Source organism: Convolutriloba macropyga, chromosome 1 (assembly GCF_964194025.1).
Source record: "Convolutriloba macropyga chromosome 1, txConMacr16.3, whole genome shotgun sequence".
NCBI lineage: Eukaryota > Metazoa > Xenacoelomorpha > Acoela > Convolutidae > Convolutriloba > Convolutriloba macropyga.
The window spans coordinates 67,542,368-67,614,456 of NC_134468.1; the positions used below are offsets into that span (position 1 = coordinate 67,542,368).

The window sequence follows — 72,089 nt, forward strand, 5'->3', positions numbered from 1 at the left end:
TTAAACATTTAAACTCAGCTTAATCAATTTTTCTGTTCTCTAACAACTTGTTAAGTTGTTGTTTGTTTGATAGATCTGTGATAGCCAATGAAAAAATTTTCAGAAACTGTTTCTTCGACTTCGCCCTGTTTTTTTTCAAATGGAACTTTATAAGGTGTTGTTAATCATATTCTCGCGCTCCTGAATTTTTTTGTGAAGTCGTCTCTTCATCATTGCAATTTAAGACTCAAACCCTCAAATATGTTTCTGTTAGACTAGTTTTCGCCTATAGATTTGTTTTGCAAAGATATACAAAACCAGTATCATCGAAAGGCTTTCGATAATTAAATTGTTTGTTGAAAAGACCTTTAAAAATTTTTTATATTCCGAAGCCATTCAAGTTCTTTCTTTTTTGTGATCCTTTCACGCTTCCATTTTGCCGCCATTCGTAAATAGTACCGTCATTCGTTTCGTTTTCTTTTTTTGCCCAAATATCAAATATCAAAAATTTAGACTATTTATATCGCAACGGATCTTTTTTCACAGTTATATGTGTCTCTGATTGTTTTAAAAGACAAATATATAAAAGTTTTAGAAAAACTTTTATATTTTTATTTAATTTCAGCTGTTTTACTATTCTAGCACCACGTACCAACTAAAAGTGAAGTTTGGTGTCAAATTTCTAGGCATATAACGTAGGAGTTAATTTGCTTCCAGTTCCCTCATAAATAGCGGAGAATCCTCACAGCGGTCTACTATTGCGCTCTTTTTAACATTTCCTTAATTCGTCAGACTAACATTTGTTTTGCTTCACCTGTTTTTGCTGCAATTTTGCCTTAAAAAATTTTGTTCCGACTCCCCTTGTGGGGAGGAACTATATACTCAAATGGGCTTTTTTTGTTCAGTCAATTTTGAATCGATATGTTCATTGTAGAGAAGTGTGAGTTAGTGGTATCATTAAAAAGGTCGTCCAGCGTAGAGTTCGGAATTAAAAAGAATTTTTCTTAATTTCGTTTTTTTTTCGAGGAGTTAATGAGGTTTAAAGTTTTGTGTGAACAAGTGATCTCTGGCATGATTTTATTCAATTTTAGCGTAACTTTTGTTTGAAATTAAGATTTTTTCCAAAAAAATATTAATTAAAAATCACATTTTATGCTACAACTGAAACAATTTTGTGTTTCTAACTGACGGAAGGCCATTAAAAAGCTAGTTTTGCCCCTTAGGGAAGTTTGCTATAAAAAAATTCTAATTTTATTTGGAAACTGTTATTTTAAAAACAATTTCATTTTTTGAATTTTTCAAGTCATTTACAGACTAGTCACTTTTCAAATAAAGGTTCTGTTGATGAGATAGTTCTTTTACAGTCAAATGATGCCCAAGGAACAAATAATTCGTTTTCAAGGAATCGCTCATACTTTTTATGGCTCCGACTAAGAATTTCCGTAATTTTTATTAAACTTTTGATTTTTTAGACTTTAAAAAACATTTTGTAGTCATATTGCACTTCCTCGTTGACTAAACAATATTCTGTTAAGACTTTAAAAATAATTTTTCGAAAAAATTTTTTTAAAACATTAACCAATCTTAATTTTTTTTTCTATGATCTTTAAGTCGGTCTTACTTTTAACAGGACCCCCTTTTCTACGACTACCAATACTAATCCAGTTAGCGGTTTAATGTAGCGGTTTTATTGTCGTTATGACTTCGATGTCACGACATTTCATAAATTTTTTATTTTTTTTTTTTTTTCATAATTTTTGTTCCCATTGAAATCTTATCACATTATCTTATCACGTTTATCATATAATTGAAAGTTCTCATTGTCTTAGAGATCAAGTTCAATTGATCAATGATAAAATTTTCAGGGAAAAAACTTATGTTTTAAATAGCTTCGTCACTATTTAGTCGCACTTCTCTACTGATTTTTTGGTTTTTGCTTCTATGTGTTCCTGTTTTCATAGTCAAACGACTTATTGTGATGACTTATTGAGCATCTTATTATAGATTATTTTTCATTGATTTCAATTGAAAGCTATAGAATTTAATGGCTTTGGTACTGCAGATTTTCTCAAAACTTTAGTTGTTTTCATATATTTAGTCATTTTTGTTTGTTTTTCAAAGTCATTTTGTTAGAAAAAAGAATCCCATTGTTGTTAAAAAAATTATTTGGCTCTGGAAAAGTTTTTACGGAGAATTTCATTAGATAACGAATTCGACCCTTTTCGCTCTCAATTTTTTTTGAAGTAGCTGTTTTTCCCTGTTTTTTTTTCCCTTCTGAGAGGTCTCATAAGTTTTTGATTGAGAAGTTAATGAAATTTTTCAATGCTGTCAGCTTATATTTAATAATCTCAAAGATTATTATATTTCTCTTCAAAATTTTGAATCTTTTCAGATTTTGTTATTCTCCTCAGCTTCTAACGTGTTCTTATCATTGAGAGGTCCCTTGCGCTTCCTTGTAATTCAAACTTTATCGTGTCTGTTGATTTTATGACGCAGCTTATGTTTTTGTGGGACAAAATCCGTAGTCATAAACAATTTGTGAGTGATCAATATTTGTTTTTTTCTCTTTTCTTCGCGTAATTGCAGATTCCAATTCGCGTAATAACAGATCCGAATGATTTTAAACTTAGGCCAAGTGAATATATTTATTTTTTCAGTATAATAAGGAAATTTCGATTTTCTGTTTAAGATTTTTTAAAAATTTTGTAGTCTTATGGCATGGACTCGCTGACTAAGAGTGCAATAGGCTTCCTTAGTGACCATCAAGTGAACCTATCTAGTGCTTGGAGCAGACAGCTAATGGCTGTTAAGACTTCAAAACGTGGAGTTTTATGAAACTTTTTTGGAACATTAGCCGATATTAAACTTGTTTCCTTAAACTCTAAGTCATCCTCACTATTGAAATGACCCCCGTTTTTTTTCTACTGCCACCAAAATTGATCTGGTTAGCTGTTTTATCTCCAAACTATTGCTCTTATGACATCGTTGTCACAACTTTTCATATATTTTTTTCATTTTTGATTATTTTTTTCTTAAATTTAGTGCCTTTCGAAAATTTATTACAATATCTTATTATTGACAGTTCCCATTGGCTTAGAGAAAACGGTAAATGAATCAAAGATAAAACTTTCAGTGAAAAACTTATGATTTAAATGGCTGCGGCATTTTCTTCTCTAAATTTTCTACTGAGAAATTTGTTTTTGCCTGAATTTTTGGTTCTTTTCATAGGCATAGGACTCATTTTGATGATTTACTGATTTCCTATGAACGACAAACATCACTGTTTTCCCATAGAGACATAACTTAGAGGTTCATTGGTTTCCGTTGAAAACTTTTGCCTTTAATAGCGTTGATTCTACGGGTTTTCGCAAAATTTTCAAAAAATTCGTTGATTTTTTGAAGTCTTACTTCCAAAATTAATGTTAAAATTAGCCTAAAATTAACTTAAAATTAATTTAAAATATGGAAATTTTTTAACTGAAAAGTTCAGCTTTAAATGCCTTCGACACTTTTCTCTCTCATTTTTTTTGAATTTGCTGTTTTCGCATGTTTCATTGGTTTTGTGTATTTTTAAAAAGCTGAGAGTTCCTATAGGCATCTAACTGAGGGTTGAATTAAAGAAGTTACTCAATTCAACAAGTTTACAGCATAAAGCCCTAAACTTTACAATTTTAATTGTTTGGAAACTTTCTTTTAAAATTTTCAGTTTTTTGCATTTTTTGTCAATTTGTAACTAATTCTCTTCATCGGTAGTTCAAATCCACTTCCCTATACTTCGCATATTGGCCTGTCTAATGATATCACGTCGTCACTGATGGTTTCTGTTGGGAAATACGCATTGTTTTTACATACTTTTGTTAATGGTCAATATTTGTGTTCCTTTTTCTCTTCTCTAAGCACATTTCCGTAAAAACAAATCCCAATGATATTCAAATGAGGCCTAAATGAACATATTCAATTTTTCAAAATGATTTCAACTGAAATAGATTAAATAGCGTTTCAAACCAAAAAAAGCAATATTCAGATTACATCGAAAGATACTAATGGCTTCAATGATTTGTGTTTTCGCAAATTGTTAGCATTTTTTTCATTTTTTCTTCCCATTTAGTCTGTTTCTGAGGTTTAATCTAACCGAAGACAGGTGCTAATGTTTCCTTAACAACTTTTTAGTAAATTCATTATGATTTTTTTGTTAAAAGCTAATGGTTTTTGAGAGGTTTGAAAATATTTGGTTTAAAACTTTTGGTTGATTTCGAATTTAGCGCCAATATTTCTTCTTTCTGTCGACTTGTTACACAGTCTCATTAATATGAATTCCCATCTGCTTTGTAGTAACAAAAAAATAAAATTGTTTAGTTAAAGGTTTCTCTGATTGTATTTTGACGTTGTTACTAAATGTTTTTAATTTTAGATGCTGATTTTTTGCCTTGATTGTTTCATTGTTTTGTTACGAATCAAAGAGGAGTATTGATATTCTACAGGTTTTTTTCTAGCAGAAAGCAAGTTTGTTCATGACTTGAAATTTGGCTTCTTTCTATTCGAGCTTCTACCTCCGTTTTTGATCGTTGACTTCTGTTTTAGAACATTGCACTTTAACAATAGCTTTGTTTGTAATGTATAGCAAATGGTAACAGTCTGTAATTCAAGGTGAAGAGATCAATTTGATTAAGTTTGATCTCACTTAACTACCAACCCCCCGTCCCCCCAAAAAAGTACAGCCCCCCCCCCCCTCCATGTACCTAACCCCCCCCCCCCCCCACCAACGTAAATACCCTCCACGTGCCTACCTGCCCCCCCCGCAACGTAACTACCCCCTACCCCACCTACCAACCCCTCCCCCACCAGCACCTACCCACACCCCTGAACTGAAAAAATTTTAACGCTTTTTATGTTACATTGGTCTACTAGTTTTGTTATTTCTAATGTTGTTTTCGATATTCTGTTTTTGTCCAAGTTAGGGTAGAAATTATTTTGCACGACGATTCGAGTCGTTTTCGGGTATTCTACCGGCTATGTTTTTTTTATCCCGTAGTCTTATAAATGGCCACTTTCGTGAGCGCTGCAATGAGGCAGGGCATTTTGTAATTCAATTTGTAGTTTGTGTTTAAGTTTTCTTAAAATCAGAGATCTATGGTTGATTATTTCTTCATTTGGTTAACAGTTAAGTAAAAAATGTAGATAAATTCGGGTCGGAACATCATGGGCGAACGCTTATTAACGAGCCTCCTTGTTATTATATATTTTCTTTCGGCGGTTTTGATCTTGTTGGCTATTTACTAAATCGGATAGCTTAAGAAATTTACTCAGCAAAGCAATTTGTATTGAATATCGAAGAATGATCTCCGAAATGGGAAGCTTTCCGCTTGTGCTTTTTAGCTTAGAGCTCGCATAAAACTTGCACAACCGCAAAGCACGTGCCATTCTGTAACTATAACATAATTTTTCATATAATGACGCCTGCTCTGTAAATTGGGCGAGCATATCATACTAAAGGAGACAAACCGACCGCCTTCCATGTACCTAACCCCCAACCAACGTATATACCCTCCACGTGCCTACCTGCCCCCCCCCCCGCAACGTAACTACCCCCTACCCCCACTACCAACCCCTCCCCCACCAGCACCTACCCACACCCCTGAATTGAAAAAATTTTAACGATTTTTATGTTATATTGGTCTACTAGTTTTGTTATTTCTAGTGTTTTTTTCGACATTCTGATTTTGTCCAAGTTAGGGTAGAAATTATTTTGCACGACGATTCGAGTCGTTTCCGGTATTCTGCCGGCTACGTTTATTTCTTTTTTTATCCCGTAGTTTTATAAATGGCCAATTTCGTGAGCGCTTTAATGAAGCACGGCATTTTGTAATTCATTTTGTAGTTTGTGTTTAGGTTTTTTTTAATTTCAGAGATCTATATTTGATTATTTTTTCAATTGGTTAACAGTTAATTAAAAAATGTAGATGAAGTCGGGTCGGAACAGCATGTGCGAACGCTTATTAATGAGCCTCATTGTTAATATATAACTTCTCTCGGCGGTTTTGATCTTGTTGGCTATTTACTAAATCGGATAGCTTAAGAAATTTACTCAGCGAAGCAATTTGGATTGAATATCGAAGAATGATCTCAGAAATGGGAAGCTTTGCGCTTGTGCTTTTTAGCTTAGAGCTCGCATAAAACTTGCACAACCGCGAGGCACGTGCCATTCTTTAACTATAACATAATTTTTCGTATAATGACGCATGCTCTGTAAATTGGGCGAGCATATCATACTAAAGGAGACAAACGGAAATGATCTCAAAAATGAAACGGAATAAACCTGCAAAGCTCATTCTAGGGGGGTGTTATTTAAACTATGTTTTAGTTCGTCTTAGTTACAAGGTCTAATGCTAAATGTCATTTTTTGGTATCTTCCCATTCGAAAGCAGTAGTATGCTTTACTAACAAATCAAAGACACTCATGACAATGATACCTAACATGGATCATTTTACGAGAAAAAAATCAATTTAGTTCAAGTTTCTTTCCTTTGTTTCTGTCAGTGGGGTTTCAGTTTCTCAATGGGGTTCATAAAAATGTTGGATCTTTTCCGTTTGTGCCCCCCCAGCTTAGTGGGTGCATATTATTTGCAACCCCCAGACGCACGTGCAATATTTTTACATAATGATTTACTATGTAATGACACGTGCTCTGTCACTGGGGGGAGCATAACGTACTGGGGGGCACAAACGGAAAAGATCCAAAATGTTGATGCCATTAATTTGATGATTGTTTTTGTTTTTATGAGTTAAGCAGATTATGTGTCGACTTGAACTCAAACGTTTTGAAAGCCGCTGTTTAGATAAAACTGAAAAGACCAAAGTTTTTTTTACTCTTTAATTTATCTTGTTAGGTACTGAGTATTCACAAAAAACTTAGCTTTAATAATCATAGAATTATTTGTGGTTCCTGAGTTGTCGCGGCGGAACTGCTTTAGGCCTAGAGTAGCCTGTTCTCAGCTGTCCTTTTTCTTATTATTCCTCCACATTTCAGAATGATTTTTTTAGACTTTAAAAAACATTTTGTAGTCCTATTGCACTTCCTCGCGTTGACAAAACAATAATCTGTTAAGACTTTAAAAATAAATTTTCGAAAAAAGTTTTTAAAACATTACCCAATCTTAATTTTTTCTATGATCTCTAAGTCAGTCTTACTTTTGACAATACCCCCCTTTTTCTACGACCACCAATATTAATCCAGTTAGCGGTTTAATGTAGCGGGTTTATTGTCGTTATGACTTCGATGTCACGACTTTTCATATATCTTTTTAACTTTTGTTTTTTCATAATTTTTGTTCCCATTGAAATCTTATCACATTATCTTATCACGTTTATCATATAATTGAAAATTCTCATTGTCTTAGAGATCACGTTCATTTGATCAATGATAAAATTTTCAGGGAAAAAATTTATGTTTCAAAAGCTTCGTCACTTTTTAGTCACACTTCTCTACTGAGTTTTTGGTTTTTGCTTCTATGTGTTCCTGTTTTCATAGTCACACGACTTATTGTGATGACTTATTTTTACTTTCACAATGACACAAACATTTGCCTTCCCATTGAGGCGCAACTTATTACAGATTATTATTCATTGATTTCAGCTGAAAGCTATTGAATTTAATGGCTTCGATACTTCAGATGTTCTCACAGCATTAGTTGTTTTAATATATTTGATCATATTTGTTTGTTTTTCAAAGTCATTTTGATAGAAAAAAGGATCCCATTGTTGTTAAAAAAATTAATTGACACTGGAAAAGTTTTTACGGAGAATTTCATAAGATAACGAAATCGACCCTTTTTGTTCTCAATTTTTTTTGAAGTAGCTATTTTTCCCAGTTTTTTTCTTCTGAGAGGTCTCATAAGTTTTTGAATAAGAATTTAATGAAATTTTTCAATGCTGTCAGCTTATAATTCATAATCTCAAAAATTATGATAGTTCTCTTCAAAATTTTGAATCATTTCAGATTTTGTTATTCTCCTCAACTTCTAACTTGTTCTTATAATTGAGAGGTCCCTTGCGCTTCCTTGTAATTCAAACTTTAACGTGTTTGTTGATTTTGTGACGCAGCTTATATTTTTTGTGGGACAAAATCCGTAGTGATAAACAATTTGTGAGTGACCAATATTTGTATTTTTTTTCTTTTTTTCGCGTAATTGAAGATTCCAATTCGCGTAATAACAGATCCGAATGATTTTAAACTTAGGCCAAGTGAAGATATTTAACTTTTCAGTTTAATAACGAAATTTCAATTTTCTGTATGAGATTTTTAAAAATTTTGTAGGCTTATGGCATGGACTCGCTGACTAAGATTGCAATAGGCTTCTTTAGTGACCATTAAGTGAACCTATCTAGTGCTTGGAGCAGACAGCTAATGGCTGTTAAGACTTCAAAACGGGGAATTTCATGAAAATTGTTTGGAACATTAGCCGATTTTAAACCTCTTTCCATGAACTCTAAGTCATCCTCACTATAAGCAGGACCCCCTTTTTTTTCTACTGCTACCAAAATTGATCTGGTTAGCTATTTTATCTCCTAACTATTGTCTTTATGACATCAAAGTCACAACTTTTCATTTTTATATTTTTTACTTTTTAGTTATTTTTTAAAAAAATTTATTGCCTTTTGAAATCTTATTGCATTATCTTATTAATGACAGTTCCCATTGGCTTAGAGAAGACGTTCAATGAATCAAAGATAAAACTTTCAGTGAAAAACTTATGTTTTAAATGACTTCGACACTTTCTTCTCTAAATTTTCTACTGAGAAATTTGTTTTTGCCTGAATTTATTTTGTTGTTTTCAAAGGCATAGGACTCCTTGTGATGTCTTACTGATTTACTATGAACAACAAACATCACTGTTTTCCCATCGAGACATAACTTAGCGGTTCACTGATTTCCATTGAAAACTTTTGCATTTAATAGCGTTGATTCTACGGGTGTTCGAAAAAATTTTCAAAAAATTTGTTGATTTTTTGAAGTCATACTTCTGAAATTAATATTGTTAAAGTTAATTTAAAATATAGAAATTTTTTAACTGAAAAGTTCAACTTTAAATGGCTTCGACACTTTTCTCTCTCATTTTTTTAATTTGCTGTTTTCGCATGTTTCAGTGGTTTTGTGTATTTGTAAAATGCTGAGAGTTCCTATAGGCATCTAACTGAGGGTTGAATTAAAGAAGTTACTCAATTCAGCAAGTTTAAAGCATAAAGCCCTAAACTTTACGATTTTACTTTGTTTTCAAATTTTCTTTTAAAATTTTAAGTTTTTTGCACTTTTTGTCAATTTGTATATAATTCTCTTCATAGGTAGTCCAAATCCACTTCCCTATACTTCGCATATTGGCGTGTCTAATGATATCACGTCGTCACTGATGGTTTCTGTTGGACAATACGCGTTGTTTTTACAAACTTTTGTTAATGGTCAATATTTGTGTTCCTTTTTCTCTTCTTTAAGCACATTTCCGTAATAACAAATCCCCATGATATTCAAATGAGGCCTAAATGAACATATTTAATTTTTCAAAATGGTTTCAATTGAAATAGTTTAAATAGCGTTTCAAACAAAAAAAAAACAATATTCAGATTACAGCGAAAGATACTAATGGCTTCAATGATTTATGTTTTCGCAAACTGTTAGCATTTTTTTCAAGTTTTCTTCCCATTTAGTCTGTTTCTGAGGTTTAATCTAACCGAAGACAGGTGCTATTGTTTCCTTAACAAATTTTTAGTAAATTTATTATGATTTTTTTTGTTAAAAGCTAATGGTTTTTAAGACGTTTGAAAATATTTGTTTTAAAACTGTTAGTTGATTTTTGAATTTAGCGCCCACATTTCTTCTTTTTTTCGACTTGTTAAACAATCTCATTAATATGAATTTGCATCTGCTTTGTTGTAACGAAAAAGTAAAATTGTGTAGTTAAAGGTTTCTTTGATTGTATCTTGACGTTGTTACTAAATGTTTTTAATTTTAGATGCTGATTTTTTGCCTTGATTGTTTTGTTGTTTTGTTACAACTCAAAGAGGAGTATTGATTTTCTACAGCTTTTTTTAGCAGAAAGCAAGTTTGTTCATGACTTGAAATTTGACTTCTTTCTATTCGAGCTTTTACCTCCGTTTTTGATTGTTGACTTCTGTTTTCGAACATTGGACTTTAACAATAGCTTTGTTTGTAGGGTATGGCAAATGGTAAGAGTCTGTAATTCAAGGTGAAGAGGTCAATTTGATTAAATTTGATCCCACTTAACTACCTACCCCCCTCCTCCAAAAAACTACAGCCCCCCCTTTCCATGTACCTAACCCCCCCCCCCCCCCCCCCCCCACCAACGTACATACCCTCCACGTGCCTACCTGCCCCCCCGCAACGTAACTACCCCTACGCCACATACCAACCCATCCCCCACCAACACCTACCCACACCCCTGAATTGAAAAAATTTTAACGATTTTTATGTTATATTGGTCTACTAGTTTTGTTATTTCTAGTGTTTTTTTCGACATTCTGATTTTGTCCAAGTTAGGGTAGAAATTATTTTGCACGACGATTCGAGTCGTTTCCGGTATTCTGCCGGCTACGTTTATTTCTTTTTTTATCCCGTAGTTTTATAAATGGCCAATTTCGTGAGCGCTTTAATGAAGCACGGCATTTTGTAATTCATTTTGTAGTTTGTGTTTAGGTTTTTTTTAATTTCAGAGATCTATATTTGATTATTTTTTCATTTGGTTAACAGTTAATTAAAAAATGTAGATGAAGTCGGGTCGGAACAGCATGTGCGAACGCTTATTAATGAGCCTCATTGTTAATATATAACTTCTCTCGGCGGTTTTGATCTTGTTGGTTATTTACTAAATCGGATAGCTAAAGAGATTTACTCAGCGAAGCAATTTGGATTGAATATCGAATAACGATCTCAGAAATGGGAAGCTTTCCGCTTGTGCTTTTTAGCTTAGAGCTCGCATAAAACTTGCACAACCGCGAGGCACGTGCCATTCTTTAACTATAACATATTTTTTCATAAAATGACGCATGCTCTGTAAATTGGGCGAGCATATCATACTAAATGAGACAAACGGAAACGATCTCGAAAATGAAACGGGATGAACCTGCAAAGCTCATTCTAGGTGGGTGTTATTTAAACTATGTTTTAGTTCGTCTCAGTTACAAGGTCTAATGCTAAATGGAATTTTTTGGTATTTTATCTTCCCATTCAAAAACAGTAGTATGCTTTCTTATCAAATCAAAGAAACTCATGACAATGATACCTAACATGGATCATTTTACGAGAAAATAATCATTTTAGATCACGTTTTTTTCCTTTGTTTCCTTCAGTGGGTTTTCAGTTTCTCAATGGGGTTCATAAAAATGTTGATGCCATTAATTTGATGATTATGTTTTTTTTAGTTAAGCAGACTATGTGTCGACTTCAACTCAAAAGTTTTTTTTGAAAGCCGCTGTTTAGATAAAACTGAAAAGACCAAAGTTTTTTTTACTCTTTAATTTATCTTGTTAGGTACTGAGTATTCACAAAAAACTTAGCTTTAATAATCATAGAATTATTTGTGGTTCCTGCGTTGTCGCGGCGGAACTGCTTTAGGCCTAGAGTAGCCTGTTCTCAGCTGTCCTTTTTCTTATTATTCCTCCACATTTCAGAATGATTTTTTTAGACTTTAAAAAACATTTTGTAGTCCTATTGCACTTCCTCGCGTTGACAAAACAATAATCTGTTAAGACTTTAAAAATAAATTTTCGAAAAAAGTTTTTAAAACATTACCCAATCTTAATTTTTTCTATGATCTCTAAGTCAGTCTTACTTTTGACAATACCCCCCTTTTTCTACGACCACCAATATTAATCCAGTTAGCGGTTTAATGTAGCGGGTTTATTGTCGTTATGACTTCGATGTCACGACTTTTCATATATCTTTTTAACTTTTGTTTTTTCATAATTTTTGTTCCCATTGAAATCTTATCACATTATCTTATCACGTTTATCATATAATTGAAAATTCTCATTGTCTTAGAGATCACGTTCATTTGATCAATGATAAAATTTTCAGGGAAAAAATTTATGTTTCAAAAGCTTCGTCACTTTTTAGTCACACTTCTCTACTGAGTTTTTGGTTTTTGCTTCTATGTGTTCCTGTTTTCATAGTCACACGACTTATTGTGATGACTTATTTTTACTTTCACAATGACACAAACATTTGCCTTCCCATTGAGGCGCAACTTATTACAGATTATTATTCATTGATTTCAGCTGAAAGCTATTGAATTTAATGGCTTCGATACTTCAGATGTTCTCACAGCATTAGTTGTTTTAATATATTTGATCATATTTGTTTGTTTTTCAAAGTCATTTTGATAGAAAAAAGGATCCCATTGTTGTTAAAAAAATTAATTGACACTGGAAAAGTTTTTACGGAGAATTTCATAAGATAACGAAATCGACCCTTTTTGTTCTCAATTTTTTTTGAAGTAGCTATTTTTCCCAGTTTTTTTCTTCTGAGAGGTCTCATAAGTTTTTGAATAAGAATTTAATGAAATTTTTCAATGCTGTCAGCTTATAATTCATAATCTCAAAAATTATGATAGTTCTCTTCAAAATTTTGAATCATTTCAGATTTTGTTATTCTCCTCAACTTCTAATTCTCCTAAATTTATCTAGATATTTTTTGTTAAATGCTAATGGTTTTTAGGAGGTTTGAAAACATTTGGTTTAAAACTTTGGTTGATTTTCGAAATTAGCGCCAATTTTTCTTCTTTTTGTCAACTTGTTACACAGTCTCCTTAATATGAATTCTCAGCTGCTTTGTAGTAACAAAGAAGTAAAATTGTGTTGTTAAATTTTTATCTGGTTGTATTTTGACGTTGTTACTAAGTTTAGATGTTGATTTTTTGTGATGATTGTTTTGTTGTTTTGTTGTTCGTTTTTTTTGCATCCCGTAGTCTTAGTAATGGCCGATTTCTTGAGTGCTGTAATGAGGCAGGGCATTTTGTAATTCATTTTGTAGTTTGTGTTTAGTTTTTTTTAAAATCAAAGATCTATGTTTGATTATTTCTTCATTTGGTTAACAGTTAAGTAAAAAATGTAGATAAACTCGGGTCGGAACATCATGTGCGAACGCTTATTAACGAGCCTCCTTGTTAATATATAACTTCTCTCGGCGGTTTTGATCTTGTTGGCTATTTACTAAATCGGATAGCTTAAGAAATTTACTCAGCGAAGCAATTTGGATTGAATATCGAAGAATGATCTCAGAAATGGGAAGCTTTGCGCTTGTGCTTTTTAGCTTAGAGCTCGCATAAAACTTGCACAACCGCGAGGCACGTGCCATTCTTTAACTATAACATAATTTTTCGTATAATGACGCATGCTCTGTAAATTGGGCGAGCATATCATACTAAAGGAGACAAACGGAAATGATCTCAAAAATGAAACGGAATAAACCTGCAAAGCTCATTCTAGGGGGGTGTTATTTAAACTATGTTTTAGTTCGTCTTAGTTACAAGGTCTAATGCTAAATGTCATTTTTTGGTATCTTCCCATTCGAAAGCAGTAGTATGCTTTACTAACAAATCAAAGACACTCATGACAATGATACCTAACATGGATCATTTTACGAGAAAAAAATCAATTTAGTTCAAGTTTCTTTCCTTTGTTTCTGTCAGTGGGGTTTCAGTTTCTCAATGGGGTTCATAAAAATGTTGGATCTTTTCCGTTTGTGCCCCCCCAGCTTAGTGGGTGCATATTATTTGCAACCCCCAGACGCACGTGCAATATTTTTACATAATGATTTACTATGTAATGACACGTGCTCTGTCACTGGGGGGAGCATAACGTACTGGGGGGCACAAACGGAAAAGATCCAAAATGTTGATGCCATTAATTTGATGATTGTTTTTGTTTTTATGAGTTAAGCAGATTATGTGTCGACTTGAACTCAAACGTTTTGAAAGCCGCTGTTTAGATAAAACTGAAAAGACCAAAGTTTTTTTTACTCTTTAATTTATCTTGTTAGGTACTGAGTATTCACAAAAAACTTAGCTTTAATAATCATAGAATTATTTGTGGTTCCTGCGTTGTCGCGGCGGAACAGCATTAGGCCTAGAGTAGCCTGCTCTCAGCTATCCTTTTTCTTATTATTCCCCCACATTTCAGACTGTTTTTTTCATGAGCAGCATTGCTCTTTTTTCGTGACTTAGCTTTGGTAACTATCTCTAAAAAAGAAAGTGTTAGGAAATGAACAATCAGTTTGTACGCCTTTTTTATTTTGATTCCTCAAATTTTCTCTTAACTATCAGAAGTCAAATTTTTTAATCCTGCTCTCAATTCATATGTTACTCTTATATCCCGATGAAAAATTGTTTTTTGATATTTTAGATCAATATTTTGCGAGGCACAGTGAATTCCAATCCCCTTTGTTAACACTGTCTTTATCTGAAAATTAAATTGCATCACATTTAAATAAAAAGCGATATTGACACTGTTGACTGGTTGCTGATTTCTTGTATTTTTTAAACATCTGATGGGTTTTGAAACATCCCTATTCAACTGTCAACTCTATAAAATTCTTTTGCAGAAACTTTAATCTTGAACTCTTAGTGTTTCAAACGAAGTTGCGTGACCCTGCTAACTATTGTTTTTATGACATCGATGTCACGCCATTTCATATTTTTCTTTAATTTTTAGTTTTTTTCGTATTTTTTGTTCCTATTGAAATCTTATCACATTATTTTATTATTCACATTTCCACTTGTCCTAGAGAATACGTTGAATTGATCAATGACAAAATTTGCAGGGGAAAAACTTATGTTTTAAATAGCTTCTACACTTTTTTCTCTCACTTCTCTACTGATTGTTTGGTTTTTGCTTCCATGTGTTCCTGTTTTCATAGCCAAACAACTTATTATGATGACTTATTTATGCTTTGAGATTGAAACAAATTTTTGCCTTCCCATAGAGGCAAAACATATTATAGATTTTTAATTATTGATTTCAGTTGAAAGCTTTAATGGCTTTGATACTGCAGGTTTCCTCAAAAATTGAGTTGTTTTTCTATATTTGGTCATATTTGTTGTTTTTCGCAGTCATTTTGTCAGAAAACAGAATTCCTTTGTTGTTGAAAAAATTGCTTGACAGTTGAAAAGTTTTTACGAAGAAGTTCATTAAAAAACGGCCTCCACACTTTTCGGTCTCAATTTTTTTGAATTTGCTATTTTTCCTTGTTTTTTCTTTATGAGAGATCTCATCAGCTTTTGAATAAGCATTTAATAAAATTTTTAAATGCTTTCAGTTTATAGATAATAATCTCAAATATTATGATATTTCTTTTCAAAATTTTTCAATGTTGTCAGCTTATAGCTGTTAATCTCAAAGATTAAGCTATTTCTTTTCAAAATTTTAAATCTTTTCAGATTTTGTTATTCTCCTCAACTTCTAACTTGTTCTTATCATTTAGAGGTCCCCTCCGCTTCCTTGTAACTCAAACGTTAACGTGTTTGTTGATTTTATGACGCAGCTTATGTTTTTTGTGGGGCAACATCCTTAGTCATAAACAATTTGTGAGTGATCATTATTTGTGTTTTTTTTCTCTTTTTTTTGTGTAATTGCAGATCCCAATTCGCGTAATAACAGATCCGAATGCTTTTCAAATTAGGCCCAAGTGAAGATATTTAACCTTTCAGTATAATAAAGATATTTAACCTTTCAGTAAAATTTTGCAGTCTTATGGCATGGAGTCGCTGACTTAGAGTGCAGTAGGCTTCCTTAGTTACCATTAACTGAAACTATCTAGAGCTTGGAGCAGACAGCTAATAGCTGTTAAGACTTCAAAACGGAGAACTTTTTGAAATTTTGTTTGGAATATTAGCCAATATTAAACTTGTTTCCATGAACCCTAAGTCATCCTCAATGTAAACAGGACCCCCGCTTTTTTACTACTGCCACTAAAATTGAAATAATTAGCTGTTTTATCTCCTAACTGTTGCCTGTATGACATCGATGTCACGACTTTTCATAATTTTTTTTGTTTTTGGTTACTTTTTCTTAAATTTAGTGCCGTTTGAAATCTTTTTACATTATCTTATTTTTGACAGTTCCCATTGGCTTAGAGAAATCGTTCAATGAATGAAAGATAAAACTTTCAGGGAAAATCTTATGTTTTCAATGGCTTTGACACTTTCTTCTCTAAATTTTCTACTGAGAAGTTGGTTTTTGCCTGATTTTTTTGTTGTGTTCATAGGCAGAGGACTCATTGCGATGTCTTACGCATTTCCTATGATCTACAAACATAATTGTTTTCCCATCGAGACATAACTTAGCGATTCATTGATTTCCGTTGAAAGCTTTTGCATTTAATAGCGTTGATTTTACGGGTTTTCGCTAGATTTTCGATTTTTTTTTTTTTTTTGAAGTCATACTCTTTGAATAACAAGAATTCCAGTGCTGTTAAAATTAATTTACAGTATAGAAACTTTTTATCTGAAAAGTTCAATTTAAATGGCTTCGACACTTTTCTCTCTCATTTTTTTAATTTGCTGTTTTCGCATGTTTCAGTGGTTTTGTGTATTCGTAAAATGCTGAGAGTTCCTATAGGCATCTAACTGAGGGTTGAATTAAAGAAGTTACTCAATTCAGCAAGTTTAAAGCATAAAGCCCTAAACTTTACGATTTTACTTTGTTTTCAAATTTTCTTTTAAAATTTTAAGTTTTTTGCACTTTTTGTCAATTTGTATATATTTCTCTTCATAGGTAGTCCAAATCCACTTCCCTATACTTCGCATATTGGCGTGTCTAATGATATCACGTCGTCACTGATGGTTTCTGTTGGACAATACGCGAATTTGCTCTTTTTGCATGTTTCTGTGGTCTTTGTGTTGTGCATGTGTATTCTTAAAATGGCGAGAGGTCTTATAGGCATCCAACTGATGGTTGAATAGAAGAAGTTACTCAATTCAGCAAGTTTATAGCATAAACCCTTAAAGTTTACGTTTTTGTTTGTTTTCAAACTTTCTTTAAAAATTTTTAGTTTTTTGCAATTTTTTTCAACTTGTATATAATTCTCATCATCGGTAGTCCAAATCCACATCCTTAAACTTTGCATATTGGCGTGTCTACTGATATCACGCTGTCACTGTTATTTTTTGTTGGACACTGCGCGTTGCTTTAATAAAACTTTTGTTAGTGTTGAAATTTGTGTTCATTTTTTTCTTCTTTAAGCACATTTCCGTAATAACAAATCGCAAGGATTTTCAAATGAGGCCTAAATGAACATATTCAATTTTTCAAAATGATTTTAACTGAAATAGTTTAAATAGCGTTTCAACCAAAAAAAGCAATATTCAGATTACATCGAAAGATACTAATGGCTTCAATGATTTGTGTTTTCGCAAATTGTTAGCATTTTTTTTCATTTTTTCTTCCCATTTAGTCTGTTTCTGAGGTTTATTCTAACCGAAGACAGGTGCTATTGTTTTCTTAACGACTTTTTAGTAAATTTATCTAGATATTTTTTGTTAAATGCTAATGGTTTTTAGGAGGTTTGAAAACATTTGGTTTAAAACTTTGGTTGATTTTCGAAATTAGCGCCAATTTTTCTTCTTTTTGTCAACTTGTTACACAGTCTCCTTAATATGAATTCTCAGCTGCTTTGTAGTAACAAAGAAGTAAAATTGTGTTGTTAAATTTTTATCTGGTTGTATTTTGACGTTGTTACTAAGTTTAGATGTTGATTTTTTGTGATGATTGTTTTGTTGTTTTGTTGTTCGTTTTTTTTTGCATCCCGTAGTCTTAGTAATGGCCGATTTCTTGAGTGCTGTAATGAGGCAGGGCATTTTGTAATTCATTTTGTAGTTTGTGTTTAGTTTTTTTTAAAATCAAAGATCTATGTTTGATTATTTCTTCATTTGGTTAACAGTTAAGTAAAAAATGTAGATGAACTCGGGTCGTGACATCATGTGCGAACGCTCATTAACGAGCCTCCTTGTTAATTTATAACGTCTTTTTGGTGACTTAGCTTTGGTAACCATCTCTAACATAGAAAGTCTTACGAAATGAACAATCAATTTGTACGCCTTTTTATTCTGATTCCTCTAATTTTCTCCTAACTATTAGAAGTCAAAGTTATTAATCCTGCTCTCAATTCATATGTTACTCTTATATCCCTATGAAAAATTGTTTTTTGATAGTTTAGATCAATTTTCTGCGAGACACAGTGGATGCCAATCCCCTTTGTTAACACTGTCTTAATCTGAAAATTAAATTGCATCACATTTGATTAAAAAGCGATATTGACACTGTTGACTGGTTGCTGATTTCTTGTATTTTTTTAAACATCTGATGAACATCCCTATTCAACTGTCAACTCTATGAATTTCTCTTGCAGAAATTTTAATCTTGCACTGTTAGTGTTTCAAACGAAGTTGCGTGACCCTGCTAATGAATGATATGAACTCTGATGTACATTTCAAACATAGCTACGTATCTCTCAACAAATGACAGATTTTCTCACTGACTTCATTAGAATCACAATCTATACAAAATTATATAAAGATGAATTGAGAAACTTTGCTGGTTCTGCTAGAGAACTTACTTCGGGTAATCAATAGATCAAAATAAATGTTTTTGATATGAATTCGTCAGAATGTTGTCTTATCACATGTTAACTGCCACTAAAGGTACGGTTGCGTATTTAAATATATGCTCTCTTCACTATATCTGGTAGGAACAGTTTATTGAACTCCGGAGGTTGCACTTTTTTATTAGAGTCAAACTCTCTTAACGATTATTGTTCTCGGATCTTTTCCGTTTGCGGGGGGAGGGGGCAGCACAAACGGAGTCTCACTTCATCAGGTGAGAACGAACAACACAAACTGTTCTTAAATGATTTGTAAAGTATCATTCAATATGACTTGTTGCCGGAAAAAATGTTTGTGCTATCCAATCAGCTTTAGATTGACACATTTGGGTTATACACAGCGTTGTTTGGATTATACTGAAGGTGAAACTGAAAAATTTCTCTTATTAGAATGGTTTTCAATGCTGTAACGCACGTGTTATTTTGCATGCATGTGTTCAAAAGTACATAGTGCACTCTACGAGAATACAATAAACCGTGTGGCTTCATATTGAAAAATCCAAACGTTCGGCTTATTAAAGTACACCTTTTTTAAAAAAGAAATGTGTACCAGATTATCGTTTCCTGATAATTTATCCAAGTGAAAACTGTTTAAGGGAATACTAAATCATACTATTTGTGCTGTGTGTTTGAGTTTCATATAGATTTATTTCTAATTTTGTTTTAAAAGTTGTGGATTCATTTTTAGCAATGTCAATTGATTTAAATCCTAAAACAATCTATGATGAGCGTTTCGGGCAACTTATTCAGGAGACGAAAGACATTGTTGGGAAAAACAATATTCAGTCGAGCACACCATCTACACCTGAAAGTGAACAACTGTCAACAAACATTGTCAAAGTTTTTGTTCACCTTTTCTCAGACGGATCTCCTCAAAATTGGCAAAAATTGCAGAAATTTTTGCAGTATTTAGTCGATGAGAAGGTTGTATTCAACAATGTTACAGAGCAATTGGAACATTACACGTACAGGCTGCTGTTTCAACTGGAATTTTCGAGCGCTGAGTTTTTACAGAAGAATTTTTTGGCTGATTTGAGGCTGAAAGTGCACAAGATTTTCCCCAAATTTGAGTTTGTGAAACTCCTCAGCGCTGATGCATTTGTGGATTATGAATACAAACGGCAAAACCGCTCAAACGCAACTACGACAAATAACCTAGAGGTAAAAAAAACTATTGAAAAAATTAGTTTTACTAATAATACGGGTACTAATATAAACTAGTAATTTTTACTGTAATTTAATACTATATTTCTGATAGATTTACTCCCGGCAATTCACCCTATAGACTAATTTCAAATGAGGAAATGACTGCTTTTACTAATAGAAATAATATAAAATTTCTGCAAAAACAATCGATTAGCATTTTTATTCCGACCCCTCTTGAGGGGGAGGAACTATATACTCAAATGAGTTTTTTTGTTCAAACCTTTTTGGCCGATCGATATAATCATCGTAGAGAGTTGAGACTGGTATCATTGGAAAGATCGTCCAGCGTAGAATGAGGAATTAGAAAGATTTTATTATTTTCGTTTTTAACAGGGAGTTATAGAGCTTTATATTTCTGAGAAAAGTAGAGCGAATTCCGTTGTAATTATTCTCATTTTCCGAAATTATTGCTTAAAACTTCGTCAATTTCGCTAAAAATTGTCAAAGTTTTGAAATGAAGAATAGTGTGGTTTATTTTAATTTTAAAGACAGAAAAATACTGTCGACTTCTATTATTTAAATTTTTTGACAAAATTTCTGGCTAAATATTTCCAAAATTTAGCATTTTTCATCATAAACAGCACCAAATAAGCTTCTTTAGTCCACTTTGATTAGTTTTGCCGGAAGTACACACCCAAACACCATTAACACAGTCTTTGTAGACTCAAAAGAGGGCTATTCCTACTTCAACTTCCAATGACAGTTCCCTGTAATTAAAACGCTGCCGTTTTTGCTAATTTTACTCTTTGATTATAAAAAACGCAGCACTTATTTGTGATTTTTTAATTTACAAATTATGTTTATTTATAACAAAAGAAAAAAATTGTTCCTAATGGACGAACAGCATTGGCAGGGATAGTTTTGGACCAATCTTGGACCGTTACAATCTAAAAAGAATTCGGATTGTAATCAGTAGGTCTTTTTTTTTTACAAAAGATCGTTTTCTATATTAATTAAAGAACAGAACATTTCAAACCAAAGCTCGTTAGTGATAGATCCAATTCGCTTCCTAAGCAGCCCCAAGTTAATGCACACACTTTTGACTCTTAATAATGATATTTTATGGTCATTTTGACTATTAAAAATTTTAGAATTTTAATTACATTATCGCTTATTGAAACTTGACTCTTTTTTCTTCTCAGTTTGGTCAACTTGTAGCTTAGTGTCAGCAAAGAAATAATGCTTCTTCTTTCTGCTCATTGAAAAAATCTAATATCTCTTGCGGTTTTACGCCTTAAATTATTTTTTTCTGGCTTTGATACAACTAGCTTTCGCGTTTTTTTCATTTTTAGGTTTTTGACCATTTTTCACGTTTTCTAGTATTGTTACAGTATCAATTTATTGACAGTTCACATATAATTGGCGTTCAAAATAAGGCACAGTTCACATACAATTGGCGTTCAAATTGGCATTCACATACTTTATTTGCGTTCAAAGTAAGGCACAATTGAACATATTAAATCTTTAAAGATATAAATTATGGTTTTAACGGATTCGACATTACTTTCATGACAAATTTAATTAAATTTTTTAATTTGGTCTTTAACTGTTTTTTCGAACTTGTCGTTTTAGTCATATGAAATTTCCTGTATAATGATAAATTTCATTGCCTTTTAATGGGAATTTTGTTCTTTTTATTATCTATTTGTTAGCTAGTTTTGTTTAATACAGATCAAATTTGACAATTTTGATGCCAGGGGCAGTTGTCAAATAGGATTGTTGTCACAAAATTTTATGTTTTCAAAGGAATCGTAATGACTTTACTGGCTTCGAGACGGGTTTTTCACAAACAGATTTTTTGTCATATTTGACGTTCTTTTTGTGGACGTAAAACATATTCCGGATAATTGCAGCTCTCAAGGGCTTCCTTTGGACGAATGTACGAATTTATTTAATTAATTCATTTTGTAATTAATGGAAGTAATGGTTTCATGACTTTGGAAGTAATTTTTGTTCAAAAAAAATCAAAGTATTACTCAATTTTGTCTTTTTTTGCCTACTTGTTACCTAGTCTCATTAATGGGAGGTTGCATTCTAATTTATCGGTGGTCGAAAAAAGCATGGCTTCGAGAGCGTTTTCTGGCAGGTTTCAGTCGAATTTTTGTTTGTTGTTTTTTTAATGTTCTTTTTTAACCGCAAAAAAATTAAATGAGGAGTGGTCTTAATGCCCTACTATAGAAGCATTGGTATTAGTGCATTGGGGATATGTTAAAGCTATGGGATATGTTAGTTTATATTGGTTTTCTTTACGTTGAAATTAATTTTAAAAAAAAATTGGCGAATTTTTTAAACTTACTGTTTTTGTTCTCTTTTGTCTCATTGCTACTAAGCCTTATTATGGACAGGTCCCATATCTTTTATGGTGAATTACAAGTCATTTTGTTTAGTTTCAGTAGTTTTATCCGACGCTATATTGATTTTGTTATTAGTTTTTGTTTTTTAAAACGGATATTAAAATTTTGATGTAATTATTGCTTGTTGCTGTTTTTTGATGTTGCTGTTCATCTTAACTCGATTTCTTAATATTAATGTCTCATCAATCTAGTGCATTTTTTTTACTGCATTGAGTTATTTGCTTTGGAGGCTACCTTTTCGTTCATAGTTTTTTAAATGAAAATTACTTGAATTTTTGGGTTTTTTTATCTGTTCCTCATTTGGTAGATAATTATGCCAAAATTGTGGATGAGCGGGTTCGGAACCTTATGTGCGATCGCACAATACCGAGCTTCCTTGCTACTTTTTATTATCGTAGCTTAGAGCATAAAAGTTGATCTCCGAGGCAACAAACGAATGATGAACCCTGTCTTAAACATCGTCAAAAAATTACATCGCCGGAGAGCCATTTGCTATTTTTTGGATATTCGCAACTCCAAAATTTAAAAATTTGTAACTGAACAGATCTCTGCAGAACGAAAGATTTCATATCCTTGTTTTTCACAGAAGCCAAAAAACTAAACAACCAGATAGTTTTTCGCTAATAAACACACTGATACGAACGAAAATCAATTAAAGCTAACCAATGCCCATATCCAAAAATTAATCGTTAGTAGTCGTTGCTGAGCAATGTCAAAGCAATGCCGAGTTTGATCGTTCTTTTTGAGACTCTTTGTCTGTGTTCTTCGGATCACTGTTTCTCAGACGCTTTCTTTACTGATATGGAAAAAATTTTGCAGAATTTCGCATCTCAGACATTTGCAGTCCCAGTTAACAACTTTTCCAAACGTGTTTTATCCTGAAACTTTGCAGCTACTCAGGTTTTATCTCAAAAATTAAGAAAAATATAATTTAGGAATTATTGTGAATTTTAATATATTAAAGTTTAATTTCAAATGATATAATTCGACTCAAGGTACAATATAATTCAAACTTATCAAATTACATCGACTTGAGACAAAATAATTTATTTTCATTTCCAGTTTCTGCAGAATAAAATGCAAAATTGCTTTGTGATTAATTCCGTTTGAAAACTGGGTACAGAAATACTTAAAATGAATGAAGGCTTTTCCGTTGAATAGTTAAGTTTTTGCAATAGATTTACTAAAATTTTTTCTACTCAAAGTGGACTAATGGGGATCTAATTTTAATTTAAAAAACTTTCTTTCAGCAGGATGTAAACTAACATGGCGCTCGTAAAATTTGATAGAGAAGGATCAATTGTTCTGAAATGTAGCCAGAAAAGTAGATGTTACAAAATTTTTGCTAGTTGACCAAGCTTTCTATACCAAATGTGGCCTTTGGGCATAAGTTTTTATTTTTAGGACTTACTTTTTGGCTTGTGTGGTTTTTCTCACCTATAATAACAACAAAGATGCTCGTTTGAAAAAATCGTTACACAAACAAACTACTACTTGAATTACATAATGCATGCCTCATTCCAGTGCTCTCTCGCTTTGCAATTACAAAGACTACGAGAAAAAAACAAACAAGGAAATAAGCAAAAGCAAATTTCGCGGCAAAAAAGCAATATCTAAATTTAAATGCACCTAGTAACAACGTAAAAATACAATCGGGAAAAACCTTAACTACACTAATTTACTTTTTCCTGGCTTCAGAGCAAATGGAAATCATATTTTTTGAGACTGGGTAACAAGTCACAAAAAGAGGAAAAAATGAGGCGAAATTAAAAACTCAATCGGCATTTTTTAAAATAAATAATTTCAAAAGTACGAAAAATCAATAACTTTTCATAAAATAATTCTTGATAAGTCAACTAAAAAGTCATTACGAAACCAATAGGGCCTGTCTTTGTCTACACAAGGTCATCGAAACGGCCTAAAAATGCTGAAAACTTAAAAATTACAAACAATTTGCGAAAACACAATTTTTTGAAGTCATTAAAATCATTAGCTATTTTCTGAATATTATGTATTCTTATTTCAATTGTTTTTTTAAACTAATCCAGCTAAAATTACACTGAAAGAGGAAATAAGTTTACTTGAGCCGAATTTGAAAATCATTGAGATCAGTTATTACGCGAATGTGCTAAAAGAAAAAAAGAAACCCAAATAATGACAACTCACAAAATTATTATGAAAATTTTGAAAACGTAGAATATCATAAACTTTAGGATTATTTGCTATAAAACTACCTGCATTGATTAAGCTTATGAGACTGGTCAGCATTTGACGGCAACATAAAGAATGAAAAAACAGGCGAAAACAGCAAATTCGAAAAAAATGAGCGATAAAAGTGTCGAAGCCATTAAAAAAAAACGTTTCATCAAAAACGATTCTTTTTTCAATTGTTTTTTTGACATTAATAGAATTCTTTTCTTAACAGTTTGACTTCAAAAAATCAACAAATATGAACAAATATATAACAATCACGAAGTTTTTGAGAAAACTCGCAGTATCAATGCCATTAAATTCAATAGCTTTCAAAGAAAATCAATGGATACGCCAAGTTTTGCTTCAATGTGCAGAAAAAGTTGTTTGTCTTTCGAAAGTCATCAATAGGACATCACAATATGTCCTACAACCATGAAAAAAACAACAATTACAAGCTAAACACAAAAGTTCAGTAGACAATTTCATTGGTTTGAAACACAGCAGGATTTAATCCAATAGCTATTCTCTGAAAAAACTGTCTGTGATCAAATGAACGTCTTCTCTAAACCAATGGAACTATTAATATTAGGATAATATTGTAGGAATTCAACAGGTGAAAATTACGAAAAAATTATCCAAAATTTAAAAAAAAAACGTGAAAACTCGTCGCATCGAAGCTTTAAAACCAATAGATAGAAGATAAAACCACCAACCAGACTAATTTTGGTTAAAGTAATACTGAAAAAGGCACTGTCATTACTGACACTGGCTCAGAGTTCTTAAAATTAAATCTGAGGTTGATTAATGTTCAAAATATGTTTCCTGAAAATTATTTTAAATTCCTGACAGCCATTAGCTGTCCACACTCAAAGCAAAAGATAGATCCACTTAATGTCCACTAAGACGTTTGTTACAATTTTAGTCATCGAGTCAATGTCACAGGAGCCTAATATTTTAGTAAAATAACATGATGTAAATCAGTTTTTCATTAAAATTTACGAAAACTCAGAGTCGAAGCAAAAAAATATGAGCAATTTTTTGATAACAAAATTTTTGTTCATGGCATCTTTTGACTGTAAATGACGTTTGTCATTAAACGAACCTCGATATGAAAGGTGATTAATCTCTAAGTGACGAGAAATACAAAAAAAATACCTTTTTTTTTTTTAAAAAAAACAACTCTGAAATTGAATTTTTTTGATAATAAACAACTCTATGAGACCAGAACTAGACTTTTTATCGCCTTTCGTCTATTGGCAAAACAAAACAATTTATTTTTGTAGGTTCAATTGTAATTTTGAATTAATATTTTTATAGAAAAAATCCTAATTGGAACAAAAATTACACAAAACAACAAAATCATGCCAAATATCACGTATTCTCACAAAAGTTTAAACCTCAATATCTTCTCGAAAAATACGCAACTCAAAAAAATCTGTTTGATTTCGAATTTCACGATGGATCAGTTTTTTAATGATACCACTCACATTCCTCTGCGATGAATATATCAATCGGCCAAAATTGACTGTACAAAAAAAACCCATTTGAGTATATAGTCCCACTCACAAATGTCGAATCAATTTGAACCGTAAGCTTTTCCCTCAATACTTTATTTGATTCAATAAACGTATTCACCAAGCAAATAGGAACTATAAATGTTAAGATAATCTGATAAAATTTCAAAGGGAACGAAAATTACGAAAAAAAACTATCCAAAAACAAAAAAACTTATAAAAGCTCGTGGCATCAAATCTATAGAACCAATATTTAGAACATAAAACCGCCAACCAGAATCAATTTGGTTAAAGTGATACTGAAAATGGCACTGTCATTACTGATACTGACTTACAGTTCACGGAAATAAAGTTAAGGTTGGTTTATGTTCAAAAAATGGTTCCTAAAAATTATTTTAAATTCCTGACAGCCATTAGCTGTCCACACTCAAAGCAATAGATAGATCCCCATAATGCCCACAAAGACATTTGTTACAATTTTAGTCATTGAGTCTATGTCACAGGACCCTAAATGTTTAATAAAATAGCATGATGTAAATCAAATTTTCTTTAAAATTTAGGAAAACTCAGAGTCGAAGCCAGAAAAATATGATTAATTCCTTCAAAAATTTTTGTTCATTTGGCATCTTTTGAATCTAAATGACGTTTGTAAATGACGGAACCTTGATATGAAAATTGATTAAACCCTAAGTGACGAAAAACAAAAAAAAAGTAAAGTTTTCGAAAAAAAACAGCTCTCAAATTGAATATTTTTGATAATAAACATCTCTATGAGACCAGAACTAGCCTTTCTATCGCCTTTCGTCTATTGGCAAAACAAAACTGTTTCTTTTTGTATGTTCAATTGTAATTTTGAATTAATATTTTTTCAGAAAAAAATCTTAATTTGAACAAAAATTACGCCAAACAACAAAATCATGCCAAATATCACGTGTTCAAACAAAATTTTAAACCTCGATAACTTCTCGGAAAATACGCAATTAAAAAATCTGTTTGATTTTGAAATCTACGATGGACCAGCTTTTTAATGATACCACTCACATTCCTCTGCGATAAACCTCGATATCTCGAAAAACACGCAACTCAAAAAAATCTGCTGGATTTCGAATTCTACGATGGATCAGCTTTTTAATGATACCACACACATTCCTCTGCGATGAATATATCAATCGGCCAAAACTGACCTAACAAAAAAACCCATTTGAGTATATAGTCTCACTCACAAATGTCGAATCAATTTGCGATGAATATAATAAACATCTCTATGAGACCAGAACTAGCCTTTCTATCGCCTTTCGTCTATTGGCCAACCAAAACTGTTTCTTTTTGTATGTTCAATTGTAATTTTGAATTAATATTTTTTCAGAAAAAAAATCTTAATTTGAACAAAAATTACGCCAAACAACAAAATCATGCAAAATATCACGTGTTCAAACAAAATTTTAAACCTCGATAGCTTCTCGGAAAATACGCAATTAAGAAAAATCTGTTTGATTTCGAAATCTGCAATGGACCAGCTTTTTAATGATACCACTCACATTCCTCTGCGATGATTATATCAATCGGCCAAATTTGACTGAACAAAAAAACCCATTTGAGTATATAGTCCCCCCACAAGTGGAGTCGGAACAATTGATTGTAATTCCATGCACTTTTCTGAACATCTTTTGCATATATCAGACTTGTTGATCACGTTTTGAACTCCTTAAGGTCGTTCAACACTTTTCGAATGCTTTTTAATGAAGTTCTTATTGCTTTTGAGGTGTTTTCTGGTGCAGTATTAGTATCTGTGGCGGTTGTTTGATTTTGTTTGTTTTGACGGAAATCGAATGTTTTTATGTTCTTTTTGATGGAAATTGATTAATATAGGCCAAAGTGAGACTAAAAGGATAAACCTCAATATTTAGTAGGCCAGCTTTGAAACAAATGAAGTGTTTTTTTGTTTATAGTTGGTTCTTCAACCACTTTTTATTCTTTACTGGGTATTTATTTTCTGTGTATGACTTTGGTCTCTTTTGGTTGTCATCGATTGAGCACGCATGATATAACAGTTTTAAAGCATTTATTGCGATATCGCAAGTTTTGGGAGAGACTTTGTAGAGAAAAGTGTCAACGCATATTAATATTTTTCTTAGTCACTTTCCTTTTCTTTTTTGGCTTTCTTGGTCTTTATTCTTTTCTTTATTTTGCATAACATGTAGCTTTTGGATTGAATAGAAATGCTAGATCTGCTATTGTAAGATCTGTAAGATCTATTGTAAGTCAACATTTGTTCCGCTTTGGTTCCTGAGAGCGAAAGCAATGGTAAAACCTAGCTTGGCTCACGAACTTAGTTATGACTTTAACCTAATTCAGAGATAAATCAGAATCTAATTCAGAGTCTGAATTAAAAAATCATTGTCTGATTCAGAGTCTGAATCAGAATATTTCAGAGTCTGCTTCACAGTCTGAATCAGAATATTTCTGAGCAAAATGCGACACGAATAGACTCTAAAACAGTACTAAATGGTTTCTGAAAAATTTGCTGATTCAGTATACTGAATTACTCTGAAAGTTAGGTACGGGTTTAAATTTAACTGCATAATTGTCCATTTGTGAAAAGCTGTTAACATTAGTTCATCTATATACTTCAGGATTCTCAAGACAGCAAGCTAACGTTGAAAGTGGACGCTTTTAACAAATACGGCGGACCGGAAATTTACACCTCAGACGAGGAAAAAATCCGGGAAAAACTGTTCAAGCAGAAAACGGGGCTTCTCCTTCGAGATTTCGATGAGCTGATTCCAATAATTGCCCTTGAAATTGCGGCTGAAGAAACCCAGAATGTCTCGCAGTTAGAGAATATTCAGAATTCTCTTTTTGGGGCTAATTTAGTGTCTCACAACAAACAAGATACTCAAAGAAGTACGGGCCGTCTAATGGATATGGACTTGTACAAAATGCCAAAAGAACCGGCTGCTTTTGCTGGAACTAAAAACAAAGTCATACCACCAATAGGACGACCAAAAGCAGCACCAGAATATGATCTCAACTCGCCCTCTAGTGGCGAAATACCAGGAGTCGCACATGCTCAGCATTTGATGAAAGCAAACCATTTGAAAATTGCAAAATTTGTTGGTCTTCGACCTATTAGCGCCGACGAGCCTTACAATTTGGAAATGGTTAGCAAGTCCCACCAAAAAGGAGAGCATTACTTAATGTCTAATTTTGGAATTTTGCGCGTTCATAATGACGGATTTGTGGAATCAATGTCCCTTGCGGAATTTCACAGAGAGGCTTTGATTTACAAAACTCTGCGGAAATTGAAATTTTTCCACCAATTTCAACTCCGTAAAAATTTTTTGCAATGGCGCCGTGGAGCGAACTTGAACAGAATGAGCAGTGTGAGGTTGTTTTTGGAAGATAGATTGCTGGTTTCCACACCTTCGTTCAATGTAGCGTTCTGCCACTTGCACAAACTGCTGATAGAGTTAGAAACAGTTGGGTTGGTGCCGATCGTTCAAAGAGCCGATTCTATCACTTTGGACGGTTAGTCGAATTTTTTTATTTGTTTGATTGTGATAGCAGAAACACTCCGTTATATATACGCGCAACTCACATCCAGTCCCCCATTACTTGCTCTGAATGAGGCCGGGGGATGTGGCAATTAGTACGTTTATGCTTTGGTTTCACAATTCAAAACAGCTTTTACAGAACTGTTGTCAGCGGAATGTAATAGCTTTTAATCACACAAATGGCTATTCCCAAAGCTAGAAACAGTGTTGGTCTATGATAATCAACGATTCATCGGAAATACTGCACTACAAACAAAAGTGTCAAAGTGAACGGTTTAAATTATTAACCACAAGCAAAACTTCTGTATAGAAAGCAGCACTGTCAAAACGAATGGAATAAAATTAAGAATAAAGAGATTGATTGCAGTACAAATAATTTTTGCTAATGATGAAATTATTCGATGAAAAACAGCGCCTATCTAAACAATTTAAACTCATTCAATTGTGAAGACTTATTGTCGGTATTAAACGTCATTATTACTAAAAGCTATCGGATTTTTTATTTCTTCTTTTTATAAATTCAAGAGAAATTATTAGAGTTTGTTTGATTTTTCTATTCCAGCGGCCTAGTTGCAAAACCAGGTTCAAAAATAAAACTTGTGGGCAACGACCATGTTCAGATATTAGTTATAAATATTTATACTATTTTAATGAGGCAATTCGTTGATGTTAAATTCCTCAAAAATGTGATCATGTCATGTTTTTGAGCCCTTTTTAAGATTGTTCTCGGTTGTCCATATGGGATAACGGTTTTTTATTAGTTTTGTTTTCAGCAGAGCATCGTTTTTAAGTCTAATTATATCACTTTGTGACATAAAAAGCAAATAAAACTGTAAATAAAACAACATGTAAATATATTTAGAGAGAAAACTAATTATGTGAACATAACAGATTTGTTGGCAGAAAGTTTTAAGCGTAGTTTCAAAAGTTAGGGATATCGTTTTGTCAGTAAAATAATATTTCGTCTTCAGGCATAACTTAGAACATCATTTTGATTAAAAAGCACCTACTTTTTGTCTTGAAAAATGATCTTCCAGAAATATTTTTTCGACATTTGGAATTTCTCTCATTATTTTGGCCACAAAAATATATTTTCAATGCAAAGTTTAAAATTATGATGACAAATGAAAAAGGTGTAAACTTTATTGTTTTTTTCGTTTTCTCAGCACAGGAAAACACTTTAAACCCCTTTCACTTGAAATGCAGAAAGAAAAGCTTCCTCAAAATCATATCACACTTTTTATACGTGTTAGCGCAAATTATGTTTATTTGCCGATATCTAGGTTGCACATAGCTTTTATGTTTTAGAGCGTCATAGAATAAAGTTCAAGGAAAAAATTCAGAATGGTAGACCCTGATCCGGTTATACTAGTGACAAGTTTTCTGGTAGCTTTTGTAAGTAAAATTATTTTAACGCTTTAGGCAAACATTTTTAATCCAAGTTTTGGGACCCAGCTGTTTGTAAAATTTCGGAAGTAGCTATTTATCAAAAGCAGCCTTTTCAAATTTGAAGGTTCAGAACGTCTTCCTCTTTTGCTTACAAAAATTAACCAAGAATTTTCTCACAAGAATAAGGCAACCAGTTATGGTTTTGAAGAAGCTTTTGTTCTCGTGTTCTGAATTTCAAGAGAGAGTGTGGTAAAACTGCTCTCCTCGGAAGAAAGAAGACAAATAAACCATTAAAATTAAACCACGTGTTTATTTCTCATCACAATTAAAAACTTTGTCTTGAAAATAAAATTTTGAGTTCAAATTAATTTTAGAAATTCTATCCAAATGTCTAGAGAAATTCACCAGATTTCCAACAAAAATGTCGAAAAAAGTATAAATATCCAATTTGACAACAAAAAATATGTGTTTTTATTGAAATTAAATCATAATGTATTAATGTTTAGACGAAGCTCGTCATATTTTGCATTTATCTGCTACTACTTTTCTTCTTTTAAAAAAGAGAACAATTTGAACTTCCAATTTGCAAAAGGCTACCTTTGGACGATTTTAGAACAAAGATTGTTTTGAATCGATATTTTTGCAGCAAGCTTTCTAAATTTTTGTTAAGCTTGTGCTTTAAAATGATCGATTGCAACTAGTGTTTGTTCTAAAATCATTCAAGAGTAGCTTTTTCCAACTTGAAGGTTTAAAATGTCCTCCTCTTATAAAAGGAATAAAAACGACTACTCTAGAATTCTTGAAAACAACTGAGTCCTAAAACATTGATTTACAACGTTTTCTAACAGGTTCGAATTAATTTTATCTACTAAAAGACCGGAAATTTTGTCACTAGAATAACGCAACCAGAGTCTACCATTCTGAAATACTTGATTGATATTAATTCTACGACATTTTGATACCAAGAAGCTACGTGCAGCATATTTTTTGACTGATAGAGATATTCTGCGCTAAATCACGAAAAAGAGGAGAGTTATGGTTTTGACTAAGCTTTTATTTTCGTGTTCTGCATTTCAAGAGAAAGTGCGACAAAACTGCTCACTTTTGCAGAAAAAAAGACAAATAAACCATTAAGTTTAAACCTCGTGTTTTTTTCTCATCACAATTAAAAACTTTGCGTTGAAAATAAAATTTTGAGTTCAAAATAATTTTAGAAAATCTATCCAAATTTCTAGAGAAATTCCCCAGATTTCCACCAAAAATTTTCACAAAAATTTATAAATATTTAATTTGACAACAAAAATTATGTGCTTTTTTTTAAATTAATGTATTAAGGTTTAGACGAAGCTCTTCATATTTTCAGAGAGTATTTTGTACCTGACAAAAATAATGTGCGCCCCTGCAGCGACGGAAATGTTTGTATATTTCATGAAACACGCAAAATTTCTCGCAAACAATCTTATTTTGTGAGAAAATAAGATTTTCTAAGATTTTCTGGAAAAATTAAGACAACAAAAGCCTTTTCTGGGAGTTGATTCAAGTTTCAAGTTAGTGCTCCTGCAATGTCGAAGATGGTCAACAACTTATAGCCAACAAAAAGGATACTTGAATGAACATCATAAAGTCAGCATCCGAATCCAATTGAACAAGGCAATTTTAAAGCAACTTTTATCGAAACGGAGACTTGTTTGGAACATAATTGACGCAGATGTTGCTGGAAACGTTTATGAAAACCATACAAGCCGTATCAAAATTCACTTGCTTTAACTGAACTTTTATTGGAGAACAACTTCGTTTGTAAAACGTTAGAAATTCTTCGTTTGTAAAAACTTTTTTGGTTTTCAAAAACGTTACAATTGTTCATATCGATTATTTACAGATTTCCTTGCTTCATTTACTATGTTAAATTGTTATGTTTTGAATGCATCCCAAAGAGTGCCACATTCATGATGAATTATTGTCCTCTTCCACAGATTCCATTTCTTCTTTTGTCTGCAAAACAATTTATGTCTGCAAAAAAATCCGCACTTTCTTCTACATTTTGCGGTCGTATGCTTTGCTCATGTCTCTTGTCGTGAATACATTCTCATATAACTGCTGTCTAAGAGACCTTTTAGATCATAATTTTTGAAAGCGATGGTTATCAGTTGTAATATTGTTGATTACAGAGTTCGAGGATGCGGTGCAGACGAAGGGAGTGTTTCTGCAGAAAGTGCTCAAGAAGTTTTACGATTACTCTTCGATCATTGCCAACACGACACGAGATAAAATCTTAGAGAGACTGGAGTTATGCGAGCAGAAGATTTCTAACAAGTCAGTCTAAATATAAATCTGTTACTTTAGTCAGTACCTCGACTGCGCTATGAAAAGATCATAATTCTCCAAAACTGTTTCTACAAAAAAACTTTAATCGATTAAAATAAATCTAGAATTTTACTCGACCTAAAATACCATGATGCAACTTTTCCTGGTCGAAAAACCGCAGAAGAAATTGGATTGGGCAATAGTATTTTCTTGAGAGTTTTTGTCACTAAGCGGGTCATTTTTGCGCGCAGTATTCAAATTTTCTAAAATTAACCTCGTCCCAATACAAATAGAAATTTTTAAGCGCTGTAAAAATGAAATATTTAAATTTATGCAAACACTGTAAGCAGCCAGAAGAACGAACGAGCACTTGTAGCGATCTTTTTGGTGTAATAGGATTTACAATTAATGTAGACTTTTATTAAAGCTGTGTATAAGCATCAATGAGATCAATTTGAAATAGTCATAACTAAACGGAAGAGGGACAGAGGTGGGATACTATAGCATGCACTATATTTCAACATACAACACTTTACAACAATCTGCTCTAAAGGGTCGAGGTGGTGTGATGTATTCCTTCAAAATCATTCATGGGTGGATATTGTTTTGTGTGTTGATTTAATCACTTCCTTTGTTGCAGGCCAAAACCGCACGTGAAAGCCAGTCTGTCTCAGCAGAAAGTGGTTTCAGAAGACAATCAGCGCAGACTTCTCTCGGCTAGGAAGGAAGCCCTCCAATTGGGCAACTTCGTCCAGTTGTTCGAGAGATACGTGGCCGAATGTCTTGTCGCGTTCACAAGGTCTGGGGTTCAAAAAGTTTTGGTCAATGAATGCTCGCTTATACATTATAATGTAGTGCAGAACCCTAATTGAAGTCCCTTGAATTGAGTTCGATTGATTCGTCAAAGCTATTCCATAAAACCTCTATCGATATACACATCAGGCGCTAATTAGCACTTTTCCACCAACCAGTGAAAATTTATTGATAGGACTTGTCGTCTGCTCATAGGGAATTCACAAAAAAATTAATGGAACCTAATTTTTAGGAAACAACATCGGCCGAAAACAAAGAATGTGGTACTTTTTAGTTTCCATAGTGATGAGCGGATTCAAATCTTTAGTTAACTTTTTTAAATCTGAAGCATCCAATTTTGAGCGCTCATTTTACAGGGTTACAGAATGAAACTATGTGAGATATCACTAGTTATGTATTGCAGCTTGGATATATCTCAGTCTCAGATTTCGAGGAACGTCCTTTTCGCTCTGATAATGAAATTAGTTGTTGCGGCATGAGTACGCTATTTACAAAAACAATTATGTACAAAATTGTGGACCAAAATAATATTTATTTGCGCGGAAATTATTTTGCTCGGAAATTAAATAGTTTTTGACTTATTAAACACCTTCGCTCGTTAGCAAATTTTTTATGTTGATAAAATTAGGCTTCTGAGAACAACAGTTCACTTCAAGCCGAAAATGATGAACAATAAAAAGTATAGAACTTTGCTCCTAAAGGTTTTTAGGTGAATTTAATTGTTGTAATTATTTTTTTTTTACAAATTGTTTAGACGTGAGTTGAAGACATTCACCAAAAAGATGCTTGAACTTTATTCACACAAAGATGACGTTGCTAAAGAGAAAGTGGGAATCAAACCCTATCTCTCAATCGACCTGACCTTTGATCTTGATTGCAAGCCCCAAGTTGAGCCCTCAATAGCCCAAGTCAGTACATGTATGACCGAATCAATAACAAGAGTTATCAGAGCTATCACTGAGATAACTTCGCCTTTCGGAGCAACTGTAAACCCGATTCTAGACCTTGCCAAAGGGGTCAAGTCCAGAAAGGGTCACGCAAACAAGGCCTTCACGGCAACAAGCAGCCAAATGGGAGGTTCGACAGCGACCAATTTGCATCGCCCAAGTGCCAGCTTGGACCGCGACTTGGACAACTTGTCTGTCATGTCGAGATCCCAGATGTCTGAAGCACTTCTTAATCTGTCCGTGGGTAAGATCTCTAGATATGGACTAAAAAAGTTTGTTGAATGATTTTAACAATATTCAACATTGAACGGAAACAAAGCGTTCTATAAGTATCGAGACAACTAAAATTACAATTTCAGATTCATGACCTATAGTGTGTAGCTGCTATACCAAGGCATTCTTTTGGATGAAGCAGTCTTTGTGCCTTGTGTTTTAGCTTCTAATTGCAAAAATAAAATTAAAAAATGTTGAGGATTTTTTCCGTTTAAGCCTCTTCCCCAGTACGTTAAGCACCCCACCCCCATTTACAGAGCACGTGCCCTTACATAGTAAATCATTATGTAAAAATATGGCACCTGCGTCTGGGGGGGTGCAAGTAATATGCGCCCACTAAACTGGGGGTACAAACGGAAAAGATCCAATAATGATTACAAGTTGTCCTATAAATCAACTGCAAGAGTTTGATTCTGGTAACATATCGCGCAAAAAATATAACTTATACTTGTTTGTTCAATGCATCTACTCCATTGTGATAACTTTATAATCCGTTGCAATAAATTGATAGCAACTTTTTATTCCGATCCCCCTTTTAGTGGGGGAGGATGTATATGACAAATTGGGTTTTTTCTTTTGTTCAGTCAATTTTGGCCGACCGATTTACTTATCGTAGAGAGTTGTGAGTGGTCACACTAGAAAGCACGTCAAGTGTAGAGTATAAAATTGAGTCATTTTCTGTTTAAAAAATTTGTCCTTCACGAGGAGTAATCGAGGCTTTAAAATTGTTGCAATTATTTCACCTTTTCAAAGTCTTTCTTTTCACATTTTTAGTTATTTTTGGCTCAATTAAATTATTACTTTCAAAACTTTGGTGTTTTATTAGCCGCAAAAAGAATGCCGGACTATTATTGGTCTCGTCGTGACTTTTTTGAAACTAAAACAGTTATGACTTGAATCGAGATTTTTTCTTATCGAACAATTTCGTTCACTGGCAGCTAATTGACTTCACTTTTCATTTCTTTTCTCATTGCAAATTTGCAAATTTGGCCCAATTTTTTTCCTTATGTTGTTTTACTGCTGAGTCTCATGCCTGACAAAGTCTAATTGATTTTTTAACAAGGTCTAAATGAACCTATAGGTTTTTTTAGTGAATAGTTCATAATTGATTACCTTGAAACTATTTGCTGAACTTTTGAGTTTTGACTATAATTGTTTTTTCTCTGTCGTTTTATCACATTATGGGTAATGAAAAATATCATCAACTGCAATAGTGCCATGAGTGAGCCTTATATATTATTTTAGTTCAAAGTTCAAAACTTTTATGACTGTTACAGTATTTTTTCCCAAAAAAATTAAGTAAAGTCTGATTTTTGACCGTTTTATCGATAGTTTTGTTTTCTTGCTCTTTAATTCCATCAACTAAACTGTTTATAGTCAAATATTGGGGCACATGCGAATCTAAATTATGTTTTCAATTAGTTTATGCCTTTCATTTACTTCTACGTTGACAGTTGTTTGAAGCTAATTGATTTCGTAAATTTTGGAAAAATTTCAGGATTTGACAATACTTGGTTTTTTGTTCCTGCGGTTGTTTCTTTTTCTTTGGTTTTTGTTGTTGATTTCTATTTTTGTGTTTAAGCAAAAACGGAATTATTGACAATCTGAGGGTAAATGCTGTTTTCTTAAAAGATTTTTAGTCTCAATAATAAAAAGGGCGTGACCAGCCATACGATGAAGCGTCACTCAAACAAGTGACAGATTTCAATGTATAGTTTATCTTACTGGCCAAAAAATGAATATTTTTGAGAAGTTTGGTTGAAATTTATGGATCTGCCTTCGGTTTTTTGTTATTCAGATTCAGTGGTGATAGTTTTGTTGCTTTCTTAATAAATCGAAAGGAGAATCGATTCTTGTTATTTTCCAGCAATAAATGGTTGGAAGTTGTTAACGCTTTGAATATATCATTTTGCCCACTAATTCTCCAAAACTTTCAACTGTTGTCAATCGTTCTGATAATTCTCCTTTTCTCATAATTCTTCTGTAATTCTCAGATTAGATTTATCAGTGAGTGAAGAGGTAATTTAATTGATTTTTGCAATCACCTATAAGTCTAAATTGAGAATTTGAATCCAATAAAAATCAATGGCAGGCTTGATGATAATGAATTTGTTACATGAAAGACTGTTTGCGATTTAGTTTCGACTGTTTTCGACTTAGTTGGAAAATGGGATAGAGTTTGATTCCCTGACCTCATTGTTTGTTGTTTGGTAAAATTAATTGCCAACTCGATAAAATTGTTTTGACAATATTGCATTAGAAATGATGTCAAGTCTGACGTCTTTTGTTTTTTTAATAGGTGAAAAAAAAAGAAGTTATAGACTAACCCTTTTTTGTATACACGTCTTTTTTTAAGAATCTATCAAAAATCAATTTTTTTTAAATGAACATTTCTTTTTCTTCTCCTTCAATTGTTAGACAATTAAGACAAGAATTTTGATGAGCAGGGGCGGAACGTTATGCGCCAATTCCAATCAGCGAGTCTCCAAGTATTTTTTCTAGCGCTATCCGCTTTGTTCTTTTCATGAGTAATTCAGCTTTGTTCTTTTCATGAGTAAGTCAAACAATTATACTGGAAAATTGGAATTTTTAAACTCAAAGCATTGATTTTTTGTTTCCAGTTCTCTTCCATTTTATTTTTTTTACTGCGTGTTTAATGAGATTTCATATTAAATAGCTCTGTAGAAAACTGCTGGGGTCTGGATTATAAGAAAACACCTAGTTGAGGAACTTTTCAAGATTAACATTGTCTTGCAAGATCTTGAAAGCTTAACATCCTTTTTGAAAGATTAACCCAGTTTCGACCAGGGCGGATACAAAAATGTACAAACTAGGGACAAACGCACTAACGCAGCGGGATGATATTCGATAAGCACATTCACCTTTTAGTTGAAAATAAATGATTATTTTGAGCCGTGTTGTACAAATGAGATTATTTACAGTTATTTTTAACAGTTTCATCAATTTTCAAAACAATCGCATTTACTGTAAACTACAGAACTAAATTCCTTTTTTTGATTTTTAAAGGTTTTCATCAAAATACTCTTGGATATTACAAGCAGCTCCAATTTTCAATATCGATAGCGTTCCGCCATACACATAAAACGAAACTGGTCACATCAAAGACAGACAACCCACACTTCACAATGTCGCATGTTTCAGGCTCTGGTTTGGAGATAGTTGCTGACGGATTTATCGGCCAGTTTGACATTCTAACCAAAACCGACTTGCAGGATAAACTAGAGCGTGATGAAATTGTGCAAGGCATCTTGAGTGACGTCACAAAGATCTGGGAAGAATCGTCCAGGGCAGTCCTGGAGTATTGTGAAGACACGCGTTGGATGGTTCCTATATGTGAGTTCATAAGAAGTGTTGATGGTCAGAGCATGGAACAGATTATGTCCAGAGAGTTGCCAGAGATACAGCAGATGCTTAATCAGGTAAAAAGCTTCATTATAGATTTAAGACAAAAGTTATCGCTGATCAGACTCAATAAAGACCACTGTCCCATTTTTCGTGCGACCTTGACCAATAGACTATATCCAGACTATTGCCCAAAACATATATTCAGGACATTTTGACCAGACTGTATCCAGACCATTGTCATGTGCGTTCGAATCGATGTTTAGACCCTCTAATTTCAGATCAAATTTCCCCGTATGCGCTAAACGATGGTTTGATCAGAGTTCATTATGATCTTGATCTTCAAACTGGACAGTAGTCTGTAAATTTTAAAGAAAAGCTGAGTAACCAAAAAGATAGCCAAACTTTTGGGAACAAATCTGTCGGAAAGTTGGCAGTCGTTAATGAAAAAGATTGGCAGTCGTTACTGGAATTAAAAAGGTTTTTTTTTAATTTCGCTTTTTAGAGCGAGTTATCGTGGTTTAAATTTTTGTGAATATTAGACCAATTTGCGTTATTTTTATTCACATATTCCGGAATTTTTAGTTAAAATTTTGTCAATTTTGCTAATATATTTAAAAATTTTTTAATAATAGTAACAAATCTTTTGCTCGATTTTTCGTTGAATCTGCAGAAACTTGTTAGTTTTAATAACAATAGTGCTATTGGTTTTGCCTAAATACAAATAAAAGGGTTGCTGACTATTTTGATCCAATAGTTTAGCTTAAAAATTGATGATTTTTCAAAATTCAGCCTTTATTTAATCAAAAATGGAATCCAATGTTTCGTATTGTCGAACTATCGCCGTATTAACAGCTCACATGGCGTTTGTAGAAAACGCATGTGTACATACAGTATGATTGAGTGAAAAGCGTATGATTATAAAGACTTTAAATCCGTTTTCTTACAAAAAAAATCATCGAAAGTTTTGGAATTCGCGTAAACGTCTTTCTCTATTGCAGTGCTATCAAACATTCTGGATAATGGCAGGTCTCAATGGATTCCGTTTGAGACAAACAAATAGGATTATAGGACTTCAGTACATTGCCAATAGTATTGATGACCTTGAACTTTTTGATTTTGAAAATTTTGATCAACCTCTTGAACTCTGCTCTCTTCTTTTTTTGACAACTTGTATCTTATCTTAGTATTGACCTCTACCATCAGGTTCAAGTGATCGCTTATATTTATAGAGGCTTCAACAATGTTTTGCAGCATTGTTTGTGGGGTTTAAGATCCGTTAATTTGTTGCCTTAAGACCTAGTCTGCGCTAATTCGAGGTACCATTGGCCTCCCATGAAGTTGAATGTTTTTTCTGCTTTACTAAAACTGAAAATATAATTTATAAATTTTTCTGAAAACGTTTCTCTTGAAGAACATAATTTTTTTGAGTTTTGGCGGTTTTTTAAAATCTCCTTTCTGACAATTTGCTACATAGTCTCTCAGGTAAACACAGCTCACAATTTCTTTCTAGAGAAAACTTTTCATCAATTTCCTAATTGTTGTTTATTCGTGGTGTTGTAGTTCCGTTATTTTGGTTTTTTGGTAGACCTTTTGTGACCTGATTAACTGGTCAAACTTTTTCGTTACATATTTGCACAGTTGTGTGTTATTTTTGTTTTCATGTTATAATACAACATTGATGACGTCTTCCATTATCTTTTATGATCAGAGCAATTAATCATTTTTAATGGCTTTAATGAATATTTCATGGTTTTAGCAACTTCGACAACATTTTCTCCCGACTTTCAACTGAATATTTGATTTTTAGATTATCCATTGTAGTCTTATGACAATGTCCGGACATTGAGAGATCTCAATGGCTCCCTCTTTGGACGTATAAAAGAGCCTATTCAGGGTTTTCAGCTAATTGTGTTTTACTAAGAAATTGCTTTCGAAAATATATATTTATTTTTAAATTTCGATCACTTAATCTTCTTCTGTCTACTTGTCATCTAGTGTCAGTAAGGACCGGTCCCACATGTTATCAGGAGACATACAAGTGCTTTAATTGATTCTAATTAAACTTTAAATGAAATTTTAATTGATACTAGTTAGACTTTTTCTGGTATTATCTGCTGCCATTTGAGTTTTATGAGCGCCTGTATAAAAATAGATATTAATTTTCGATCGCCATTGCTAGTTACATTTGTGAATTGATTCCACTGTTTGTCTTTTCTCCTATTCTTATCAATGTCAAATTTTATTGGTTCTCCAATATTGCATTCTGTATTTAATATTTTCTCGCTAATGAATGCTCCCAACGGCTCCGATAGAATGCAAAACTCTCTATCTAGTATGTGTAGTTGAAAGCTGATGGTTGACTTCACCTGTTTTGTTCTTGTACTTCATGACTTGTCACAAATTTAATTAGGATAGGTCACATCTGCTTTTAGGTGGAGTACAATTTGATCTTTGAGTTTACGTATTAACGGATTTTTTTTTTACTTTACTATTGAATTTTAATTTATAGACAAGTTTCGAGTTAGGCGGGAATTGACGTTTTGTTGTTTTTTGGCTTTTCTTGTCTCGTAGTTTTATTAATAGCAGTTATCATCGCCTCTCCGATGCGACAGTAAATAACTGTTTTATGGGTTTGCACTTAAGACAAATTACTCATTATTTTGGAAGTGTGCATTTTTGAGAGCTTTCTTTCTGTTTTTCATTTTGTAGACAATTAAGTCAAAAAGTTGAGAACAATAAGCGCAAACGCGCATTAGCGAGCCTCCTTTTCTAAAATCTATTTTTCTTTAAAAAGTTTTTTCAGATTTATGGTTCGGATTGAAGGCGAAAACTTTGCATAGTTTTTAGAAGTGGTGCCCCCTATTGAGCGGGAAACAAATTCACCCAGCCAAGCCAAGTACAAAGTGGTATCTTTTGCGATGATGTATGGAGAATTGTTTGAACGTTTTCATGATGTCGTTTTTTTCTAATTGGTGTATATCAGTAATTTTTGTTAGCACTAATTGATAATTTTTTTAATTTTGTATATAAATTAACTAATTAACCAGATTAAATGCCTTTTTCTCCAGCTAGTCGTTTTCTCCTGTTGTTGTAAACATAGCAACTTTTCCGGTTTGAGATTCCATTCCTTAATATGCTTATTATCAGAGGTTTCATGTTTTGTTTCAGTGGGTCCACAAAAATTTTCGAAATTTCTCTTATACCACTATCATTATTAAGGCACCGCACAGTTGCAGTTTTACTTTTTGAACTTTTTTGTGGAAAATTCTGAATTTAAAACTCATAGATTTTAACAATCCTAATGTCGTAAAAATTTATCTTTTGCTATATATAACTGCCAAAGCACTGATATTCGGACAACTATTCAAGCTTTGATTTTGAGAAATGAGAAACTCGATTTTATTGCTCAGAATGTTAGTACTTTCTCTGTAAGTTTCTCTAGAAACAAATTTGTCGAATTAGAGCAACCGTCTTCTAAGTAAGTCTTATATCATATCTTGCACAGCAAATGCAAAATCTGTCAAGTTTTAATCCAAAACATCGTCAACATTTTCAACAATGGTTGTAAAACTTTTGAATATTTGGCAGGACATTTTTTATAAGTGCAGCAGAGTCTAAAAGACTTCTTGTACCGTTCTATCGCACCAATGGCCTATAATGTGAAAAGAAAACTGAGATCGTTGACACATAACAAAATAGCAGTTTTACATTCTTTTTTTCAGAATGGCTGTTATATAGCAGCACATTGACATGAACAACAGCTGATGCATATCTCATTTGTTAATCTCGTACTGAATCTTTTTGGATTGTATTGTCATTAAGAATTGTTTCTGTGTAAGTGATATAGTTCCTATGTTTGATATGACTGTGCAGACCAAATCGTGGATCGAACAACTGGAGACGACGATGGATCTGGAGTGGACATCACAGAATCTCCTGGTTAAGATCAAGCAGGACTGCGTCCATGTACTCATGGTTCCGAGACTAAACCAATTCATAGAACAGGTATCAAAGGGCACATTGGATTGGGAGGGCAAAATTTGCTTCAATAAGTAATTGAAAAAAAATGTGGCTCTCACGAAATTTATTCGACCCCAAGTTTGTTGTGATATTGACTTCGATCGGTCAGGATTGATTTTGAGTATTTCAATGCTGAACCAGAGTTTTTCAATTCTAACTTGTAAAACCAGTACTGAAGCACTATATTTAATTCGAAAAATTCGACATTATGCCCAGAGAAAGAAAACAACTTTTCAGAATGTTCAGCCTTTTTCCAGCGTAGAATCAGTGTGAAGTGGAAACTTTGAAATTTTCAATAATAATGAACTCCTTACACATGTCAAAAACATGATGGCGCCAGTTCATTAGTTAAAACAACGCTCATAATAAGCTGGATGTGGCACACTGAATACTGAAAACGGCGGGGGGAGGGGGGTTCAGGTGCGTGCGGGTTTCGTTTGACAGCCTTTTGGGTGTACCTGAACTTACCTTACCTTAAATTTACCTGAAAATTATCTGAAAATTTAAGGGGGCACAACCTGAACTTTTAACTGAGCATACCTTAAATTTACCTGAAAAACACACCTGAACAGTTAAAGTAAAATTACAGGAATGTACCTTAAAAACTTGCAAAAATTACATTAAAATCTAACGTAAAAATTCCTGAAAAAATACCTGAAATTCACCTGAAAAATACTTTAATTTTAACCTGAATTTTTAAGGTAAATAATTTTAGTTAGGGTAAATTTACCTTAAATTTTAAGGTGTTTTTAAGCAGGTAAGTTAAGGTTTGTTCAGGTAAAAGTTCAGGTGGTGCCCCCTTAATTTTTCATGTAAATTTAAGGTAAAAACTAACGAAATTAAGGTAAATTTTGGGTGAGTGGACATGGTCAATCAGCAGATGAATTTACGTTCACCCAGGTTACTCAGCAGTCAATAGGTTCATAAAGATTCGTAAGACAAAGTGGTGCCATCCTACTTTTGAAATTCGGTAAAAAAATGCTTGTTTTTGTCTGTTTTCAAAATAGGTTTCTAAGCGTGAAAAAGTCACTTGGAAGCGAAAATGCAAAAGCGCATAAACAGTCAAGCAAAAATTTTGCATAAAAGATACGCACGTTTACAATAATTTCTTCAAACTTTGTTTGAGAAAAATTGAATACTCTGGTTGTCAGCCCTGGTGAGTTCTACCAATTTTGACCGAGCAATGGTCAAAGACATGCATATAGGTAAAGCGTAAGTCAATTGATAGGCGACTTATGCCGACCTGCTTTTAATAAAAAATAGTTTCTCAACATGGGCTTATAGTCGCGGCAGGGTACTTTAACCCGAATTTAACAAGCACACGTAACTCATGCAAATTTTCTCCCTAAAAGTGCACTGGGTGCTGAAGACATCCGCATAGTCATTACTTTCATTGAATATCGTTCCGTGTTGAGGTGTCCACTGAATTGTCCGCGATTGCAAAGGGTACGTGTAGTGAGCTGATTGGTCAAGCCTCTCTCATTACAGAGTTCTTCAGCATGCCCTCCTCTGACATGGGAGTAGCTGTATTTGCAGGCTATCTCAGGTACACAATTATTCTTTGTAATAAAAAAGTCTCATTACCATCACTCCAAATTAAAGGTGAAATTAAGAGTATTTTCCAATTAAATGGCGGAAATAACAGTGGAATTTAGTCACATCACTGTGAAAAACTCCTCGATGGGATTTGAATCCTGTTATATGGATATGTACTCACACTTTGTTTTCGTACAATTAATTTCCCGACTATTTAGAATAAAATTGGTTCCATTATTCCGAAAAAATAGAACAAGGACTTTCCCTAAATTTTTTATCAAATTCTGTACACGTGTTAATTTCGAAAATGGTTAGGAAACACGATAACTTTATTGTCCATAATTTCTCAGGTTTTTGCTGATCACTTTCATCACTTTTACTTGTTTTCAGTTTTCTTGTTTTTACAGTGAAGTGAATCATGCCAAACTGCAGTTGAATGAAGCAAAACCTAAATTAGATCACGCCAACTCATGTCTGAACACAATCAAAGCCTGTGTCAGGGCTCTGGCAGAAGAGGAGGTGGGGGCCATGAAGGACGCTGAACTTAAACTGCAAATCGCTCAACAGCATCAGGTGCGTAAGAGCATAGAGCAAAGTATCCCCCCCCCCCAGCTTAGTAGGACTATTTGTTTTATGATCCCCAGGCGCACGTGCATTATTTTTACATAATAACGTGCTATATAACAACACATAATTTGTAATTGGGGGTCAGAAAATACACGGTGGGGGGGGGGGGGGGGGAGAGAATAGATCTGATAGAAGAAGAATCTGTAAGAAGTGTTTTGCATCCACTTCGAACTGTCTGTAGTCATTGGCCAATAATTGGATTCAGTCTCACAAGTGTCAAAAATGACCTGATCACTGTTCTGAATCAGTAATGATATTAGATTTGTAATAAGACTTGCCCAGTACAATAAGTCTCGGCCTAAACCTGGTTCATATTTACTTGGCAAATAGGAAGTTAATTTCTCCTATCACCTACTGAATTAAGGGATTGATTTTTTCACATTTAGTATGTTTCAGTTCATTTTTTTGGATTTTGGTTTTTAGAAATTTAATTACTATTATTTAAAAATGATAACAAGATAACAAGGTCCCGATAACAAGAGATTCTCAGAGATTTGATCAACAATGCTGAGATAGATAGATGTTGTTGGTGGCTTTCAGCTAAACGCGGCTGAGTTTGTGAGGAAGAAACGACTTGAGATGGAGGTGATGGTGAGAGACGAGTTCCAGAAGAAACAGGAGGAGGTACACGAACTACTCAAACAGTCACAAACAGGTGAGTGCAAGACTACTTAACAAACTCCACAAACCTTACTGAAATATTGTTACCACCTTAAGTTGGGGTGAGGGGTGTCTTCGTCACTCCTCCTATTTAGATCAATAAATTGGTAAAAGTTTGGAAGGATTGAGACTACACTCAAAAACCATGGAACCTCAAAACTCAAAAACCTGCATTTATTAATCACAAATACTATACTAAAAACACCCTAGAAGTTACCGATAATCTAGTTAAATTTGATTCATAGCTAAATAAACGTGACCAAACCTTTTGAAACCGCATTTGTATGACATTCTTCATGTATTGATGATGATGTTTAAGTGGTACTTAGCACCTCAATTGAATTTCAGAACAATTCACTCAATTGATGGAAAACGAAGAGGGTGAATTGGCACAGGCGACAGCAAATGTGAAACAATTGGACTCCATTAGAGACAAGTGTCTCTACGCTGTCAAGTTGGGAGTGGCCGAAGCCAAGTACCTCGAGGTGCTCATGCATTATATCAACTGAGCATAGTTTCTTTTTTAGTCGTTCGTAAACACTACTATTTGCATAATTTCGTGAATATCCGACTTGTATGCTTTGATCATTGACCGAAGCTGCCAATTCTAGATGACAGTTATATTTACTGACCACTTGAGTTTTAGTATAGCACCCGGATCATAGTACCAGAGTAAATCAGCAATGAATAATGAAATCTGAATTCTGTATTTTTATAATTGCCATAGTCTGATCATGTCACTTTTTGCTATGTCAAGACAAAAAATCAGACTAAAAAATTTGCATCTCTTAAAAGTCTCTGAACAGCCGAAAAGACCTATTTTATCATGCGCAGTGCAATTTTTCATTTTGTAAAAAGCCTTATCAGCGAATCTCACAGACTGAGAAAAAAAGGACAGAGAAAAGATCAGCCGATTCTTACGGATCTGGAAAAAACTTGGAAAAAAAGGGCAAGGAAAAAGTGAATTGTACAAATGAATTCACTCCAAAATGATCTGGAAATAAAAAATTACACTTAAATTTGCAGTTTCAGAATTTTCTTTGTTTAACATTCTTTGCGAGATATCTTGTGGAGTACTGTCCGGATCACGCTCTAACACACTTTTGGCAAGTTCCAGCAAACTTTTCTGAATCACGGCGACATACTCCAGAGATTTGACGACCATCAGTGGCTACTGTGACGATGTCACACCTTCCACAGGTCAGAGATTTGAAGGGATCACGAACACATAAAACATCCTGGAGAGACGGGCCAAGTTGCGTCCAGTTGTCAGAACACGTCCAGTAGTGTCAAAACACGTTCCTTTCTCCTGAAGTAAAGAGCGTAGCGTGACAGAGAACAAGATAAAATGGATGATATCATGGCCAGACCCACTTGGGGGCTCCAGACCGGTATTGGCCAGACCGAGCTTGGCCACCTTGGCCAGACCAAACGTAAACCGACTAACGTCGGAAGAATAGCTCTCGAACGACTAGTGGGAGCTCTAATCACTTGCAGCCTGCTTCATTCGGGGGGATCCCGTCAAATTTCGAACCTTCCGAAGGTATAGACACATCACAGCAGTTGCCGGAAGTCGCAAAACCTCTGGATACAGTCGCTAGGCTTGCGAAAAGTTACAGAGCGTACTGCCGGAGTTTATATATGCGGAGGCGAGGTTTCATGACTACCTGAAATAAAAGACAAGTTGAAATTCTGAAACTGGCTGTAGACTGGTTGTAGACTGGTTGTCGACTGGTTTTTAACTGGTGTTGGACTGCGCGAGCACTGTTATTTGTTGATTTAACCCTGGATTTCCACGCGTTACCCACGCCGAAATGATTGATCATGTGTGAGTTGCTCGAAAATTCAAAGCGATTTTCAAAAATTTCTACCGGTTTTCTCATGATCAGTGAAAACTTGCAAAAACGGAATGTGCATTAAAAAATCATGAAAAAAGACAATGGCCTTATTCTGCAAAGTCATACACTAAAAGATACTATTGAGATAGCATGATAAAGGCACTGATTTGACGATTTACTATTGGGATATGATGAATCAGTACTGATTTACTATGAGACTATAGTCCGGGCAACTAAAACAGATTTTCATATTCGCGGTGAAGTTTATGCCATCCGTTTCTGGCATTATTAAAATAGACCCAGCGGTCGTCTGTTTAAGAAATAATTTGATTCTCAATTATAAATGCTAACCCTAGTCGTTACAAATGCAACCGTGATGTCTACTTTTTCATTCATCCAGACTTATTATCAGACCATTTTCAGACAACAAAAATTCTTCCAGACCATTTATAAAAGGTCAGTGGTTACTCCCTACCCCAGACAACCTGTTGTCTGGACATAAAACTGGGACCTCGACTCTGGAATTAAACCTTCAGTTCTTTTCTAACTATCATGACGGGTTTTCGAATTTGATAAATTTGGTAATTTTACATATAATTTTTCACTACAGATCATAAGAGGCGGAGATGCGCCCAATAGCAGCAGAAGTATAGCCAGTACCCCCAAGTCCCAGCCCATTCTTTCCCACCAGAACAGCATCCAGAGCAGTGTGGGTGGACGTGGAGGGAACATTGGTGGAGTAAATGGAAACCTGTTGGATGCAGGGGTTCTGTGGGACATGTACAAGCAGGTGGAGGCTAGAAGGGATCTGTGGAAGTTCCTCCAAGTGGCTGATTCAATGACTCTAGAGTGGAAACACTTCCAGTTCAGACTCCTCAAGACACACAAGGTTGATTTTAATCAACTCCTATAAAACTTCAAACTTTTTTAACCTCTAAAAGGAGCTGAAAATAAATTGACAAGTCACTGCTACTAATTCTACAATTCTAAAGAGAGTACTGGGGGCTCCATCCAATTTAATACCACATGGTCATCGTGGTTGACTTCTGTCGTTATTTGGACGATATTTCAGGACTCTTTTCACTATTAGGAACATAATATATGCGCTTTTTGAAAATACGTAGCATTGGTCAACCAAGTAATCACCTGGCAAGTTACTTGGGTATCACTTTTTCTCATCAACTGGCAAACATTTTATCCAAAACACTTGTTATAAGAAATCAAAACAACTTTTTTATTGATTTCTCTTTTCAGCGAAAACAAAGAAGATTTTCTTGTGTTAAAATACTTTTAATGCTTCAGGTGAGAACGAAACTGACGCAATGGTCAGAAGCGATCAAGGACTTGAAAGATTACCTCCCGGAAAACGATCAGATCTTGTTAGCAATGCTATCCAAAATAGACTACATGAAAGATCTTTTGCCTGTCATAGAGTTCATTCAAGAAGCCTGCAACGACAGAAAAACATGGCGACAAGCGGTGCAAAAAGCGACCAAGAAGGATGAAGTAATAGACTTGAAAACTTTAAATGAACTAATTCAGTATGATCTAACAGGCGCCAATCTCAATCTTTTACAGACCACGTGAATTTCATTTTCTATATTAAAAGTTAGAATTCTTCAGGAATCTGTTTTTATACGAGAACAGTTTCACTTAGAATCCTGAAAATTCTTTAGCATGTGAGACTTTACATCTCAAAACTTCCCGATATTTGAAAATTAATTCATCCAAGCGAACAGAAAAAAATCAGACAGCTTGGATAAAACAGGCAATTGTTTTACTTCACAACAATGCATTAAAACAATCGTACAATTTAAATACCCGATAATTTTTTAGAACACTAACGTTAGAAGGAAAGCACTCGTACACGATTAGACACCCTGAATACAAGCAACTCAATCTCATTTCTCAACACAACACATTGTATGTTTTTGTAAGGTTAAATGTAATAAACAACCCACATCGGGCGCATTGCTCTAAAACGACCGGAAAGCGGTCCGGTAGTACTGAGCTGGGGTTCAGAGATTCGAGGATTGAGAGGGAGTCGACTGATTGGGGGGGGGGGGGTTACGGTTGGGATTGGGGGTAAATGGGGGCAGGGAGCGGGTGTGAGTAGGGAGGGAGGTCAAACTATCAATACTAAGAACAGCCCTTCGCGCCATAAAATTGGCGCAAAAAACCGTATAAAAAGACCACAGGAGTAATATAATTGCTACAAACTATTTTTTGAGAGCAATTAAAAATACAAATATTAATCTTGTTAGGGGCTCTCAAACGAAGTTTGTAGCAATTAAATTAGTCCTGTGGATTTTTATTTACCCTCCCCCACTCAGCCTCCTCCACCTGGCGGTTTGGACCCCCTTCTCGTCCAGCCCTCCCAGACCTACCCTCTAATCTGTTGACCCCTTTAACGATGCTTGCATCTCTGAGTTCCCTCTGTTTACTACCGAAACCAACCATTTGCAGGTCGTTTGAGAGCAAATTACCCGACGTTAGTCGGTAATAATTTAATAATTTGTTTTTGGATTTCCAGAGACAAATTAAGTGGACAGATCAATACCTACTGATCTCATCAATGAATTAAACTATAGCATATGAGCATTGCTACTGTACAAGAAGAGTGAAATCCAAATAAAATCTTAAGATTACATTCTGCGTTCTTCCAATGGACAGATAAATAAAGTTGAAAATGTAGATTTATTTCTTGAAACAAAAACAAATAAAAAACAAAATGAAATAGATGCTTATGATAGATGCCTGCGAAGTCCGTATACATACCCTTTCTTTTCTGGAGATGCTTGGCATTCTCTTGGGAACGAAACCACTTCAAGATGCACTTCTCATTTATTTAACGAATTTCACTGCTGATTAATTTTTGTCGCACACACATAATATACGGATCTCTTTTCTGTTTTTGTTCACAGAAGACAGATTATTTTGTAAATTTGTTTTTGAAAACTAAATGATTTCAAAATGTTTCGTTCTTCACCAGCTGAAACCAGTTGTCAAAAAAATGTCGTCGATAAAAAATGAAAAAGAAATGGACCAAGTACTGTCCCTTGAGGTAGACCTCGTTCTGCATTTCCATCGGAATGAGTGTTGCTTACTAAAAATTTTTGTCTGCTCTGAGATACAAAACTGTTAGCCAAATTGAAACTGCTCTCAATAATTAGGCTTTATGATTGATAGAATCAAAAACTTAGATCAACCAAGAAAAACAGCAGCCACAGAACTTTTTCTCAATTTGATTTCTCACAAACTTTTTATTGCAAGCACAAAAGCATCAACTGCTGAGAGTTTTTTAGTAAAACAGCTGTGTTTGGCTAATAATTCTATTAGAAAATAAAAAATTCGTTTTATCATGGTAATGATGGCCTCAAATATTCTAGACAAGCATAATGATTTTGGTATGGACGATAGTTATCAGGCTCGTAAAAGCCCAACTTTTTAAAAAATTGGACTATGTTTTCACAATGTTTGCAAAAAAATTCTTAAAAAGAACACAGGACTAATAGAATTGCTGAAAAATTTGTTTGAGAGCAATTAAAAATACAAATATTTATCTTGGTAGGTGCTCTCAAACGAAGTTTGTAGCAATTGAATTTGTCCAGTGGTTTTTCAATTTACCGAATTTTCGTCTGAGTCATTTGACTTTTCCTCCGCAAAAACTGGATAAACAGATAACGCTCGCAGGGCATTTATTCTTTTAGTCTTACGCCTAACAAGTATTCAAGAAGGCAGTTCACCAAAACTGTTTTGCAATTCCATGGTGTGAAGGACTGTTTTTTTCTTTGGAGTTTGACCTCACCCACCAACCCCCCCCCTCCACTCATCCTTCTCCACCTCGCGATTTGGACCCCCTCTCCTACAGCCCTCCCAGACCTACCCTCTAATCAGTTGAACCCTTTCACAATGCTTGCATCTCTGAGTCCCATCTGTTTACTACCGAAGCCAACCGGTCAAAAATGTTTTGAGAGCAATTAAGCTGACGTTAGTAGGTTATATTTTGATAACTTGTTTTTGAAATTCCAGCGACAAATTAAGTGCACAGATCAAAACCTACTGATCTCATTATTAATTTCAACTATTGCATACGAGCCTGCTGCGGTACAAGAAGAGTGAAATACAAACAAAATCTTAAGATTAAATTCTGCGTTCTTCCAATGGACAAATTAATAAAGATGAAAAGGTAGATTTATTTCATGAAACAAAAACAAACAAAAAAACACAAAATATGATAGATGCTAATGATAGATGGCTGTTAGTGCTCAGAATAGTTAGGCTTTCTGCTTGAAAGAATTGAAAACTTTTGATCAATCAAGAAAAACAGCAGCCAAAAGACTTTTTGCCAATTTGATTTCTCACAAACCTTTTATTGTATGCACAAGAGCATCCATTGTTGAACGCTTTTAAAAAAACTGCTCTGTGTTTGGCTAATAATTCCATTACAATTTTAAAAAAACTTTCTGATAGTTAATGCTGCCTCAAACACTCTAGACAAGCATAATGTTTTTGGTATGGACGATAGTTACCAGGTTCGTAAAAGCCCAACTTTTAAAATATTGTAAAATGTTTGCATAAAAATTGCATAAAAAGACCACAGGACTAATAGAATTGCAGCAAACTTCGTTTGAGAGCAATTAAAGAAAACAAATATTAATCTTGGTAGGTGCTCTCAAACGAAGTTTGTAGCAAATAAATTTGTCCTGTGGTTTTTCAATTTACCGACTTTTCGTCTGAGTCATATGACTTTTCTTCCGCAAAAACTGGATAAACAGGTAACGCTCGCAGGGCATTAATTCTTTTAGTCTTACGCCTAACAAGTATCCAAGAAGGCAGTTCACCAAAACTGTTTTGCAATTCCATGGTGTGAAGGACTGTTCTTATTCTTTAGAGTTTGACCCTACCCACCACCCCCCACTCCACTCACCCTTCTCCATCTGGCAATTTGAACCCCCTCTCGTACAGCCCTCCCAGAACTACCCTCTAATCAGTTGAACCCTTTCGCAATGCTTGCATCTCTGAGTCCCATCTGTTTACTACCGAAGCCAACCGGTCAAAGATGGTTTGAGAGCAATTAAGCTGACGTTAGTAGGTTATATTTTGATAACTTGTTTTTGAAATTCCAGCGACAAACTAAGTGCACAGATCAAAACCTACTGATCTCATTATTAAGTTCAACTATTGCATACGAGCCTGCTGCGGTACACGAAGAGTGAAATACAAACATAATCTTAAGATTAAATTCTGCGTTCTTCTAATGGACAAATTAATAAAGATGAAAATGTAGATTTATTTCATGAAACAAAAACAAACAAAAAAACACAAAATTTGATAGATGCTAGTGATAGATGGCTGTTAGTGCTCACAACAGTTAGGCTTTCTGCTTGAAAGAATAGAAAACTTTTGATCAATCAAGAAAAACAGCAGCCAAAAAACTTTTTGCCAATTTGATTTCTCACAAACTTTTTATTGTATGCACAAGAGCATCCATTGTTGAACGCTTTTAAGAAAACTGCTCTGTGTTTGGCTAATAATTCCATTACAATTTAAAAAAACCTTTCTGATAGTTAATGCTGCCTCAAATACTCTAGACAATCATAATGTTTTTGGTATGGACGATAGTTACCAGGCTCGTAAAAGCACAACTTTTTAAAATATTGTAAAATGCTTTCATAGAAATTGCATAAAAAGACCACAGGACTAATAGAATTGCTGCAAACTTCGTTTGAGAGCAATTAAAAATACAAATGTTAATCTTGGTAGGTGCTCTCAAACGAAGTTTGTAGCACTTAAATTTGTCCTGTGGTTTTTCAATTGACCGACTTTTCGTCTGAGTCATTTGAATTTGCGTCCACAAAAACTGGAATAACAGGTAACGCTCGCAGGGCATTAAGTTCTCTTAGTCTTACGCCTAACCAGTATCCAAGAATGCAGTTCACCAAAACCGTTTCGCAATTCCATGGTGTGAAGGACCGTTCTATTATTGAACCCACTCACCCCCATCCCCCGCTCCCACTCAAACTTCTTTGTCAAATCTACAAAACTATTTTTTTTAAAAAATATATTCAAATACAAAAAAGGTAAAATCATTTCTTGATAACTTATTAGTCATCTCCAGTAACACAGAATACTGCATTTGAAATAACGCATTTTCATCTCGCTTCGACCTATTACTTCAATAAACAAGAAGCGTTTGAAATTGCAAATTAATAGGTTGTTTTGATGATACGGCAAATGCCTAAAAATTTTCTTGAAATATATTTGGCTGTGGATTTCTATGCAAAATTAAAATTTGTGGAATTCTGTGATACGTATGGATACATAATTATATATCGAAACCTTTATGTGTACTAAATTAGTTATCCTCTATATCTATAACTATATCATGTGTTTTTATAACTAAAAGTTATGACTTCTATTTATTCACCTATATTAATATTCCCGTTAGTCTACTAAATTATTTCATATTTTGTTCAAGCTCGTTTATTATAAGTAATCATAATCTCACTTAGTCAGTCTGAATTCAAGTTACTCTGCAAACGCTCTTCATATTCCTGATTTAAACTTAGCAGTGGATTCGCACTGCGTTTCCAATAATCAGAATTCGTAAAACACAATTATTTGTGTATTCGCTCAGCAATTCCTACACATTCTTGAGACAAAGTATTCGCAACGCGAATCCTAAACTATTCACTAAGATAAAGTATAACATGGCGCAGTCAGCGACAAAGGACAGTGGCAAATCCCCACTTGGAATTCAACCCTTTTGGGAAAAGGCGACACTAGAACCCCCAATTCGCTGGGAGTATTTGAGAATACAATTGAAACTCGCAATCTTCGCCCGAGAAGGAATTGAATTGGACCTCCTCTTGGTGGACCCTCCAGAACATGTTCTATTGCCTCACCAGCATATGAGGACGCAGTTGACAACCCGACGGCACAATCAGAGCGAGACCGACGTACCCGCAATGAGCAAGCAAAAACAGCGTGGAAAAATCAGTGTCAACGTGTTATAGCAGTCGGCATACTTTGCGGTGACAAACCGTGGAAGTTATGTGATCGGAAAGCATCTTCTTTGATGTACTTGAGCTTAGGCATGGAAGGGCGGCGCGTATTCAACTCAAAGAATTCGACCGTCAATCTCGAAACAATTTCAACGAAGGATCTTTGGGATGTTCTAAATACAACTTTCATTCGGATCCATAATATAACCCTCAATAGATACCTCTTCCTCACACGAAAACAGCAAAAGTGAGAACCTATTGAGAAGTTCTATGGACATCTCAAAGAACTTTCAGAAAACTGTGATCTAGGAGATAAAGGAGACACTATCATCCGGGACGTCTTTATCGCGAACATGCAAAATGAAGACATTCAAAAGGAGCTTCCTAAAGAAACAGTAGACCCGGAAAAAGCATTGGCAATAGCAATTAATATCGAGATGGGTACGCTCAACCAACTAAAAATGAATGCAAGTAAAACCGAGTCACATTCAACTGTTAACCAAGTGCAACGGATGCGCATCGCGAATGCTACCCCTTTCTCCAATATGAATACAACAGCACGGAAAAAGCCTACAACCTGTCATTTCTGTGGATCTAGTTGGACCTCTGACCACCGTAATAAATGTCCCGCTCGGGGAAAAAGATGCAATAACTGTGGTATTGAAAACCACTTCGCAAAGGTTTGTCGCAAACCTAAAGATCCCAATTCGTACCCAAAACCTAAGCCGCGGGTCAAAAACGTAGAAAAGGATGATCAAAATGAAGATGTCAATCAAATTTCGGTCAATTTTCATCCTGATTTGGAGTCAAACTATTCTTCAGATGAAGATAATTGTGTAGCAGTAGTATCTGCAACAGATTCCACAACTTCGGTGGACGCAATCAATATTCCTGTAATTTTCGGCAATACATCAGCAAATGTTTTGGTGGATTCGGGCAGCGTATGCACAATAATAAATGAATCCTTGGCTAACTCCATCATTTTCCATGACTCAAAATCGAAGTCGATACGCGAAGCGAATCCTAAACAATTGAAAACATTTTCAAACGAGCCTATTCATACGGTGGGCATTCTCCAAACTTCAATTCAAAGCAGCAATTGGTACGCGAATCCAATAGAAATTCAAGTAGTGGCGGATGGACATCGTTCTCTATTGGGTAGAGATTTGTTTCCAGCTCATGGACTCTCAATACAACAGTCAAATAATCATATAACAATCAATCAGGTAGGTCAAGAATATTGCCCAATCAAAAAACAGATTGCTACTGATTATCGTGACCTAATCTTCAGAATTGGTAAGTCCAAAGTACATACAGTTCGTTCAAAATTCCACAAACATTACACCCCATCACACCAAAAAGGCCGCCGTGTTCCTATAAACTTATTAGACCGAGTATCCGCTGAGCTAAAGAAACTTTCTGAACAAGGACACATTGCAAAACTACAAGAATGCTCGGATAAAAACTTCATTTCTCTCATTGTCATTACGGTCAAAAATGACAAATCTGTAAAATTAGCTCTTGATTCAAAAATATTAAATAAAGCGATCCACAAAAACAAGTGTCAAATGCCAAATATAGATAGTCTTATCGATTCAATTTCACAACATATTACTAATTCAAATCTGGGAGATAATATCTATTTTTCAACGATCGATTTAAAATATGCCTATAGCCAACTAAAACTGCATCCGGATACCGCACGTCATTTTAATTTTAATATCATTTGCGGCGAAGCAACAGGTACGTATCGTTTTAAAACGGGATTTTATGGCCTTACGGATATACCGGCCGAGTTTCAAAAGGCAATGGATTACACATTGGTTGGGCTGACTAACACATACTGTTTTCTGGATGACATAATTGTAGTTAGCAAAGGCACCAAGGAATCGCACCTCAAATACGTGTACAAATGTCTGCAAAAACTCGAAGCGGATAACCTTAGAATTAATTTAAGCAAATGCCACTTCACAAAACATCAAATAATTTGGCTTGGCTTCACATTCTCACAAAGTGGTGTTAAACCTATAGAATCTAAAACAGCGGCAATTGCGGAAATCAAAGCTCCAAAAACATTGAAACAATTACGGTCATTCTTAGGTAGCGTTCATCATTTAAGCAAATTTATACCTAATCTTGCCAAAGTATGCCACCCTCTTCGGCCCTTATTAAAGAAAAACGAAAAATTTATTTGGAATGAAAATCATCAATTGCATTTTGAACACATCAAAACTGTAATTGCAAACGCTACAGAAAATACTCATTTTAACCCAACACTGGAAACGCGAATCAAATGCGACGCATCCCGCCAAGGCTTAGGCACTGCGCTTGAACAATTAGATTGTGAAGGGTGGAAAACAGTAGCTTTTGCATCTCGTTTTCTTAATAGCAATGAAGAACGCTATAGTATAAATGAACTCGAATTACTTGGGGTGGTTTGGGCCATTGAATATTTTAAATATTATCTAATTGGGGAGACTTTCACAGTTTTAACAGATCACAGAGCACTTCTTTCAGTCTTAAAATCACACCGCTCTAATAAAGCCTACAACAGTAGATTAACACGATGGATTGATCGTTTGTTACCATTTGATTTTAACATCGAACATATTCCTGGTACTAGAATGGGCTTAGTTGATTATATTTCGCGACAACCAAATCAAAACGCTAAAAGTGTCAATCAATACGATGAGGAATTCTTGGTAGCAACAATTTCCCGTATTCGCGACGCAATTACATCTTTATTTAGTCACGCGAATAAAATTCCTTTCCAAAAGCGGCACATAACCAGTAATTATAAGCAACAAGTAAACAAGACGCGCGTCCACTTTTGCAAACCTGCTAAAATTAGCACGAATAATTCAAATGCCTCAATTAATCCACTCATTACTCGAGCACAAGTAAACAATTACAATTCCGAATTCATTTCTAACTTCAATTGCCGTGCATATCAATTGATTCAAAACACTACTGCATCCGCATCGCAAATCCAGTCAAATAATTTTGATTGTAATTTAGCCGCAAAAGCAGAAAATAAAGTAAACCACATAATAATGTCTGCAAAAGAAGTGCCTCAATCTAACCCCCCCAACTCCTACTAATGCTCCCAAAGTAACTTTCCGCACTCAATCAACCCCAATAGCGACAACTAGCACGAGCCCTAACATTCATACCCCAATTTCATCATCACCCGAAATTCAAGACATTGAATTGTCCAAAGAGGAAATCTTTGAAAGTAATTTAAATCAACTCTTTACAAAATCATTCCTAGCGGTTCTAACAAGTAAGGACGCAGTATTAAAGGAAATAAGAGATTGTGTCCTCCAAGACGACGAGAACCGCTGTAAAGAAGTCAGCCCTTACATACATTCGTTTTGGAAGGACCTTCACGTGAGGTCCGGTTGCTTGTGTGTTGACGAGCGCGTTGCTATACCCAATTCGATAAAGGAAGCGGTACTGGAATCCATTCACATGACCCACCCTGGTAGTTGGGGCATGATTTCACTATCGCAGTATGCATGGTGGCCATATATGCATAGAGAAATTCTAGCCAAAGCATCAGATTGCGTTCCGTGTACAGACATTGGTAAGAATTTAGAACCTGTTATACCAAAATCTAAATGGTATCCGCATAAGGCTTGTCAAGAACCAAATGAAGAAATTCAAATTGACTTTGGGGGTCCAATAACAAATGACAAAGATAAAGATATTTACTTTTTGGCATGCATTGATCGTTATTCAAAGTATCCGATAGCTCGAATTTTTGAACATGCAAATGGGACAAATGTGGTAAAATTTCTCCGCAATTACGCTTATACTCATGGAATTCCGCGAACAATCCGTTTAGATCAAGCCACTTGTTTAGTAAGTAGACAAGTTACAAAATACTGTAATGAAAATAATATTAACATTCTCGACGCGCCGGTCGGAGATCAAAGAGCAATTGGATTAGTGGAGCGAATGATACAGACAATTAAACGGCGGTTATCCTGTATGATAACTGAAAATAAAGATTCGTTTTCAACATCTAAAGCAATTAAACAAATAATTTCTGACTTACGAGTAACAAGACAGAAAACAAGACAGATAACTCCGTTTGAAGCTCATTTTGGTCGTCTGGTGAATACTCCTTTGCGCAATATTAGCACATGTCCATCAAGTTTAAACTTAACATATGAAAAAATTATTAATCACTATTTAGATGCTGATACAGTTCATGTAGACAACTACCTCGATGACGCTGGATGGGTCAATCCTGAGAGAAGCGATCTGGAAATTGAGACAGCGATGAACAAGGCACAACAAGATGCGGGCTTCCGCTATCGTGACTCCGACAATAAGGAATCGCGGTTCATAATACACCCCGAACTCACGAACCCCTTTCCGAGAACGGAAAAGTCATTAAATGTGAAGCTAGCGCGAAAACTACCAAACAAAAAGAGGGCGAAAAGACAGCTCGCTGGGCTATACGAAGTTTTAAAACCCGGATCATTCGTCACTAAATCCTCCCCCACGACAACAATAATTAACGAACCGGGGCGATCACCAGTTAAAGTCAGAGATAGTGATTTGGCAAAGTTTGGCACCAACGCTGAAGGATCCACTAATCTCTGGGCATACGCACAATGGCGTCCTGCGCCCTATGAGCAATCAACAGAAATAAAGATTGCCAAACACAGCAACGACATTAAAAAGCAAAAGCGAGGGGAAATCAAAATTCGACACCGACATCGAGACACTACTTCAGTTGTTTCCTCTGTCAACTCTAACGTTTCTCGAGCCCTCACCGTACGCAAACCTACAAAACCGCAGCCCAAACGACGTCGAAATGCAGCTTCAATCAACGACAATGATAACGCGACAGCTCAGGAACAACAACTGATATCAATAGTACCCACTCCACAAATGTCTTCTTCTCAAAACCAGCAGAATCAAGACACACATTCCGACCCGCAAAAACAACAAGGAACCCGAAAACGAAATCGGCCCCAATTTTACGGCTTCACAGACGCGGATATTTCACCAACCAGTTCTTTGACCTCTACTAGTTCAGGCAAACAGAAAAAACGCAAATCGAAAAAAGAGAAGAAGGATGCAGCAAACGCGAATACAGTGGTAGCCATGATTCAAAGTGCGGAACATTCAAGAATCCCCTCTCCCCCAACACCGGACATTGAAATTGGCCAAGTTTCGCCACCAGATTCAAGAGTTAGATATCACGAATATGAACAAGAAAGAGAACTATCTGTTTGGGATGCAGAAAATGAAATTTAAGCTAAAAACTCAGTAAAAATGTCATAAACTACAATCACTTATTTAGTCTTGTTCCCGCTTCTTAATCTAATTTTAATGTTAACCTTGCTTTTAATTTATTACAGTTGCTCTTCAATTGTTAGTCTTAGATTCATTCAAGTATTCCCCCTGCGAATCCATTTATTACTGTGTGTGCACTTAAATTATTCAGTGTAATGTATTCAGTTTACATGTTGAGAATTTTGAAGCGTATTCGCTTTACGATTCCAAAATTATTGAACATTTAGAATTTTATGTGCTGTAATTGTCTGCCAAGTGGTGATAATTTACATTCATTAGCATACACAACCCATGTACGATTGAAAGTCCTCAGACTTATAAGCCTCGCATTTACTTAAATTTTAATCGTTGTTATTCTTAAATTTAACATTTGCAGAACCTCTACAATTTTGAGTTAAGTTATGTTCATCCCACTCGTTTGCATGTTTTGTGTTGATTCTAAAAAAATGTAAATACATTAAATTTTTTTTTGTCACGAGGGAAATATGATACGTATGGATACCTAAATATATATCGAAACCTTTATGTGTACTAAATTAGTTATCCTCTATATCTATAACTATATCATGTGTTTTTATAACTAAAAGTTATGACTTCTATTTATTCACCTATATTAATATTCCCGTTAGTCTACTAAATTATTTCATATTTTGTTCAAGCTCGTTTATTATAAGTAATCATAATCTCACTTAGTCAGTCTGAATTCAAGTTACTCTGCAAACGCTCTTCATATTCCTGATTTAAACTTAGCAGTGGATTCGCACTGCGTTTCCAATAATCAGAATTCGTAAAACACAATTATTTGTGTATTCGCTCAGCAATTCCTACACATTCTTGAGACAAAGTATTCGCAACGCGAATCCTAAACTATTCACAAAGATAAAGTATAACAAATTCATTGCTTCACAGGATAGCGGACCAAGAGATGGAATTCAGAGACCACGACTCTTCAACTGCTAGCAGAGATCAAATTTGTTAACAATTACCTAAAATAATGTTGCTTGACACCAGGTCGCCTTTTTTACCAAGTCGATGATTTATGAGTTATGAAGAAAAACAATGTCGAATGTTTTTAATTTTCGATAGCAATAAAACTGCTAATTACTTTACAAGCAACATAACAGATCCTACTCCAGCTTCCCACGGTTTTTGTCGAAACTGAATCTTTAATGGATTAAAAGATAAAAAAAACGTTTAGGTTGAAAATTTTAAAATTCAACAAAATTGATGTATTAATTTAGATTCTGCCTTAAGGATCACGGTATCAAAAGGTTTTCATAGCTTTTTTTGAATCAGAGATTGTTTCGAGGCTGTTTTCAATATGCTCCAATCGTTAAAAAATCAGTCAATTTTTTTTTAGCTTTTTCTCATCGGTACTTTTAATCACAATACATTAAAATCACCTTACATCAATTTTAATTTTTTACCATTTTATTCAGGAAAAATTCAAAAAACAATCAAATGGAGCAACTTACAGCAAACAGAGCTTCGTTTTTGTTTTTTCTAAGAAACACTCCAGTTCCTTCTTTGAACAGAGCAACAAATAGAATGATCCTGTAGTTGAATTGTTTACGTCACAAATTAATAGAAACCACTTTAGGCTCTTTTTTATTTCGAGCACTTATTTTCAAAATTCAAGTTGGCAAACAACTGAAAACAACTTTAATACGTGATTCAAAAAGTTGTTACAAGCTGGGAAGTGAAGTGCTCCTTGCGCCAGCATAGTTTTATAATAACTAATGTTTAGGTCACACTTAAATCTAACATCTTCATGTGCGTCCAATAGCCCGCAGTTAAAACAATCCAACTGTTTTTATCATCTCTCAGATTTTATTTCTGTTCTCTTTTTGCAGTGGTAATTCTTAGGAACTATATAACTGATATGTAATGTCGTATATGGGCAATGTTGAAACCCCCCGCCAAATTTGAGTTTGTTGAACATTTAAAAAACCTAGCCAGATATATCAGAAAGCAATAAAATCATTTTCGAGCATTTTGTAACTATGAATGGTACGGTATCATTAGAAATAAAAATAAATTCCGAAATTTTTCCCGAATATGTTACCAGAAAATGTAGAATTTACTAACACTTTTACCGACCTATTTCCACTACTTTCTCCCTTTTTCATTTTGCCTCAAGAAACCGTTCCAATTATACTGGTGCATTTTTTGGATTGTTTCTCAACAACACTTTCTTTGGCATCGCTTCAGGGTTTAATAGTTTTTATCTTGACAATTGAAAATGATCAAGAACAAAATAGGACCTGTAATTGTTCTTTTCGTCTCTATATGAACCATTTGGCAATCAGTTTTCTTCAAAGACTCTGTGTTCTCATTTTTCCAAAGATTTTTATTTGCTATGATGCATTTTCTTTTTAATTAAGCACCGTTGTCGTTACTTTCCAGAGGCACAATTTAGGATTTAAAACCAGCTAAAGTCTCATTTTGCTATTGTTTTCTAATATTTGAAAAAGGGAGCTAAATTGTGTTTTGGGCCAATTCTTTAAAATTTTTAATGTCTTTTTGGCACTCACGGATCGGTTAAGAATTTCACTTAAGTTCGTTATAATCTGTTCCACATTATGCCAAAAATGTCTGCACTAGCTCAATATCTACTGATAAAATATCAAAACAAAACGTTTCTTTTCTATTTGTGATGCTTTCACTTAGTTGGTTTAGGCAAAAAAGCCAAAATTCAATGTTTTTTTTGAAAAAACGTTTATAATAATTTCCATTTTTTTAATTATCAACCAGAATAGTTAATTAGAAAAAGATTTTTAAGAAATTAAGACTTCAGGCTGCTTAGAGCTCTCCAGCTCTAAAAAAACAATCAGTTAAAAATGTAAAGCTAAAAACAAGGCAGAAAACGTATCCTTTTCCCAATTATAGAGTTGTTTTTTGTAAAAAAATTTTTATGTCCTTTGTTAAGAACTAACCATTTGAGTTTTTTCAAAAAACCAGTATCATGAAACGAACATCAAATCGACCAAATTGATTATTTAAAAAAATCTTTTCCAAACCTTTTCTTGGTATTATTTGTGTCAGAGCACATATTTAGAACTAATCTCCTACAGTATAATAAAAAACAGGTGCATTTCAAAGTCGGAAAATTTATGGATTGTCACCTTCACAAATTAATAAACATGTTCATAATTTCTAAATTTTTCAAAATGAGAAAATTTTTTTCAAATCTGCATTTTGAAATTGATCTTCAAACTGATCTTTTCCAGTCTTTGGGCGTTTCTTTAAATGGAAAAACTAAATCCTTCATTGATTGCGAATCGTCTCATAAGAAAATCAAAATGTTTTCTTTTGCAAAAAGAAATTTTCCTTTCTTTTTGTGTTCTCAAAAAAATAAATTTTTCTATTTCGTTTGAAATTCTCTTACTTAGAAGAGCAAAAAAGCCAAAAGGTTAAAAATACTGATAAATAACGTTTTTCTACAAAGCTACTAAATAAAAGGTTTTACGAATAGCTTTCAACGTTCCTCTAATTGTTAAAAACAACTAGAGACAGAGAGCAAAAACTCGTTGAGGAGAGAATCATCAAAAGTTAGAAAATTACTGAGAACTGTTTCTAAACAATGATGTTTTTAAAAATCAGAATCAAACTGCGCTTATTATGTCCAACTTTTAACATGTCTGCGGGATTTTTTTAAAAAAGACGAAAGGGAGAATATTTCAGAAAGTTCACTTCCGATTTTAGGGTCAATTTTGCTGTTACTGATACTAATGCCCCAAGAAGACGACCCCTATTTTTTTTTAAAAAAGCAACAATCAAGACACAAGTGTACGGCGACAAACATTGTTCAAATATCAGATGCCAAAAAACTTAAATTAATTTTGTTTGGGTGGTGGGATTTGTAATTGTGATTGTGTGCGTGCGCGCCTGTGTAGGTGCAAGTATGGGTGTAAGTTTGTTCAAAGTTTGTGGTGTGTGTAAAAGAGAAAATTAGTGTCAGAAGAATATTTCCTTCAATTGTCAGAGACAGAGAGCAAAAACTGAGAGAAATCAGAAAAAATTAGTTAAATTACATTATTTTTTTCAAAAACGCGGAGATAAATATGTCCAACGCAACAATTGTGTGTTTTAAAATCTCGCTGAAACACGTCTGCGAGGTTTTGAAAAATTAATTGTCCACTTATGCTCTTGAAACAAAATAAATGAAGAAAAGTATCGAAAACCTTCAAAAAGTTCACTTGATTTTCCTGTCAATTTTACTATTACAGATACAATGGCCCAAGCAGCTCCAAAACCAGTTTTCCATAAAAAACAGTCAAGCCATATATAAAGTCACGAGTTTTGTGTAATGCTTTGATGCCAAAAGATTCTTTCTGTTAGGGGTTTGTATCTGTGCGCACTCGCTTGTGGACGTATTTATGGGTGGGCATATTTTTTGTGTGTGGTATGTGTGTATGAGATAGTGAAAAAAAGATAGTTAGTGTGAGACAGATATTGCATTCAAATGTTAGATACAAATAGAGGCAAAAATATCAGAAAAAATTAGAAAAAACTTATCATTTGTTTGATTGCGGCTTGGACAGTTACGCACCAATTGAGACAAACGTTTCTTTTTTGGGGTTGGGCTTTGTATTTGTATGTTGGTCGTTGTTTGTGTAATGTGTGCAATGTGTGTTGTGTGACTGCTTGTATGACTTTTTGTGTGTCTCTCGGATTGTACTACTTATCTCTCTAGTTTAATCTTTTTATAAAAAGACGTTATTTTTTATTCAACAGTACCAATAATTTTCCCCAATGCATTTAAGTTGCTTTCGGATACTCCCAACGGTTTCTCTGACAGTAATTAAAAGTTTTTTGCAAACTTGAGATACGCACAGACTCGCGCGAGCCGTCTTTTTTGACTTGCGCGAAATATCAGGTAATCGAACAATTTTGGTATTTGGTGGTTTTGACTAACAAGCATTCAGTACTTAAGTTCTCAATTTTATTAAGCTATTATATTTTCATTTCGGAAGGTTAAAAAGATGATGCTAAAGTGTTTTTCTATACATAATTCATTCGTGTTGAAGTTGATTTACATTCATCCATTTATTGACATTTTTTGGTAAACTTTGAAACTTTTCATTTTTCTGCCATGACTTTCAATCTGTTTCACAACTTTATATCTTCTGATCAAGACATGAAAACAGCTTGCAAGTTTTATTGCATAGCTCTTGGCTGGAAACTGCATGCATTAGACATCAACAAAATTTTCCTCAGGATAATGGTTTTTAAAATGTTTTTTTTTTTCGTTGCTTTGATCTATAAGCGTGATATTTATATGTAGCAAATTATAGCTTTCTCTACTTTTTAGCTTCCACTGCTGCAACTTTCCCTACTTTCTCAGTTCAGCTGTCGCTAAAATTTTAGCTTTCGCTACTTTCTCAGTTTGGAGTAGTACAGATACAACTTTTCTTTAGCCTGTTAAGAATCAGAGGATGTTTGCGTAAATTTGTGTTCCGCGCGCAAAATCACGCTCGGATCTTTGTCTACTATTGGTTAATTTCTCCAGAATCAACGTTGTTCTCGACGTAACCAGTCGCCACTAGTCGTACAAATCTTTAAAATAATTCCTTTTTGCCGCAGAGCTTTTCTCCGAAAGAAATCGGTACAATTGTTCCATTTTAACATTAGAAGCTGGAGCTGTCAACTGATTTAAATGTCAGTCGCTCAATTTACTGTAACTTTTTCGTCATTCACAATTTCGAACTTTGTCTCTCGACTTTTAGAATTTAACTTGCGCAACCTTATGATTAATTTTAACTGCTTGCCAGCAAGAAAGAGGAGTATTTTTGGTGCAGAGTAGCAAATGCGAAGAATTGAGATATTGGGGTGGGATCGCGCACTTCACTCTAAATGGACATTTAAACTATTTTTCACTGTTCAGATTTGGTCTAACAATTAGGGGCCAGTTTTCCTTCAATTTCAGCCATTAGCTTCAGTTGGAAGCTCTGATACTCGGTTTAATAATGCCAAAGTTCTACCCCGGATCAAAATCTAGTCCAGAAACTTAAGCTTGGGCTCTAACTTCATACCCACTCAGTACCATTATTGCATGGCCTTCTATCATTTATAGGTAGTTTTCAATGTATAGAGTTGCTGATAACAAAACATGAGAACTTTCTTAAACTTTATACAGCCCAATATAATCTTTGAACGTTGTGTTTCTTGTTATAACCAGGCTTATAAACAACTTTTACTAGAGTTGTAAACTAGAATTTAAAGGCTATTCAATTCGACGATTATTTCCGGTTGCGGGCCAATACCAAACATTCTTGGGAATCAGTTTTGCCCAAATACAACATAACTGCAATATACTGTTGAAGCCACGGGTTAAATCACATAGACCACAAATCATAACAAGCTCTATTGCATGAAAGGCCTGAAGGAAAACCCACTCAGAAATGAGCGTGAACAAAAGCACCCACAAAAACGCGCGCTTTTAACGTAGTTTCACGACATAATTTACCCCCAAACTGACCCGGGTTAGTTTAGTACGCCATATCAGGGGTCCAGAAATAAACTTTTCCTAACAAGCAACGCGGAACATTCCCAAACAAGCAGTGAAGCAACCCACGCTCAGATTTACATTCAGTAAATATCTGGAGTATAAAAGGAATTGTAATTGAAAACTATAGGCAGTGGCGTATTCCTCTTATCGGTACGTTTTAGAGCTAACTTTAGAATTGCTCAAAAGTGGGCAAAGCGTTTGTAGCCCACGCACGCGCCCTAATCCTCAAAGCAATAACAGGTCCTCGTTAGAGAAATCTCAAAAAGCTATCGCGATTAGTCAGCCCATAAGCGTATACTTCTATGACCGTGACAGATAAGAATGGGAAAGCGAAGAGTGGAAACTGAAACTAACCATTACTAACTTGCTGCAAGATTGCAACGCGGGTCTGTTTAGTTTATTTCATTTCCACAGTCAGGCGTACTAGGTTCAAGTAGCCCTTTACTTTATTATTCCAGTCACTTTCAATAATAGTTCCCGGCATTCCACTGCAAAACAGAACAGCGCTCTTAAAGAGAAACTTACTTTTTTGCTAAATAGTTTTTATTGATTCAGCGAAAATTAGATCCAGCCAATTTCAGCGCACCTTCACAGCAGAATTTTAAGCTCTCATATTTCTGGTAGTCCTTTTAGCATTCTTCGCACTTTTTAACGTGCTTCAAGTTTTGTGTGTCGTTCTCTTATTTCCGACTTGCAGGTTAGTTTCTTTCATTGTGTCTTGATTATAAATAGGAAGTTGTAACTAGTTATTTACTTTGTCCAAAATCTGTACTTCTCGGCATTCGAACGAGCGAACAAAAGCCTCCTCTTTCTTCTCGCATTTGCGCGTGGAAAAGGGCTGGGGCAGTTAGTTGGAATGTTAAGGAGTACAATTTAAGGCCAAAGTTGATTTAATCATATTCAGCAATTTTTCATTTCTTGCATTCGTAAAGAACCATCTTGATATTGCTCTAGGAATTTACGGAATGAAAGATGGACATTATTGAATTCAAATTTAAATAGTTCAAAATAGTAACGGGGAAAATTTTAAATTGGGGAATTTTAGCAGCAGGAAAAGTTAAATTTTCGGCGGTGGAGAAACTTGACATCGGAACTTTTCCCCCAACTCACACTAACATCACAATGCAAGACTAATTTTACGGTTTTTTTTTCATGTCGATTTCCATAATATTCAAATTTGTGTGACATGGGACACGTGATTACTGCTAAATCCACATGAGTGTTAAATACATAAAAACCACATGAGACTAATTGCATTTGGTATGGAATTGCATAAAAAGCTTATGAGAGGAAACTATTATTATAAACTGAGGCTTCGCTTTAAATAGGCGTGATATCGTCACAATTTTTTTTTGTGAACGGGTACTATTCCAGGCACCATCTGTTTAGATAGGAATCTGCTTCCTTATATAACAGAACCCAAGTTTCTAATTTCAGTCTTTGTGAACAAAACAAATGCCCACTTTTCATTGATAACCGTTTATCTAGCCTTAAAAAGGAAGTACTAACCGTTCCCATGAATACACGATAGTAAGGGTGAAAAATTAGTTATTATAGATTTCTACTGGGGTCCTTTAGATATCGACAAATGCTAGCAGGGTGTAAAATAATGCTTTTAACTCTTCCTTAAATCTAATGACACCAAAACTGTTTGTACACCTTTTCGCCGGCTATTAATAGTCGGATCTTTAGCACAAATGCGACCACTGTTTAGCAGCGCATATTTCTCAAACACTCACAGGCATGTGGTTTTTATCTCTAACACATATAAATATGCTTTATAATCACACCTCATTAACTAACTGGATTTATATATTGCAATGGCGAAGACATTTAAAACGCACAATAACCCAAAAGTGATCATCGATGCAAAACGGTTACAGTGACCTAACAAAGCTGAGAACTGTTGTATAATTTTCAGCACGCACAGGTAAATTGGACGCTTTTCAGATGACAAAACTATTCTTTGTGGTAAACTATCAACTTAAAATCCGAATCAGGACTAGAAAAAAATATAAACATTTAGGACAACAGCCTCCCTTCCTCTACAATGGTTCCCATTGACGCTTCTACTGCAGGGCGCCGGTGCATGGAGCAGGCGCCAGTGAGGCAGAGTATGGAGCTACATAATCCGAAGCACGATCAATTAACACCACCGACTAATAACTCTTCAACAACGTTGAAAATTTTGAGAACCTGTATCAATATTTGGAGGGGCATCCAGAAAATAATGAAAAGTAACTCATGGCATAAAAAATACAAAACCTAAGTAACCATTAGAATAGCTTGAATTCAAATCAATAAAGTAAATTATAAACTTTTTAAAACCTATTTTGAACCCAAATCATGATCGCAAAAATTACAACGGTTGTTACAATACCCGACGTCTTAAGCTTGTGAATATAAATGACCGATTTGGCAGAACAAAAAAATACCAGAGAATTTTCTGTTTCTTTATCGAAATTACTCAAACTACGAGAACAGAACAAAAAATTAAGAGAATTTTTTGTTTCTTTGGTACGCAGCAAACTTTTAGCCCATAGTCCTAGAAATCATCCGGTTCAATTGTGGAACCAATAGACAAAGATTTCTATTGCAACGTTATAAAAGGAAATAAGGAAACAACATGAATTAGTGCCAAACTTTTTCTAATGAAACAACAAATAACACAATCAATTGAAAGCACTAGAAATTAAGATTTGAGCTCTTTTTAAACAGTTCTGGTCTTCAGAGATAAATGTTTTTAAAGCCAAAATTTCAAAGCATACAAGACATTGATTCAACAAAAGCAAAATTATTAAATTCGAAAGCCCATCACCTCAAAGCATTGAAATAACCAATTGCTAAACACACAAAGCCATCACTAAATTACAGAAAAACAGATCACTAAATTACAGAAAAACAGATAAAATTTTTGAGCAGCAAGCAGATGTCACTGTTACGCAGACAGGATCACATTTTAAAGTTCAGCGTTAAATTGCAATCTCAAGCTGTGATAACGCAGAGCAGTGAATTGGTGAAATATTTAAAGAATACAGCAATTGAGTAAAAATTTTCCAAAGTGTTCAATTTAGTCCTAAATCCATAATACAATGAACCCCACTTCATGCGGGTTTTCGATATACCCCTGAATCAAGAAAACAAAATACCCACCGAATGTAAGAAAGGACTGTAAGAATTCACTTAACTCGTTCTTTCAAACAAACCACTTTATGTCCGATATTTTGTTCCCCAACAACTGACGGAGCTCAATTTGACTTTGCTGGGGGTAGTATCAGATTCACTAACGGACATCAATCTTTCTTTTTAGACCTTACTTCAGACCATTAATATGACAAAAAAAATTTAAAAAAAATTGACTCACGAAACCGTTCCAACATATAGTATCAAAACAAGAAAAACAAAACCCTTAATTGGATATGATTTTTACAGATATTACCAACCTTTCTCTAGTATGAAAAATCAGAGGCTTATTTGAATAATTTTTAAAGATAATAAATCACATGCACGTGATCTTTTTTCAACATAAAGCATTTTCTCTGAAAATTGTAGCTCAGTAAGAGCAATCAGTCAGTCGCAAAGAAAACTTAAATTAAACCTAATTTCGCACCAGTTAAAACACAGTCAGAAATCTTGTTCAATATTTACCTGACTAATCGTAGAAAACGTTTGAAATTAAAGTTATTAACATTTTCGTACCAAGATACCATACCGCAAACACTTGTATTTTTTTTTACCTCAAGCCGGTGAATTCTGAATTTCAATGATTCAACCAATTTTGAGTCAACTGTAGACAAAACCTTTTAACGATAACCAAGCGTAAATTAGCAGGAAAGTTGCATTGTTGGTAAAGATAATTTCATGTTTTTCTCGAATAAATTTTTTATTCTCTTGTTACATAATCCCCATATGTTCAATTCAACCAACCATAGTCGCATAGAACCCTTAATTAAATGAAGTACTTTGTTTCGGGTATGTTGCAGAAATTGAAAACACTTTCTTCCTCAATAAAAACCTTCACTTGATATTTTTTATTTGAAGTCAGGATATATAAAATCCTCTTGTTTGCTTGCCTCTTCAGTGTTTTGTTTTCGAATGCCCCTTGAAAGACCAATTCTGTTATTTTATGTCATTATACAACTAAGGTAAAGTAGAAATATGAAAATTTTATAATGCACATCATCAATTTGCACAAAATTAAGAGAAAAAAATAAGTTACTTTTCCTAAAATTTATATCGATTAGAGTTTATGCCACTTCTTAAAATGAAAATGAAGTAATGATCTTTTCACGTTTTTTTCAATTTTATTGTTTACTTAAATGTGTAGTGAGCTGGAGGGCCATGGAGTGCTAAGGTTTCAAAGTGACCTGAAGAATCAGGATGAATCAACAATGTAGAATTAAAACAATTTTTCCTTCTTTCATATCACATTGCTCTTGTTATCATCTCAAATGTCCCAAACTTGGTCAAATCTGTGATATCGTAATCAAATTAAGTTCCAAAACAAGCATAAGAGGTGTGTTTCAGTTTTAGCTTAGACGTCCACAGAATTCAAAAAAATATAAAAACTTTTTTCTTACTGTTTCTTAATTCAAAAAACTTGTATCAAATAATTACATAAAAGATTGTATCAACTTTATGGGATTGCTTTTTCTGTAAAATCTGTTTTCTGTAGTTTACTTGTAGATAAGGCGTATAATAATAAATAATAACAAATTAAGCTTTAGAGTACAAGACTCAAGTGTTTTCATCCCACAACATTGCGCATCCCACATTACGCATCTTCCAATTATTACATATGCAGTAAATTTTACATCCAGAAGAGTATTTTTCCGAGCAATACTTTCCAAAGTAGTTCCAATAAAGCATGGTTAATAGAGGTTTTGATAAGTCTGCAAGTTCAAGTTTCTTTAGTTTTAAGGATGATATTTAGTAAATGGCTCGTACGCCTTTACATCGCATTTCTTCGTACGTGTTTTCGGATTGTTGAACTGTATAGAGTCTGCATCATGATCTACATTTAACTTTATTAATTGTTGGCATTTTAATATTGTATTCCCCCTTAAGGATGGAAATCAAAAGAAGAGCTTCATGAAGCTCGAAGTACTTGGAAAGGAGCAGAAGCTCTAGCCGTTCGAGTCGAATAATAATTTTCCCATGAATCAAGAATCCACAAAGTTGCTTGTTTCTGATTTTTTTTCCTATTTCATGCACATCGGTTTTATTCGGATACCATATTTGGGACGCTTATGATACAACGGGAACTATATAGCCTTTATACGCATTTAGCTTCATGTTGTGATGATAGTCGTGACACAGTTATTCAATTGACAGAGTATCACAGTTGTTCCTTTGGGTTCGAATTCTGCCAAATGAAAACATAGCCAGCAGATTGCCGGAAAATAGCCACCGAAGAGAGAAATTTTTTTTTGGTTAATCTCGCTTCTTTTGATTTTGTTTTGACATTGAACGTATTCACTAAATTGCGTAATTCAATGCTTGAAAGAATTTAAAATCCAGTTGAAACAGTGAGTGAAGTAAGTCAAACGTGAAAATCGTGACTTCGGTAAAACTGAATTAGAAAAAGAGCACCTAAATAATAGCAGTTTGAGAGGCTGACGGCGGTTATTAATCAGAGAAAATAATTATAAGGCGATAACAATTTTTATCAATTCACTCATGATTTCAAAGAAAAAAGAAACTGAACAATTCCCTTATGATTTCAAAGAAAAATGAAACTGAACGTTTCCATGTAATTTTTACAAAAATTTGTCGCATTTAACTTAGAACAATTAGTGTTAAAACAATTAGAGTTAATGTTACTCTACGATCCTAACTAACTAGTTCAAGAGGCAAAAGAAATTTTCAAAAAATATTTTCCAGGTCCACTTAATCAAAAGAAGTACGAACACGAAAGTCGTCGAGGGGAATATATAAAACTTGAATAGACTAAAAAAGTAAGAAGTGCAGTACTAGCAAACAGATAAAACTTTGGAACAAAATATCGAACACGAGAAGTAA

At 34.1% G+C, this 72,089-nt stretch overlaps 1 protein-coding gene across 1 annotated transcript; it reads left to right on the plus strand.

The window, feature by feature from the left end:
* The first annotated feature begins 11,053 nt into the window (after nt 1–11,053).
* On the plus strand, nt 11,054–48,863 carry LOC142341841 (dynein heavy chain domain-containing protein 1-like). Its single transcript, XM_075393105.1, has 14 exons — nt 11,054–11,129; nt 19,332–19,804; nt 28,544–29,438; nt 33,022–33,166; nt 33,798–33,956; nt 34,725–35,161; nt 38,353–38,630; nt 42,430–42,561; nt 43,992–44,122; nt 44,520–44,685; nt 45,280–45,394; nt 45,748–45,884; nt 47,848–48,126; nt 48,540–48,863. The coding sequence occupies exons 1-14, from the start codon at nt 11,069–11,071 to the stop codon at nt 48,822–48,824; spliced, it is 3,693 nt and encodes a 1,230-aa protein (XP_075249220.1). The 5' UTR covers nt 11,054–11,068; the 3' UTR covers nt 48,825–48,863.
* The last annotated feature ends 23,226 nt before the right edge of the window (nt 48,864–72,089 follow it).

Coding starts and splice junctions, on each gene's coding strand:
- LOC142341841 (XM_075393105.1), top strand. CDS start 11,069: ATGAGACAAACGGAAACGATCTCGAAAATGAAACGGGATGAACCTGCA. Junction 33,167..33,797: donor GAGCAGAAGATTTCTAACAA/GTCAGTCTAAAT, acceptor CCTTTGTTGCAG/GCCAAAACCGCACGTGAAAG. Junction 33,957..34,724: donor TGTCTTGTCGCGTTCACAAG/GTCTGGGGTTCA, acceptor CAAATTGTTTAG/ACGTGAGTTGAAGACATTCA.